At 47.3% G+C, this 72,089-nt stretch overlaps 1 protein-coding gene across 1 annotated transcript; it reads left to right on the top strand.

The window, feature by feature from the left end:
• Positions 1-56,766: 56,766 nt before the first annotated feature.
• On the top strand, positions 56,767-57,669 carry LOC144264428 (olfactory receptor class A-like protein 4). The gene has a single exon (XM_077816187.1). It carries the CDS (start codon positions 56,767-56,769, stop codon positions 57,667-57,669), a length of 903 nt encoding a protein of 300 aa, XP_077672313.1.
• The last annotated feature ends 14,420 nt before the right edge of the window (positions 57,670-72,089 follow it).

The raw sequence follows: 72,089 nt of genomic DNA, 5'->3' as shown, positions 1-72,089 counted from the left end.
GAATAGAGACTGGGAGTGGTTGGGTCATTACACGTATTGAATCTATTTCCCCATGTTCAGTATCCTCACACCTTCTTGTCAACTGTCTAAATGGGCCATCTTGATGATCACTACAAAAGTTTTTTTTTCTCCTGCTGATAATAGCTCATCTTAATTAATCAGCCTCTTACAGTTTGTATGGTAACTTCCACTTTCTCTGTGTGTGTGTGTGTGTGTGTGTGTATATATATATATATATACAATCTCCAAGCAATTGTTCCAGGCTCTCTGCAAACTCAGGTCAACCTTCTGCTATTGGGTACACTCTATTCCCATTGTCAGGGTTCTCCTTGGCACCATAACAGCTACGACTTTTTTTTGCTTTATATGAAAGCTGATATTCTGAAGAACCAGTCTGCAACTTGAGAGAAGTGCCGATGCGCCATCCCACTGTGTACCAGTACAATCCGAACCCTGCTCAGCTGCCTACCTCCCTGTCATGGGGGTGTGTGACTTGATTAATTCATATTTGTCAGGCATTACTATACATTATTAATAACTGCAGCCAGCTCCCTCAGCATGTAGTCTCATCAGCACTGACGAGCTAAACAGGGCCAGGACTGGTTACTATTTGGATGATGAGTCTTCACAAAAGCCAGGCTCTGCAGGAAGCGATGCTGGTGATTTAGGAGCTCATGACCTTTCATCCAAGTCAGAATGGAGCCAACCTCCCACCCTGCTGTCAAGGGATACCAGGCTACTGGTGATGCTATCTTTTGAATGAACCATTCATCTGATTGCCAGACCACACCTGTGATCACTTCAGATGATGCGCTTTATGCATGTAACGCTGATGCCCCTGAGTGGGTCTATAGCCACTGGAATCGAACCTGGGACCTCTGGATCTTAGTGCATGAGCCCTGTGACATAGGTTGCCATTCTGAGGTACAATGTAACGCACGTATACATCCATATATGGTTGTGATGTGTCATTCAAAGCATACCATATAAGGTATCATATGAAAGGTCATTTATACCTATTTGGACAGAACAGGTTTCAGTGGATATCATTAATGTGTATAAAGTTATGAGATTTTTGCTGTATAGTTGTTACTGAAATATGTAAGTTTGCTAGTGACATACAAAGGACCCCTGCCCAGGAGGGTGCTCCACGACCATTAATCAGCAGCAGAGTTGTAATCAAGCCATTTACAATTCAGTGACAGTTGCCCAAGTCCACACAATGGGAGTTTACTCCATCACTGTGGCTCAGCAAAGTTCAGCGGGACACGTCTGGACAAGTGTCTCCCAGGCCCTTGGATAGAAAGTATAAAATAAGGGACAGTTGCAGCATGCCTTTGCCTTTCTCCTCCCCCACCTACACTGGAAGCAACTGGAATGCTGAGAAGACGAAGGGCACCTGAGGTGACTGGCCCAGGTTTAAGGGGAAGCCTGTGGGTTAAGAACTGTAACATCCACTGGGGTGAGGAAAGTGCTGCTCTAAATACTGCCCAATGTAATAAGGTTTGAGATTTAGATTGTGTGTTTGTTTGGTTTTTTTTCTTTGGTAACTTCCTCTAATCTTTTATGCCTGCCGCTTATTATCACTTAAAATCTAGCTTTCTGTAGTTAATAAATCTAGTTTTATACTTTACCTAAAACAGTGTGGTGTGATTGGGGAAACCTCTCCTCAGGTACAAAAGCTGCTGCCTGCCCTCTCCACGTTGGTTAACTAGTCAAGTCATGCACCCCCATGGCAGGGAAGCAGGCAGCTGAGCAGGGTTCGGATTGTACGGGTGCACAGTGGGATGGTGCATCGGCACTTCTCTCAAGTTGCAGACTGGTTCTTCAGAATATCAGCTTTCATATAAAGCAAAATAAAAAGGCCGTAGCTGTTATGGTGCCAAGAAGAACCCTGAAAATGGGAACAGCGTGTACCCAATAGCAGAAGGTTGACCTGAGTTTGCAGAGAACCTGGAACAATTGCTTGGAGAGGTGTGAGCTGCCCCTTTCATCTCAGTGAGGGACGGGGCGGATTGGGTCATAAACTTAAGCTGGTCGGGCATTTGACCAGGGCAGGAAGGTACAGTTCAGGAGTGCAAGTCTGGGGAGCTGGGGGAAATTGGCTGAAGCCTCTCTGTTGATAGTTCCTGAGTGGCTGGGAGAAGCATTCGCGTAACTCAGCTGAGTGTGTCCCTGATTGTGGATGACTGTGTAAGTGCAGGACCTACCATAGGTTTGCAGCTTGTTAGTGTGAGAGAGAGCCCAGGCTGGTGGGACAGAGGGCTCAGGGGTGCCCCAGTTCTAGATTGCACCCCAAGGACCCTGTCACAAGCCCTACTAGCTGAGCTGAAAGACCCAGTCTCTCAGCCAAGGCTGTAGTAGGCTTATCAGTCTCTAGGTGGCAGGGACAGAGCATCACACAAGTAGGCATGGCTTATGTCCACAAGCAGGTGCGTTTTTCCAGGTGTCCTGAGCAAATTTCAGTTTAGGTAATTTTGCAATCTGTCCACCTAATCTTCCCTTGCATGTTTAACCACCTCCTGTATGCTCCACTGCCTGTCCTTAGCTGTTACTGTGTGTTGCTGTTCCACACCAGAGATGGCTGCACTGCAGGGCTGGGAGAGAAGTGTTGTCTGTATAGCTTGGCAGATCGCTTTGGGGAGCAAGGTGCGTGATATTTACATGAGATCATTGCTCCTCTCTGCTGGTGAACATCACATTTCTCACAGCCCTGGCTTGGGGCAGGCCTGACAGCTCGCCTGGCTGAAATGCTGGCGAAATGTGAAGTGAGGGTTTAAGCACCGCATTGAAACATGCTGCAAAAAATCCTTCACAGGGAGAGAGTTTTTAAAAACTGCTTTAAAAATTAATCTAAATGCGTCTCCCATCCAAGTGAGCCAGAGTCGTGGTGGCAGGTCTGGAGGCCTCCGTCGCCAGCTGTCCAGCTATCCTGGCTGTCGCAGCAGTGTGCTGTGATATAAAGGGATATTACTGAGCACAGAACGATGAACAAAGCCGGCCCCATGTTCTTCTTTGGTAGAAGGGCCAGGCGCTGGGGTGCCTGTGAGCGACTGGTCATGTGCTACTATCCCAGGAGCTTTGGGGGCAGTGGTGGCTGGCCCAGGTCATAGCTCTCAAGCTCAAGGAATGAAAAGGCTTGAAAGGTCTGAGCACAAAATGCCTGGGGACACTGAGAAGTTCCCGTTTGTGGGGAAGGTTTGACTTCTACCCTGGGGGTGTGGAAAGAAGAGACCTGGTCTGGGGTTGAGAATCTTGGGGTCGAAGGCTGAGCAGCACACTAGGTCGTATTAGAAGTTTTGTTGATTTCTTATCTCCTTTTGGGCAATAGGGCAAATCCTCCCCCGTCCCTCAGGGCAGCTGTTCCATACAGCAACAGACCCTGAGTGCATTTCACTGGGGCGAGGCAGCGGGAGAGTGCAGAACTGGATCGGGGTGACCCAAGTACTGGATCCCAGGGCAGAAGGTCCACAGCCACTGAGCTGTGCTGTGTTGCATCCCTGTCTTGAGGGTGGGACTTGGGGAATAGGTCAGGGGAGAAGCTGGGACATCATCCCTCACTGAGCACTCCCCTCCCTGCACTCTCGAACAGGCACTAGAGTCGGAGAGGCTACGGCAGCCTGGAGGGCACCTCAGCTACCTTGCGGTGTGGGGATGAGGAGCCCTGACCCACGTGAGCATCCTCAGCATGATTCCTGCTGGCTCAGCGTGGGCACCAGACCAGGATCTTACCCAATAAAAGCTTTAGTTGTCTCAGTATTTTGCTGCCGGTTCTGCCCCTGGGGTTGAGCCCCTCCTGGACTACATGGGACATAATGGAGAGGAAGGATAGGCCTATGCTGAGGGTGTCAGCTGAAGAACATAAGAACGGCCATACTGGATCAGACCAATGGTCCATCTAGCCCAGTTTTCTGACTTCCCACAGCAGCCAGTGCCAGGTGCTTCAGGGGGAACGACCAGAAAGCAGCAATTTCAAATGATCCATCCCCTGTCATCCAGTCCCAGCTTCTGGCAGTCAGAGGTTCAGGGACACCCAGACCAAGGGGTTGCATCCCTGACCATCTTGCCTAGTAGCCATTGGCAGACATATTCTCCATGAACTTAGGATTTGGGAGTCCCTGCTCTGCCACAGACTGCCTGTGTGACTTTGGCTTAGTCTCTCCGTGCCGCTGTAAACCAGGGACTATAGCACTACCATGAGTAGGCCTTCGTATGTCTTCACTTAGCTCCACCCGGGTGGGAGCAGCCATGTTGGTAAGAACAACACAGGCTACTGGGTCTTCACTGGTCCTGCGCTCCCCCGTCTCTGTTACTAGGGCTTCTGGGGCACATCTCATGGGTCTTTGTGGGACAGTAAGCTGAGCTGCTCTGTGATTCTTTCCCACTGAATTGTGGGAGAAGGTGTCCGTTCTCCAGGGCGCCAAGAAGGACAATCGGCACTTGAGTAGTTTAACCTGGGTCCCCACTGCAAAGTGTCTAGATTACCAGCCTATAGGTTACCAGTACCACCTGGGCTTCAGCCTATACCCTACCTAGCCTGGGTTGAAAACACCTCCATACACAGGTGAGAGGATACTGTGTGTGGATGGGAAGGGGGTTTGGGGTAAAACCCATGTTAACTCAAGACACACACACAGATACTACAATAATGATGGCCATCTAAAGACCTGACTCATTCTATTCTAGTTATGGGACACTGAATTGGGTCCTCACGCCAAGCTCTGGTCAAACTTGGTGCAAAATTTCACATTCAAGCTGGCCCCGCAATAAAGTCGAACTTCCAAGTTTGACGCTGGGTATCTCCTATTCAGAGACTGTAGGTGTTTCACCGGCAGGCTTGCTAGATGCTGCTTTGCGAATTTACTCTGAATCTCTACTCCAAGGAAAACATATTGTGGTAGATAATGTACTCGGTGACATGCCAGGTGTCAAAACAACCCAGGATAGTGTTGCTGAAAGCCTCCACTGCTACGAAAGGCAAGTACAGGGATCAATGTTCACTCATTCGCAATCAAAGTTTGGTGGCACACCATTGTAATTGAAAGGCTTGTGAGCATTCAAAATACAGGGGGGGTGAAAGATCTCCCCTGACATTTTGGGGTACTGTTTAAAGGGAGAGGACTCCCCATTCCTGTCTGCTTTCTCCTTGAAGGTTCTGTTTTAAACAAGGTGATGTGCAGCGTTGTCATGAGCCCTGCCTACCTTCGTGAGAGCCTGGAATGGTAGCTTGGGAAGTCACTCCTTTCACCAATGCTGTGTGATGTAAAAGCTGCCAGGTGGACAGTTGTGGTAGCAGAAGATGATCTGTATCAGACCATTGTATCTGATCACCTCACAATCTTTAATGTATTTCTCCTTGCAGCACCTCTGGGAGGGAGGGAAATGCTATTATCCCCATTTCACAGGTGGGGAAACTGAGGCACAGATCAACTGAAGTTTTGTCTTCACTAAACAGAAAAAAGGGTGTTCTTCATTTGCGTTAGCTAACTGTGGTTTTACCTTGGTGTGCTAACTGGTGCAAAACCAACAAAGTGCCTTGTCATCACTAAAGTTTAACCTCAAGGGGTTTTTTTTTGGTTTTAAAAAAAAAATCCAAAAAATAAAGTGAAGACAAGGGCTTATCTACACCTCGAAATTTACCAAATTAGCTATGCTGGAATAATTTCCCATGTAAATTCTTAGTGGAATGGCGGGGGTGTTATACTGAAATAACTTTTGTGGAATTTTGTTTGCAGGGTCACTGTAGCCGTGTTGGTCCCAGGACATGAGAGATAAGGTGGGTGAGGGATATCTTTTATTGGACCAACTTCTGATTGGACGGGACAAGCTTTCAAGCTCCACAGAGCTCTTCTTGAGGTCTGGGAAATGGAACCAGAGGGTCACAATACAAGGAGGGACTGGTGGTTATGCATAAGGGGTTAACACATGTTGCAAGAAACCACTTAAAATGAAATGGGCAATTAACACCTCTTCAGTCATAAGTAGGGTTGCCAGGCACTGCTGACTGGGCCACTAAAAGTCCAGTTGGCAGCGCAGCCGGGTAAGGCAGCCTCCCTGCCTGCCCTGGCTTCGCACGGCTCCCGGAAGCAGCTGGCATGTCCAGCCCCTTGGCATAGGGGCAGCCTCGGAGGCTCAAAGCGCTGACCCCACCCCAAGCGCCGGCTCCGCAGTTCCCATTTGCCGGGAACCACGGACATTGGGAGATGCAGGGGTGGTGCCTGCGAGTGCAAGCAGCACAAAGAGCGCCCCCGGTCCCTCCACCTAGGAGCTGGACAGGCCGTCTGCTTCCGGGAGCCGCACAGAGCAAGGGCAGGCAGGGAGCCTGCCTTAGCCTGGCTGTGCTGCCAACCGGGAGCTGCCTGAGGTAATCGCTGCCCAGCTGGAGCCCAAACCCCAGCCCTGAGCCCCCTCCCACACCCCAAACCTCTCATCCCTGGCCCCACTCCAGAGCCTGCATCCCCAGCCGCAGCCTGCACCCCTATTGTAATTCAAGCTAGATAATCAAAGCTACATGTCTACACTGCTGCAGTTGCACCTCTGACTGCAGTGTAGACGTGATTCACGATGGGGGCGGGGAATGAAATTCTAAACCAGTATCCCATTCAGGAGCTTTAGGAGCTCTAGGCATCGTTGTTCAGCACAACATCACTTAGCACAAAAGGACACTAATGTTCTTGCCACCCGAGTAGGGTAGGCTACTATCATTCTCCCCATTTTGTGGATGGGAAAATTAGCACTGAGAGATTAGGTGACTTGCCCAACAGACCGTCTGTGTCAGCCAGGATTAACTCTGGCATTACTGGCTTCCCATCCTGAGCTCAGACCTCACCTCTCTAGCATGGAGCTTGCTCTCTGCCGCAAGATTTTTAGATGTTAAGGCCAAAAGGGATCATTAGGATCATTGAGTCTGACCTAACATAGGCTAGAGAACTCCACCCAGACTGACTTGTATAAAATCCCACCAGGGCTATCCAAGAGCATTCCAAGCAGCATTAGCAATGCAGTCCCAGGTGCTTGAGAACTGCCAAACAGAGGGCACCAAGGGGAAGTAATCATCCCTGTACTATTGGCTCGGCTCTAGCTCTCTTTTGGTGGCTGAAAGGGAATTGTATTCCATGTAATATATGCTCAAATCCAACATGAATGTTGCCCACCTATATTATTAACCAACCTTGAATTTATATAGCATAATGTACAGAAAACCATGTTAAAATTGTAAGCTACACTTTAAATTCTCTGGGATTTTTCCTGGTCCTGTTTACAGGCTAAGGGTCTTTGTAGGGAAGTGTGCAATCTGGGTCTAGCAGCAGTCAGACTGTGAAGAGCCAGTCTCGAGTAAGGTGAGGTGAGCTGTGCCCCTTTGCCTTAGGGAGCAGCCTGCTTTGTCTCACTCTGGTTTTGGTAACTGTGTGGATTTTAAGAAATAAAGAAGTGTTCCACTGCAACCTTCCAGAAACGTAAAACCAGGAGACTGGACTAGATCTACTGAGATCCCTTCCAGTCCTACAACTCTCTGAAATTTGGTTCCTTTAACAAGCCTGGATATTAACAAATCAAATCAAACAGCAGCACAAATGCACATCTTCTGCGGGGCTTTGGTCTCGTACTTCCTGAGTCCCTTTGTACCAAGTGGTGCTACCTTCTTTCTGAGGAAAAGGAAATAAAACACACATGTGATTTAAAAAATACAAACAACCTTAGCAGTCTGTTCAGCCTTTCTAAACTGAAATGCTTTGTTGGTACAGCTATACCAGCTTATTCCAGTTCCCCAAGCGAAATAAGCTATCCCAGCAAAAGGACTTGCTCATCATTTGACATTATAATATTACTATTTGTATGTCTGTAGCACCTATGGGCCTGGTGCAAGAGCAGGGCCCCTGTATAGACACAGAACAAAAACACAGTCCATGCCTCAGAGTTTACAATCTAATACAGTAGCACTTTGGATCTCCAGTTTGGCTGAGGCCTCTTGGTGCTGTACAAAGAGGGTGAAATCCTGTTGCCAATGAAATCAGTAGTTCCCTCTAATTTCATTATGGTCAGGATTTCACCCCTGTATCTGGCAAGAGGGTGGTTGATTCTTCCTCACGGTTCTTCAGATTTGGCTTGTTCCCTTGGGTGTGGGTACAGTGATTCCCCACGTGATGCCTCCTCTGGATCATTGGAGGGAGTGGACAGACGACTCATCCCATGGGTCCAGGACTCCTGTGTGACCAGCAAGTGTCTCCGGCGGCACCTCGGTACATGTTGTTTCCCGAAAAGCACCTCAGGAGATCTCGGCGTGTCAGTTTCACTTTTGACGCTCGCTGGGACCCGTATCCGTTGCAAGAGCCTTGAATTCTCCACCACACACTGAGGCCCTTGGCAGGGTGGTCATGGTGAGACATCCTGCCTTGCCTTGGCTTCCATGAGCCTCATTGACATCCTGCCTTGCCTTGGCTTCCATGGTTCTCCTCTTACCTCTCTGGCTGTTCTTTCAGCATCTCTTCTTCTTCCCCACTTTGGAGCCTCTTGGGGTTTTGCCCCTGTATTTGTGTGGGCCAGCAGTCAGACAGCATCCGTTGGTGGGGTTAATTCAGAGGGAAGCACACCACCTCCTAAGTCATCAGCATTGCCTGCCCGCAGCAGCTGACTTCCCTTGGGAGTCTCCTACTCCAGTGTTGACGAGGACTGCTCCTGTTTAGCTGTGTAAGATCACAGGCAGGGTAGCGCAGCTAGGGACTGTGAGTGTGGGGGTGGGGGAATTGGTGCAGCAGGGCAGGGAGTTGAGGGGGCCTGACTTGGAAATAAACAGCTCTCTTCCCCTCTGCTGCTCTGACTTTTAAAACCTCTTCTGTGCGTAGCCTTCAGCACGTGTCACTCTTCGCCCACACAGCCCCAAAGATAAAAGCAAATCGTCCAGATCATATTGAAAAGCCATTTCTCTGCTTTCAGAGACTGATAAATTAAAAGCTCCTTGGCCTCGGAGTGCAAGGAAGTTTCCCCCCACAATAGCTCAGATCACATTAAAGCATTGACAAGCAACCACTTTGTGCTTCACTTAAAAATTAGCCAGGAGCAAAAATGTTACTTAGGGTGGAGGAGGAAACTGCCTTTAATTGGAACTTGCTCCATGCTGAATTGCTGTTGACAATTAGTTTTCAATTAGCAGTTCTCTAGGTTTGGGTTCAGCTCTAAAAGACAGTCTGTGAAGCGAAAATCAAAACTTTTGGCCTATCTCGGAGACATTCAACTGGATTCAATTTTCCCATTATTGAATTTAAAAATAACAGTGCTTTTGTTTTTCACTAGCGTTCTTCCCACTAGGACTGTGAAGCTTTTTACAACCCTCAGCCAATTTAAGCCTCACAAATACCTCTTTGAGATAGGTAAAGAATATAGATAAACATTCGGATTACTTAACCTGCACCGATAGTGAATCCACTTCTGAGGTAGAAAGTGCAGCTTTTCAACCACTCTCAGCAACACTGCACAACTGTTTAGGATAGGAAGTGAAGGAATGACTGAAACTGCAGGAGGAACGTAATGAGGCCCAATCTGTGTGGACTCAGGCCATGTCTACACTACAGCGGCTACAGCGTCACCATTATGGCATTGCTGCTGTAGTGCTATAATATAAGTTTCCGCCCAGCCCCACCCCCCCCCCCTTGACAGAAGGGTTTTTTCTCTCGATGTAGGTAACCCACCTCTCGAAGAGGCAGTAGCTAGGTCGGTGAAAGAGTTTTTCCATCAACCTTGCTGACTCCACAGTGCAGGTTAGGATAGAGTTTCCACTGGTCCTTCAATCTCCATCCAGGCAGATTTTTGAAATACGAACAAACGTCCCTGATTTTTCCTTGCTCGTCCTTTTTCCAGTGTTGATTTTTGTAGAACGGCAATTCCCGACGTGCCCTAATAGCGACGTGCATGTTTACTGGTTTGCCACCCCTACGTCTGTGTCGCCTTCAGAGCTGGGCGGCTGGAGAGTGGCGGCTGCTGGTTGGCCACCCAGCTCTGAAGGCAGCGCCGCTGCCAGCAGCAGTGCAGAAGTATGGGTGGCCTGGTGTTGACTACTGAGTTGCAGAAAGGGATCCTGCTGGTACAATGCAAAATATGTGCCTGAAGTTGTAATCAACCACTGCTGAGAAAGATACGTTCTACAGAGAAATATGCATGAGCACAACAGGAAGAAGCGCAGTAGGAAAGGACTGACTGCAAGTTAAAAGGTCCGTTTAAATTTGATATACATTTATTTTTGAGGCCATTACACTTGTTGTTCATAAATATTAGATATTCAAAGTTGAAAGAATCTGTCCCCTCTCCAACTCTCCCTCCCGCCGGCAGTGTCCTCCACTTGGCAATGTGATATATGGTAACCCTAGGTTAGGTCAACCTGTGTCACATGGGGATGAAATTTTTTAGAGCCCTGAGTGACATAACTAGGTTGACATAAGTTTTAGGTGGAGACAAGACCTCAGTTATACATTAATCGTAATATTATAAGATTGGAAGGGACCTTGAGAGGTCTTCTAGTCTAGTCCCCTGCACTCATGGCAGGACTAAATATTATCAAGACCATCCCTGACAGGTATTTGTCTAACCTGCTCTTAAAAAAATCTCCAATGATGGAGATTCCACAACCTCCCTAGGTAATTTATTTCAGTTCTTAACTACCATGACAGTTAGGAAGTTTTTTCCTAATGTCCAACCTAAGCCACCCTTGTTCTTGTCCTATCCTCAGAGGTTAAAAAGAACAATTTTTTCCCCTCTTCCTTGTAGCAACCTTTTATGTACTTGAAAACTTATGTTCCCTCTGTCTTCTCTTCTTCAGACTAAACAAACCCAATTTTTTCAAACTTCCCCTATAGGTCATGTTTTCTAGACCTTTAATCATTTTTGTTGCTCTTCTCTGGACTCTCCAGTTCATCCACATCTTTCCTGAAATGTGATGCCCAGAACTGGACACAATACTCCAGTTAAGGCCTAATCAGTGGGGAGTAGAGAGGAAGAATTACTTCTCATGTCTTGCTTACAACACTGCTGCTAATACATCCCAGAATGATGTTCATTTTTTTTTTTTTTTTTTTTGCAACAGTGTTACACTGTTGGGTCATATTTAGCTTGTGATCCACTATGACCCCCAGATCCCTTTCCGCAGTACTCCTTCCTAGGCAGTCATTTCCCATTGTGTATGTGTGCAACTGATTGTTGCTTCCTAAATGAAGTACTGTGCATTTATTCTTCTTGAATTTCATTCTGTTTACTTCAGACCATTTCTCCAATTTGTCCAAAACATTTTGAATTATAACCCTATCCTCCAGAGCACTTGCAACCCCTCATAGCTTGATATCCTCCACAAACTTTATAAGTGTACTCTCTGTGCCATTATCTAAATCATTGATGAAGATATTGAATGGAACTGGATCCAGACCTGATCCCCGCAGGACCCCACTTGATATGTTCTTCAGCTTGACTGAACCACTGATAACTACTCTCTGGGAATGGTTTTCAAACCAATTATGCACCACCTTATAGTAGCTCCATCTAGGTTGTATTTCCCTAGTTTGTTTATGAGACGGTCATGTGAGACAGTATCAAAAGCCTTACTAAAGTCAAGATATACCACATCTACCTCTTCCTCCCCTCATCCACAAGGCTTGTTAGCCTGTCAAAGAAAGCTATTAGGTTGGTTTGACACAATTTGTTCTTGACAAATCCATGCTGACTGTTACTTATCACCATATTATCTTCTAGGTTTTTGAAAATTGATTGCTTAATTATTTGCTCCATTATCTTTCTGGGTACTGAAATTAAGATCACTGGTCTGTAATTTCCTGGGATGTCCTTATTCCCCTTTTTATAGATGGGCACTGTATTTGCCCTTTTCCAGTGCTCTGGGATCTCTCCCATCTTCCATGACTTTTCAAAGATAATCAATCATGGCTCAGATATTTCCTTAGTCAGCTCCTTGAGTATTCTAGGATGTATTGTGAATGTAGTTGTCTAATCTAAATATTAGAGTGGGGATTTGGCCAGGACTCTGTGATTAGCACCTTCATCTCTTGTAGAAAGGAGCACGCAATTTTTTTAAAGAGTCTTTAATCTCTCTGTGCCTCAATTTCCCCATCTCTATGTAACCCATGCCTGCTGGATGTGGTGCTCTGTCCCCCTCTAGTGGCACCTAGACCAGCTAGAGATTAATGAGTCTGCTACATCCTTAACTAAGAGCCACCTGGCTTTTAGCTCATGCAGTAGAGACTCATACATTAAGCTTCAGAAGTCCCAGGTTCGAGGCCGCCCACCGATGACTGGGGTCTGTCGATGTTGCATATACATTTTGGAAACTGATAATTACCTATTTCGCATAGTTTTGTGAGGCTTAAATAACGTATGGAAATCTCTTTGGCAGGCAGATAGGCAGAAGATGATATAGAAGAGCACAAAATTGTTGTCCTTCGCTACAATGTTAATGCTGCAGGAGCACAGTTTGAGGGGTTACCACTAGCCAGGCAGTGGCTGATAGGGCTTTTCACATAAGGTAAGTCGCTGTAGCACCACTAACTTCAAAGGAGTGATGCCGATGGAGCTGGGCCTGTAACCTTCCTGTTGAAGGAGATCCGAGCAGCCACTGGCTTCCTTTTGAAATCTCGCTCACATTTATTATCAAAGAGAAATGGAAGCAAAGCCCAACTTCTTGGCTGAATCCCCCGTTCAGAGACGCTGATTGGTGAGATGTAGCTGAGCCTTTCTTAATCTCATCTGCAGCTCCGAGAGGGAACAGACCAGTTCTTTCGCAGCCGGCAGAGGCCTTTCATAAAACAAGCGGGAGCTTCTCTTTCATCAGGCTAGATCTGACTGCTGAAAGCGAAAGCCGTTTAAGAAGACAGTTTGCCTCCAATCTTGCCTCCTTTCCTGTCCCCCAGCAACTCACCCACACAATACAAGCAGGTGCCTATTTTTAGTTTATAACTGTGTGAGCCAACGGCACCCCTCTTGCAACGCAATGGACGTCAGCGGAGATGAATTTGGCCCCGGCGCGACAAGGCATGTCCCGTGCCGAGACCAAAGCTGTGCGGCTGAGTGGTGTCGGTGTAGCACGGGGCTCGAGCGATAACCGGATTATTGCAGATGAAGTTATCAGGCAAGGACAGTCAGACCCACTGGCTTTTTGCTTAAAGTGTTTTTTCTTCTCTCCACCATCCCAGCCTGCTGCCAGCCCTCACCCGCATCACTGCTGCTAATCCTGATGGAAGTGACTGGACTTGGCCCAGTGGCAGGCTTTCCTCTGTCCAGCCTGTCAGCTCTGGTTCCTGCAGCGTCAAGGACTGTCAGACTCGGGCTCAATTTACTGCAGGGCTCAAAGGTCAGAAACTCTTGCCGTAGGGGCCACCTGAGATGATGCTTCCTCCCAAGGAAGGCTTGTGGAGGAGGGGGCAGGATTCCTGCAGATCCCTCCCTCTACTGCCAGAGGGACCCCTATAGCCACAGAGCTGGGGGCCAGATTTGCTCCTCTGTGGACAGGACACTTGGACTGGGACTCAGGAGACTTGCGTTCCTTTCCCAGTGCTGCCAATAACCTTCTGTGTGCTCAGGACCCAAGCCCTGATCCAAACTTCTGCACTTTAGACTCCTCTCTATATTGGCAATGGCCCAAACCAGCAGCCCTCACTCGCAACATTCCCACACTTTGATAGGCGTTCAACCCCAAATCCGTACTCTTCTGCCTATGTTATCTCGAGTTTTCAAGGAAAAACAATGTGGTGCATGAAACGACCCCCAAACAGGGGGTAATACTTTGGCAGTAATAGAATCATGTATTTATATGCCGCAACTTTTATCCAGAATACTGTGAGGATGGGAATGCTTTATGTAACCCACACACCTTCTGGGTGTGGTGTTCAGGCCCATCTAGTGGCAGCAAGACCACTGAGGGAGAGGGAGGTAAAATCCCTCTTAGTCTTAGCTAAGAGCCAGTTGGCTTTTAACTCACGTGGTAGAGGCTTCTGCACTAAGCTCCACAGATCCCAGATTCGATCCCGCCCACCGACAACCAGGGTCTGTTGGCGTTCCACTTGCACTTATAAAATACCTTTCATTCAAGCTCCCCTGAGCACCTTGCATGTATTAGTAAAGCTGGCTTCCAAAAACCCATTACCAGATCGGAAATATCACCACCGCCTTCTTTAGAGATGGGGGGGGGGAACGGAAGCAGAAAGCTTAAGGTCGCATGGCTGAGTGTTGGAGGTAGAAAGAGAATGAGGGAGTGGTCGGGGGGGGCGGGCATAGTCTGTGATCATGTAACTAAAGACACATCATAATGCATATGCGCCAGGGGGGCAAAGGCAGGTTGCAAGGGCAATCTTAATTCTGGCATTTTGAATGCTTGACTCTGTAACCTTAAAGGGTTTGGCAGGTTTTGAATGTAATTTTCTAATTAAAAAAACAGAAAACTGAAATTCCAATAAGTAGAACCATATTGGCCCCCCCTCCCCTCCCATGGATCATTACCAGGATTCAGACCTATAGCTCCACAGCACAGACCTCTGCCACTTAAGCTAACAGGATAACTGCTAGCAACAGCAGGCTGTTAACATCTGCGTGGAGCAGGGAAACAGATACGCACTTTACCAGTGGGTCTCTCAGATATTTGCTGGCAGCAGGGGAATGCTGAGACTCGGGCGTTCTCCTGGGTCCCTTCCAGATTCTGGAGGGACTGTGCTGTCGTGGGTGGTAGGCCCTTTCCCCCCAGCTTGTGACAATCCCATTCTCCTCCTTTCCAGTCGCTGCCCCCTGTGTTCTCTATTCCTGTCCAACCTCTGGAGCCTGCATCACTTCCCCTCTCCCCACCTTGCTCCTATTCTCTGGCTGTCCTCATCTCCCCACTTCCTCCCACCTCTCTCCTCCATGCTGCCTGGGCACCAGCAGCTGGAGCACTTAGTGTACAGGAGAGACATGGAACTGCTCTAAGTTGTGATGCCCAGTTCCACACCAGCCCCCCAGCAACCAGGAGAAGCAATTGCATGAAAAGTCCTCGTCCACTCCTTGCAGCCTTGAGATGGAGCATGCTCAGTGCAGATAGAATCTTCAGCGACTTAAGCTTCTAAACTCTGACAAGTCTCTCCTGAGCATGTGTGAACTGTGATTTTTTTTTTTCCTCCCCAGAGGCTCACACCTTGGCAAACCTGGGGAGAATTTTCACAGAAAAACCAAAAGGTACCTCCCTGACACTGGGGGCATAAGCTTCTCAATGAAATCATGGAGATGTAAGAGCTTCTCCGTGAAATATTGTTGGAAATGTTTCTCCTTGGGCAAAACAGTATATTTTCCCCTAATCTTGATCTCAGAAAAAGCTGAATCATTTTAGCTAAAACTTAAAAAAAAGAAAAAAAAATCACTGGGGCAGATTGCATGGAAAATTTTAGACCAAACAGGTAAAATCTGGCAAAGTTGATAAGCAACTAAAACCAGGGTCTTCTAAGGGAAAGCATTGGGCACCCTTAACTATGGGGATTGATACCAGCTCTGCCTATCGGTATGGTAGAACGTAGGAACCCTCATCAAGGATAAGACGAGAAACACAAAAGCCTCCGAATGCTCACAGTCTAGCGTCAGGCAGGAAGCCAGCGTGGGATGAACCAGATAAATGGGACGGGGGGCGGGGCGGGTGTTGTGAGGTGGTGTCAGATTGCTACATGCCACCTTGTCACTGTGCCTTCAGCTTAGCAGCGATGCCTCTCAAGTAGTCCCATCCACTTGGCCTCTTTGCTGATGCTGCCATCAAAGATACAAATCAGGGTGGTGGTTTTTGCAACATGGACACTAGTCTGATGTAAAATGGGCCAAGACCCATTTCATATAAGCAGAGGCAATGCATCAGGGGGGTATACGGGGTCACATGTCCCTCCCCCCCACCCCAGATTTGGTGCTTAGTTTGTGCTGAGCACGCTCTGCCCTCACTCAGTCCCTCCTCCCCCCACTGTCGGCCGGCACGGGTCATCTCTGCACATCAGCCACAGAATAGGCTTCTGATGCGGAGAGCTGCTGATCCTTGATCGCTCTGGGCTTAATTCAAGACTGAGACCTAGAGGCCAAAGGCCCCGAATGCCATTAGCTTGAGCCAACCAGCTTCCCAGTGCTGCAGAGTTGTTCCCACTTTGTCAATGATTCAAGGATGGGAAGGAACCTATCATTTTGGCAACTTTCACTTGTGTCTGTGAGATCATAGGGGGGAAAGGGATTTTTTTTTTTTTTTTTTGGTCTTGATTCTGGCTCCCTCCAACCATTGTGGGAGCCCAAGGGGAAACATGTCGTTAGCTTTCCTCCACCTGAACCTTTTGAAGTTTGTCTAAAAGGTAGCTGCAGTTGGACTAGAGCCTATTGGATTTGGAGCAGGATACATGGAAAACCTACGGCCTGGGTTATACTGGAAGTCAAACTAGAAGATCAAAGGGGCTTTCCGGCCTATGAATTTAGTCCAGAGCCTCTGCTACTCATGGCTAATGAGTCAGAGCATGTGACTTGGAATCAGGTCTCCTGGGGCCTGATTCCAGACCTTCCCACTGTCCCAGGACTGTCTGGCTTTGGACTGTCCCCCAGAACCCTCTGTACCAGCTGAAGTGACCATCTCCCTCCTTCGGGGCTACCCAGCTGGAAGCAGTTTGTCCAGGGTCCCCTGTTTGATGGAGACCCCAAACTGAGTGGTGGTGTGATCTGGCGCATAGGGTCTCAGTGCCACTTGGATTTGTCCGGCCCTGCTCCCCCGTCTCCAAACCTGCGTGGCGCTGCATCCCGCATCAGCCAAGCGAAATGTTGGGAGGTACGTGACTCTTCTTTGTCCCACGCCTCACACTGACTTGCGTGCGACATTGAGACAATTGCTCAGCCTCTCTGTGCCTCAGTTTCCTCAAAAGGGCTAAGGCTTAACTAGCTCGCAGGTGTTGCATGGCTTAATTAATACCTGGAAAGCCCTGGCATGAAACGTGCTTTAAGATCAAAGACGAATGATCTGGTTGGCTTTGATCTACTTCCTGCTTTGACCACAGATGTGAAACGTGGCTGGGTGCTTCTGAAACTGAAATTCCTGCCCGTGACCTTGAGAGCCTCGCTGAGTGCTCCACCTTTTAGGCGCTAACCCGCTTTCCCCGCCCCCAGTAAGCAGGCTTGATTGGATGCAGCTGTCACGGACCCTCTCGCTTTCCCGAGAGTTTTCAGTGCAGGTTATGGTTTTCTCCAACCGGAAAAAAATCAATCTGATTTGGATTTAGTTTCAATCTCCTGACACAATGGAAGGTGGGAATGAGACGACTGCTTGTTTAAGGGCCTTTGAGAGAGGTATTTATAGCCAAAGAGCACAGTGTAGGTGAGAGACACACATTTGGGAAACTAGGGTCCTGATCCTGCAAAAACCTAGACAGACGCTAGTGTAACCATTGTGCCTACTAGGGAGATCTCTCTTTAAGAGACCCAGTGGAGAGAGGTAGGAGTGAGTTGTGTCTGGGTCACTGTTGCTAGGCAGATTTAGCACTCCACATCCCGAAGCTTCTGCAATTGGGTGTGGTAGTTTTGGGTCTGCTCCACTAGGTTCCCTGTGGCTGGGGTCAGACCCCATGAGGGTCAGCAGTCAGGGCAGCTGCTTTGCAGAAGGCCATGTGCCCTGTGTGGGCTGGGAGACGCTGAGCCCAGGAGCGGGAAGCAGGCTGGTGTCCCTAACGCTGAAGCATTTTGCAGTGATACTGTTAACCCTGTAGCCAAGAAGCCTGGGCGATGCTAATTATAGCCAGGGGAAATCGGGAGGGGAAAATAACTTCTTCTGATTTAATTGTATGCTTTGAATGAGGTTTTGATTTTACCCAAACTGTTCTAGTTACATTGTCTCAGCTAGTCTGAGTCACCGACTCTTCTTTAACTGCAGTAATGGGGAACGAGTCATTTCTAGTTTGCTAGTCTCGGTTTTGTATTTTCTTGTAACAGGGTTTTCTTTAAATCGGTACACGGAACGGAGTGGTGGGTTAATCAGTTCGCTGACTGGCTGGCAGTGATTTCGGCACAGGAAGAGTCTGCCTGGATTCCAGCTGAAGAGCCCTACGAGCAAGGGGAGGTTGGGGGTTTTTAGGCACCGGAGGAGGGCAGTGAAGTGAACTCTAGCCCACCCAAAGGTTACACTAAGTTTCACTTATGTGACTAGTTCTCTTGAAGTCAATGGCTCTCTCGTGTGTGTAAAGTGAAGCATGTGCCTAAGTGTTTGCACAATCATAGCTTCAAAGACAACTATATTTCACTGTACCTAAAACTCACACCTACACACAAATCTCGTACCTATGTATCGTAGACAGAGCCCTGCGTGTCTCACACATGTGAAGTAACTAGAAATAAAACCCAAAAGAAGATAAAAAACAACATACAATGAAAAACTCACCTCACAGCAGCAGCTCCTGTCCCACGGAGGTGGGCCTGGCTCCCTACTCCAGGTGTTGTGGTCACAGCACCACTCACTCAAATTTGCCCCAGCCACACCTCTCTGTCATCAAGATGGCAGGGCAGCTGGGTCAGACCCAAGAGGCACTGTGACCCTGTGTGCTAGGTCGCAACGCCCGGAGCAGGGAGCCAGGCCCAGTCCTGTGGGACAGGAGCTCTGCAACATCTCTCCCCGGGCCTCCACCAGGGGCAGGACCCAATCCTCCCCTCTCAGAGCCTCCCCTCTCCTCTGGGAGCAGGACCTGATTTCCACATGTCCATAGGGCCTCCCACCCCTGGGGTCAGGACCTGATCCTCCTACGCAGGGCCCCCCACCCCCCAGGGGAGGGGGGGTTAGTGGAAGGAGTTGGGGATCAGCAGTATTGCCAAGCGCAAATGTTCAAAACTCATGAGTCAGGCTCATCAAAAATCATGAGATTATGTAAAAATGATAGTTTTGGGTTCTTTTTATTGGCTTCTGCTTTTTGAGCCTTCAGGGTGCACTGGGATCACATTTTTGAAGATTTCTGCACAGCCACAAGGGCTAGAAACTTTTTTTTTTCTCTTCAAGAATGAAGGGTGAAAGCATCCCATCTCCACTTGTCTCCAGGAGCCGGGGCTTTAAGGAAAACAAGAATTATCATGAGACTCATGACAAAGTCATGAAAGTTGTCAACACTGGGAGGGGGGGTATGTAAGAATGGATAAAGGGGGGGATTCCTGGCACTAAACTGGGGATCTGGGATGCTGGGGCTCAATGGGAGAGGGGAAATACTTAACAAGTGTTTCAATACCATGGAATAATGCCTAATAAAATGATGCAGTATGGATAAACTGGGAGTTCGACACTGGTTTTTATTGATATTTGAGGTATTGAATGAACGCAAATGTACTAAAAAGATATAAAACAAACTTTTAATGGATAATAACAAGAAATCCCTGAAAAACAAAACAAAAAATGATTTAAAAAAATTAAATAATTTCACGGGTGCAATCCTCATAGCCGAGCCTGCAGCCGCTTCCATCAATGGTCTTACTGGCATTATTTAACTTACTGGAGCTGCCCGAGTGCTAGGCACTTTCCAAACACAAAGGAAAGCACAGTGCCCACCTGGCCCAGGGTTAAGGGCTTGTCTGCCCTGTGTGTTTGTACCTCGGGCTAACAAATGCCTGTGAGCTCTCCTGCTGCAAAAAACAGTGATGACAAGGTACTTTACTGCAAGCAGGCTAGGCAAGGTTAACCACATGAGGAGAGAGATACCATGGACCTTGCCTAGCTACTTTGTGGTAAAAACTACCGGGGCCGTAGTATAAAATCTCCAGCAGGATTTTATAGTGAGATAACTACCCTGCGTTTGTTATCTTGCTGTATAAAATCACCTTTATAAGCAGTGAAGAGAGAACCTAAAAAAGATAAAGCCAGACACAAAGCGCGTACGAAAGGGATCTGTCATGCAAGCGAATGGATCCGTGTGCTTGCTGTAAGTGTGGCTGTTTCTAATTTGGCTTGGTTAGAAGTTTTTCAGAAACTCAGAAGCATAAGCAGGGCATAGCTTGGTCCAGTGCTTGAATGAGGGACCTTCCAGGACAACCTAGACGGTGCAGGGTAGCTCAATTTATATGTAACTAGAGAGCACATCTCTGTGATGGTGGGGGGAAGGGCTTTGCAGGTGAATCTGGACCGGCATCATGTCCACCAGTTAAACACCCCACGGCAGCTTCCCAAGTAGAGATGCTGGGTGAGATGTGAAAGGAAAGAGAGGTAGCTGGGGTTTGATTTGGACTTCAGCTCAGTGTCTGAAGTTGAGCTGGACAGAAGCTTTACACTGAAAACACACTTTGGTTGAAAACAGCATATTTTCTAACCTAATCCTTTGGTGCAAAGTCATTCCTTTGGGGCTTAAAGATTTTGTTTGTTTTTTCAATCAGAATGTGATGTTTTTAACCCAAAACATTTTGCTTCTTGATTTTCAAAAACCAACAGTTTTGTATCAGTTTGTCCTAGGGAGAAAAAAAAAAAGTGGGAATTTAAATAAAATCACTCAAAATTTTCCAAGAAAAACAATTAATATTTTTTGACCAGCTCTAGTCTGAAGTAGCCCTGTACATGCTATTCATCCCAACTGTCTTGGTGACAGGACAAGGAATCCATGCAATGGTAGATCCTCTGGTACCACTTCTACCCTCCCCATGGGCTTCCCCGTCCATGCCCGTCTGTTCATTGCATGCTTCCTGCGCATGGAGCTGGGTTCTGTGCCATGCAGGGATGCAGGACTCTTGCATACCACTCCCGTTATAAAAAGGTCTGCAGCCACAGAACTGGGTGTTGGATTTGCCTCTTTAGAAGCCAGCAGACCTGGGTTTTAACCCCAGCTCTCCCACTGACCTTGATTTCCCCATCTGTAGAATGGAGATAATGACACTCGCCCTCTTTTGTGAAGCATTTTGAGCTCTGTGGATGAAAAGCTTCATCTCAAGGGCTCAATACGGTTATTACTTCAAAAACCCTGCCATGTTTAAATAGCAGAGCCCACGTGCATAGTAATGAGAGGAGACTGCCCTCGCAAATAGTCCCAGCTCTTAGTTGATAAGAGTAAGATGCTGTTCTTTGCTAGCCACCATGTGAAACCCAGACAAAGGGGAACCGTACAGATATAAGTGCTCATGAAAACTGCTCCTTAAATGAGTTCTGGTAGCAAAGGGCATAGTAGCCTGCAGCCCACAATGTCTCCCAAGGATGTTAATCTTCTCATTACAGTCTGAGTCAAACTCTCTGACTTTTTTATTGTTTTATTATTTTGGTCCCTAAAGGTCAATCAAAATTGCTGCCAGTTTGGTGGGCAATTTATTTTATGGGCTACAATAACATTTAAATGGACCATAAAGACAAAACAAGAGGCTCAGTGTCTGAACATGTCTGGAGGCCATTTGTGTCTTTGGTAAGAAAGGCTTTGCTGTTCCAGCCCCCTCCAGTCTCCTCACTTTAATATGTTATCAGCCAGCCTAGCAGGAGATAAAGTGAAGCTTTGTCTTTGAAGTGTGTGAGGGGGCTGGGTGTGGGGGGGGAGATGATGGTTGGTTGGTTTGCTGCCCTCTGGAAAGGAATTACTTTGTTCAGTCAGCCTTCGAGAATGTGCCATTAAGGTTACATACGGTTAGAAATGTTAATACTTAATATTGACCTTGCTATTCGTTGTACTTTTCGTTTCTCACTGTATTGTATGTGCGGGGAGTTCTGGGGGTCGGAGCGGGGGTCTGGGCATGAGCACTGCCCGGGCTATTCCCAGTGCTGCCAGGTTTGGAGACTCGCCATTGAGTAGTACCTTGCTTTGTGAATAAAGCCATCCGACGCGGGGGAGCTATTTGTGGACTAAAGTGTTACTCTCCAGGAGTAAGGGCGACAGAATCTGGCCTCGAACCTTAATTTACCCGTCGTAAAATTTGCGTTGTATTTATCCACCCCACAGTGGTGGTGCAAGGCGGAGGTAGCACGAGTAACGAGCTTTATTATTGCGTCGGATTGATAATGAGTGCACTGAAGGCGCCATTCAAGGAGAGCTCTAGTGATTAGCGCAGGGGTTCTCAAACTCTTTTTTGCTGGCCTCCCCTTTGAAAATATTTCAGGCTGTGTTGACCCCCCCCCCAAAAAAGTGATGCCCCCCCTCCCCCGCCCCTTCTATGGCACCCTTATTTCTCCGCTGCTGCTGTTGGTGATGCTGTCTTCAGCGCTGGGCACCCAGCCAGCAGCCACCACTCTCCAGCCAGCCCGCTGAGAAGGCAGCACAGAAGTGAGGGTGGCAATACCACACCCCCCCCCTTGCAATCCCCTTTTGGGGACCCCCAGTTTGCAAAACACTGGATTAGCGTGGTATCCTGGGACTTCGGCTATGTGGGTTCATTTCTCTGCCCCTGGGTGACCTGGGGTAAGTCACTTAAGCCCAGATCCTCAAAGGTATCTAGGTGCCCAACTCCCAGGGGTTTCAGGATCTGGGACTTAGCTTCTCTGTGCTTCGCTGGGGGCTGCCGGCACGCCCCAGGCTCACAGGGTATTGTGCAGTCAAGAGGGGCACTGCGGGCCATGTTAGTTCCCGACACAGACAGGAGCCTGTGTGCTGCTTTTTGCACTTTGGGCATCATTTTAAAACGGCCACACAGCAAAACCAATCCCCAGCAGAACTCGCTCAGGGGGACTTCCACCACCCATCCCCCATCAATAACTGCCCTGTCGAGCCCCACCCTCTTCAGTCACCTGGGCAGAAAATGGCCCTGCAGCAGGCGGGGAAAGTCAGCAGTCCTGGACCATTCTGAGCCAAGCGCAGAAGCTTGTTCTACAGCTGAGGGCACCTCACACAGAAGGCTCCGCAGCCCAGGTGCCGACTTTCAGCTTTCCCCGGGGGTGCTTCACCCCCACCTCTTCCCCCCCCCACTTCACCCTCTCCCCCAAAGCTCCGCCCCACCTCTTCCTGCCCCCACTCTGCCCTTGCCCCCGAGCACGCCTTGCCCTCGCTCCGCCTTCCTGCTCCCCACTCCTCCCTGTCCCCCCAGTGCCTCCTGCCCACCGCCAAACAGCTCATCAGTAGCTGGTGGGAAGAGCGGGAGGAGCTGATTGGAGGGGTCCACCAATCAGCTGATTGGCAGGTGCCTGCTGATGGGTGCTGAGCACCCACTATTTATTTCTGTGGGTGCTTCAGCCCCGGAGCACCCACAGAGTCGGCGCCTAGGCTTGCAGCACACCCCTCTCTGTTAACTCCAGCACCTCTGCTGAGCGCTGACTGCAGCTGCAGGGTAACCCAGGCTAACCATTTGTTTCCCTCTAGTGACTAGACCACACAGAGAGATTTCCAGACTCCTGAGCCTGGTCCTTTAGCTCAAGCAAAATTCATGCTCGTAGGTCCCACATTCAGTCCCAGCAGCTGATCCATCCAGGCGTGTAATTATGTAACCCACTGCTTAGTGTGTGCCATGCACCCTCTATGACCTACAAATGGTCTGTAGAGAGCTAGCCTTTCAGCTCGGGAGGCCACTGGATTAATATCCCTTGGATTGCCCAAGATGGCGGCTGCTATAATTACATATGTGAAGTGCTCTGAGATTGTTGCTATTTACACAGTGTGGTAAGTGTGTGTGGTGTCTATAGGCTAAAAAAATATGTCTGCTCTATGCTAAATCAGACAAGTGAGGGCAAATAAGGAAAGGGGGCTGTGGGAGGAGAAGCGGCCAGTGGAGGGCAACACAAACGATGGGGGGCTGGAGCACGTGACTTATGAGGAGAGGCTGAGGGAACTGGGATTGTTTAGTCTGTGGAAGAGAAGAATGAGGGGGGATTTGATAGCTGCTTTCAACTACCTGAAAGGGGGTTCCAAAGAGGATGGATCTAGACTGTTCTCAGTGGTAGCAGATGGCAGAACGAGGAGTAATGGTCTCAAGTTGCAGTGGGGGAGGTTTAGGTTGGATATTAGGAAAAACTTTTTCATTTGGAGGGTGGTGAAGCACTGGAATGCGTTACCTAGGGAGCTGGTGGAATCTCCTTCCTTTGAGGTTTTTAAGGTCAGGCTTGACAAAGCCCTGGCTGGGATAATTTAGTTGGGGATTGGTCCTGCTTTGAGCAGGGGGTTAGACTAGATGACCTCCTGAGGTCCCTTCCAACCCTGATATTCCATGATTACAAGGGTGTAAGATCATGAGATGTGTTTAATGTACAAATGCATCCAGTTATCTCCTATCAGGAGATTTTCATTATGATCAATATAATATTGGTTACCTTTGTTTAACATTCTAGGGTTGGTATCCAGAATGAGTGGGTGAAGGTGACAGGGATAAGAAGCTTGCAAAGCCAAATGTAAGTATTAGAACTGGTCCACAGTTACAATTAAATATTGTTCTCTTTGGAGCCAGGACAGCCCCATGGTTAAAGGAGCTGTGAGGTGTGGGGTCTGTTCCCGGCCTGGCCATTAACTCACTGTGTGGTTTGCACGTTGATTGACTCAATTTGTGCATCTGCAAGAATATTGCAGTTCCTCTGTACAAAGTCAGGCCAGGGCTGCTCCTGTATCTCTGAGATTTCTGCTGCCCTGACTTTGCTGCCAGTAAAAGTTTGTTTTTAATGTGCCTTAAGCTAGAGATAATGGCAAACAACTGAGCAAAAGTTCTAGCACCAGTCAATGAGCTCTAATCTGTCAACCTGTGGGCGGACTAGACAATTTAATGATGGCTGCTAATGCATCACTACACAACAGCGAAGGTTGTTTCATCAGATCCGTGTTAGGCTCCCTGATTTTAAGGAACTGAGACCCAGAACTTTGCTCTGAGCTGAAACTAACGCTGCTCACGTCATGGTTTCCTTTACAGGACACGTTTGTGTGTGTGGGTACTCGGCCATTGACTGACATTGACAGTGTTTATTCAAGCATCCTTCACCCAGGAGCACAGGGCACTAGGCAAACTCTCCTTTTGTTCAAACAGTAGCAGCGAGTGTTGTTTTTACAGCACCCAAAAGTGAACAACGTATAGCCCACGCCGGGGTCTGCCTCCCACTTTAGTGGCTAGCCTGCATAAGAGGGCTGAGTCTGTTAACTGCTTCCCCTCAACAAGCTTAGTCCTTTAGCTCAAAGGATAAAGGCTGGTGCTCAGGTTCCAGCCCTGTTGTTGGCCCAAAAGCATAAGTTACGTAGGCGTTTTACTGAAACAAATAGAAATACCTGGCCCCTGCTTCCCAGAGCTGCCAATCTCCCCTGAGATGTGATGAGTGAGGGTAATAAACGGGAGGGGAGGTTTTGATGGTGAGGCAGGTTTTCCACCTCTTTTGGACACTTCCCAGGAACAGTGGCCAAGCTTTGGGCATGGCAGGAGGACTGGGAGATACACTATGGTCACCCCCAGCCTCGTGCCAGGGCTTTACCCCCACACTGTTGGGCCACCTTTTCCCTCATTCTGAAAGATGTTCTGACTTAGATCAGATATGGAGAGAGCCAGTCCAAATTGCCACCTGTCTCTCCCCTCTGGGGTAACCCCTGAAACCCAAACCTGTGGTACCTGCTATTGCCTTCCTCCAGTCTCAATGGCCTCCTCCCCCTTTCCTCTAAGGCCAGGTCTACAGACCTATATCAGTATAACTACTTTGGCTCAGGGGTGCGAAAAATCCATACCGCTGGGAGACGACGTTACCTTCGCTGTAAGCATTACAGCGGGACAGCGCTGTAGCCGAAGACAACAAGCCTTAAAAGTCCAGCTTAGCCAGCCAGGACAGATCTAACCTTGGAGCACTTTGCTCGGTCCAGCCTGGCAAATTAAAAACAAGTTCCAACAAGCTAGCTCTCAGTTGCAAAACAAGAACTTATCCCTCCCAGACGGGCCCGAGAGAAGTCAGAATATTTAAGCCTGGTGTTTCCCAGAGAGTGGGTGAGTTAAATCCAGGATGGCTAACAGACAGAAGCTGCATTTTCTCTTCTCTCTGGGTGGCGTGACAGCCACCCTCTCGGCTGACATACTGGGGACTGAACCAGGGACCTTGAAGCAGGAACTGCTATAGATTGAGCTGAAGAGCCAACTCTCTTTAGCCTGGGATTGTAAAAACCTCATACTGTCGTGGAGCAGCACAGAGGGTCCCTGTAGCACACACTCACCAGTGAGTTACATGTGCATTTGTCTTGAGAAAAAACAGGATCGAACGTTGGCAGCAAAATCTATGACCTACCACCTGAAATTGACTTTTCCCCCCACACAGGGACCTTTAACCCCATTTCAGAGACTGTCAGACTAATCTATGTAGGTTGCAGAGCTTCTAGACAAGGGATTGTCTCTTACTACGGATACCTACAATGCCTGGCACAGGCCCCTGATCTCAGTTGGGGCCTATAGGTGCTACTGGGGTACAAATAATAATTACGACACCCGCTCCCCCAACAAGCTTCAGTCTCAGAAATCAAAGGACGCTACAACTGTATCCACCTCTCCAGGGGAGCCAGACCTCTGCCAAGCTTCTGACTTAGAATTTGCATTTTACAAGGGCAAATCTCCCTGCTCTGTGCAAGTAACAGACCTATATAGGTCACCCTGTTCTCCACTTGCTTTTAGAGCCGTGGCTGTTCAAGTCACTTCACTTCAGCAGCAGCTTCTCATCAGGATGCCATCGCGACTGGCCTTCCGTGAAGCATTCCCTGATCTTCCTTCTTCCATGGGCGATCTTCTAATCAGAAAAGCTCTTGGGAGAGAAATCAAAGAAGGCAGATGAATTCTGTCTTATTGAAGTGTGGAATGATTTGGATTCAGGTCAGACCGCGTTCTCTATCACACACCCGGCCCCAGAGTGTGAGCTGGGTTGGCTTGTGTTCTGAATAGGGGCCAGAGACAGGTTGGAAAATGACAACTTGTTTTATTCAGAGGGAGAGATTAGTTTGACTGAGAGCAAACTGGAGACGCTCTAATCAAGATGAGGGCACCACTCAGATATACTGTTATAAAATAATGCTCAGCTTCTCCTTGACTGGGCTGTTAAAGTGACCTCATGGAATGGGAAACTGAGGCAGGCCACAGCAGAGCCACACTCAGCTGCAAGGAGGGTGCTCAGGAGGTGAGAAGGCCTTTTAAAAGCTCGTGTAATTTAGGTTTGGGCCAGGCAGCTCCAATTAGGTTGAAAGTTCGGAGCCTCATTAATCTGGCAGGCTGAGTTTCATGCAATGATTTTGCAGAGACAAAGGATTGTTAAATTGTATCCCAGGTTGAAACGAGCAATGAGCAAATCAGCGATTTGGTCCGGGCTAACACCCAAAAGTTTGCATGCTGACTCGACCCATCTGAGCCTCTGGTGTCTGCAGATCTCTCTTAAATAACATTTCGTGCAGCATTTCTGCTTGCAATCCCAGCCAGAAACAAGCAGCACAGAAAAGCATACGGTCGCATTCAATCCCTGCAGAAGGCCCATCCAGAGATGTGCTTGCTTTTGTCATGGGCAAATTCCAGACTTCTTTGCACCTCTCAGGTAAGGCTCTAACATACTGGCTTTTTGTAAGTGATGTTGCCATCTAGTGGCCAGCCTACAGAGAGGCTGGGGCATTTATAGTTTTCCTTTTGTGCAATAGCAATCAGCCATTGGCCTCAATGGAGCTGTATCTACGCACGCAGATTGAGGAGCTGACCCTTAGAGCTGAAGGATTTAGGTTCCAAGCCTTGCTCTGTGTGTGAAAAGAACAGGAGTACTTGTGGCATCTTAGAGACTAACAAATTTATTAGAGCATAAGCTTTCCTGGGCTACAGCCCACTTCATCGGATGCATAGAATGGAACATATAGTAAGAAGATATATATATATCAGAGAACATGAAAAGGTGGAGTAAGAGGCTAATTAATTAAAATGAGCAATAATCAGCAGGAGAAAAAAAACCTTTGTAGTGATAACCAAGATGACCCATTTAGACAGTTGACCAAGAAGGTGTGAGGATACTTTAACACGGGGAAATAGATTCAATACGTGTAATGACCCAGCCACTCCCAGTCTCTATTCACACCCAAGTTAATGGTATCTAGTTTGCATATTAATTCAAGCTCAGCAGTTTCTCGTTGGTGTCTGTTTTTGAAGCTTTTCCGTTGCAAAATTGCCACCTTTAAATCTGTTACTGGGTGGCCAGGGAGGTTGAAGTGTTCTCCTACCGGTTTTTGTGTGTTATGATTCCTGAGGTCAGATTTGTGTCCATTTATTCTTTTGCGTAGAGACTGATCAAACCGGAGAATGTACATGGCAGAGGGGCATTGCTGGCATTGTGTGTGAGACTCTTTTTTTTCTGTTGGTTGCAGCGCAAATGCTTGATGATCAGTTTGACCCTAAACATGTGCGCTAGACTCATGAGCCTGGTAGGTAAGGCAAAGCATTCTCTGACCCACTTCAGAGCACTGATCCATATGTAAGTACGGTGTTACCAGCGGGGAACCAGTATGTAGAATTGATTAAGAGACCTGGAAGGTTTTGACAAAAGGGAAGGAGCTGGGATTTCCATTGGTGGACACCTCTTACCTGACCTCAGATACGCTGATGACAATGATGCTCCTTTGCTACAACCGCCAATGAAATGCAATGCAAATGAAATGCAACGAATGCAATGCAAATGAAATGCAACTAAAAAATAGTGACTGAGGAAATGGACTATCTGTGACCGTGGCAAAAATGAACCACATGCATGTTGACACAGAAAACAAAAAAAGGATGCAAGCAGACTCCATGATTAATAGGCAAGTTGTAGATGAATTCAATTATCTGAGATCATACATATCCACCCAAGGAGGCTCTTCCACAGAAATTGGAAGAAGACTAGGGATGGCTCGATCAGCCATAGACTCCCTTAGGAAAGTCTCGGAAAACTGTGGCATCTCAAATGTACAAACGTTCAACTGTACAAGGCTCATTATTTTTCCACAGTGACGTATGGATGCGACCTGTGGGAAATCCATGCTGCTGATAAGAAAATGGAAGCTTTTGAGATGTGGTGCTGGTGAGGACTCTTGCATATCTCCTGACGGAAAATAAGATGAATACCTACGTGTGATGGGGTGAGCTCCCCACGCTAGCCCTGCAAGAGCTGAGTTGGGCCAGGTGGGCCCAATCAGCTAATTAGGCTGCAAACTGAGGAGCTTTAGGCTGGAGGCAACTGGTTGGAGAGAGACTTACCTCTGCAGGAACAGACAGGGCCTATAAAGCCAGGTAGTGGGCTACAGACTGGAGTGTTGCTGAGAAAGGGCAGTCATTCCCTGGGAGGAGTGTTTTGGGGCTGCTTGGAAAGGCTGCAGGAAGGCAGGCAGCAGTTACTCCTTGGGAAGAGGGTTCTTGGAGCTGGTACGAACCAGAGAGTACAAAGCAGTCCAGGAAAGGAGCAGTGAGGGCAGAGAGAGGAAGCCCAGAATTGCTGAGCTGAGGGTCCATGGACTAGAATCCAGAGTAGAGCGCAGGCCCGGGTTCCCCTACCAGACACTGAGGGAGTAGCACCAGGGCAGCAAATGGGCAGACTGCCTAGGACAGTTGATGGACTGAACCCTGGAAGGGGGAACACTGAGTGACCTAGCCAGAGGTCTAAGTCACAAAGAGGATGCTGTGGGTCCTGGAGAAAGAGGAGCTGCAGACCAGAGTCAGAGCGATGGCATGCAAACAGTGGACAGGGGCATTAGTCTTGAAAACTTTTATCCCAAAGTGACCAGGAGGAGGCCCCAGCACAGTGGTGAGTGGAGCACCCCACGACATTATGTTAGAAATATTTTTGGAGAAGCAGACCCTGCTGTTGGAAATCAACAGGCATAAACTTATGTACTTTGGTCACATCAGGCGTGGAGATGGAAATAACCTTGAGAAAGTGAACATGGCAGAAATGGTGGTGGGTCATTGTAGCAGGAGACAAGCAGCAAGGAGACGGATAGATGGTGTGCAGCAGATCACTGGGAGGTCAGCTGAGGAATGCTTGAAGCTAGCAATGGATGGAGAAGGGTTCTGAAAACTATGCTATGATGTCACCAAAATTCAGACATGAATAAATGGACTTTACTTACTTACTTGGCTCAATGGCCAAGGATGGAGATGTTGCAGTGAAATGATCTGCCCTTAATCTTTTCTGTGCTCTACTGTGTGACCCTGTTTTGTGTTGGCCATTTGACATTATGAAACATTTTGATTACTTTCTAAAATTCTGAGATTTTGGCTTCTCGTCCTGATTTGGGACAAAAACCAAATTTCAGAAATCTCAGGATCATAGAATATCAGGGTTGGAAGGGACCTCAGGAGGACATCTCATTCAACCCCCTGCTCAAAGCAGGACCAATCCCCAATTTTTGCCCCAGATCCCTAAATGGCCCCCTCAAGGATTGAGCTCACAACCCTGGGTTTAGCAGGCTAATGCTCAAACCACTGAGCTATTCCTCCCCACAGGATGGAAATTCTGTTTTTTGGTGAGCCGAAATTGAAACCTTCAAGTCAATATATCGCTGGTGTAAGGTGCCAGACAGGACAAGTGCATCTCAGGCAACAACGGGGCAAACTCTGGCCACATCCCAGCCTGCCTTATCCTGACCTGGATGGATAAGCCACTGAGGGAAGTTCAGTCCCCCGGGCTCCCTCAGTCCTTGGACTCTCTACTGAGATTACCAGCAAGCAAAGGGGACTAATGAGTATCGGCTCTGTTGAACCTCTCTCTTCTTCCTAACTGAAGGCACCTCTGCTGTAAGGTGCTCTGTCTTCTTGTGATTAAACAATTCCGAAAGTGCACAGCACCACCTGACTGTATCTACCTCATTTGTAGTGGGCTGGGTGTGGGAGGATCCATTTTAAAAGCCCATTTTCAGAGCGGCTGGCATGGTCACTGTTCCCTGAAATTGACATCTGAGGTATGTCTACATTGCAATTTAAGCCCAGGGTTAATCGTACACAAGTAAGCAGATCCTGCGCTTGTTAACCTAGGCTTGAGTGTCTACACTTATTTGTAACCCCAGGTTAAGAATTGTTGAACTTTAGATCCCAACTTGGGGCTTCAGTGTCTACACTGTGTTAATGCAGGCCTGAGTCCAACCACCGATATCCCAGTCTTCCCAATGCCCTTCCAAAATGAGGCTGCTCTAGCTCTTTATTTGTGGTGCCATGTGGGAAAACTTGGCTGTCCACGAACCTGACTGTCCAGAGGACAAAGAAAGCCAGCCTGTGGGATTGTGGAATACTTTTGGCAGACTCCTAGAGCACGAATCTAGTGGTGCTGGGTCTACACTGCAAAGCGACAGGGTTCACTCTCAGACCCTCCCCTCCCATGGGGTCCTGGGACCCAGCCCTGGGTTAATGCAATTTGTGTGTAGCTGAAAGGAGGATTAGGCTTGAGAAGCCACAAACTAATTCCCACAGCATCCTAATTAGGCAGGTGTTGTTATCTCTTCTGTAAAATGGAGAAACTGAAGCACACAGTCCACTAGATTCAATTTGCAGGGCACTTTTTAAGACATTCACGGGAGATGAATGTTTACAGATGCTGGAAGGGAAAACTGGCAGGCAGAAGAACAAGAGGCAGAAAAAGATCTTGGATGTGGTATCCTGGGTGGATCAAAAACTGTTTATCCCCAGCGAGATTAACAGACAGCTGTAGAATGAGCTACCATGGTTGCAAATCTCCAGGAATGGAGATGCCACATAAGAAGAAATCTCCCAGTCCTACAATCAGTCCACTAGATGTTGCTGCCCCTGGACCCCTCAGGCTGGACTTTTAAAGGTATGTAGGTGCCTAAAGATGCAGACAGGCACCTAGTGGGATTTTGCAAAGCATCTCTGTTTCCCATCTGTAAAATGGGGTAATAACCCTTTCTTTCCTTCACTCTGTCTTGTCTATTACAACCATAAGCTCCGTGTTTGTATGTGTGATGTTTGTACAGCATCTAGCACATTTGCGGGCCCCTGATCGTAATTGGAGTTTATAGGTACTACTGCAAAAAATATAATAATAGTTAATCCTAAGTATATTGCAACTTTAATACTGGAAATGGCCATAAGATGGCAGCAGATTCAAAGCTTGGGAATTCATAGACTATCAGGGTTGGAAGGGACCTCAGGAGATCATCTAGTCCAACCCCCTGCTCAAAGCAGGACCAATCCCCAATTTTTGCCCCAGATCCCTAAACGGCCCCCTCAAAGATTGAACTCACAAGCCTGGGTTTAGCAGGCCAATGCTCAAACCACTGAGCTACTCCTCTCCCCCCCCCCCAGCCCCACAATTGGGGGCCTCCATACTGTGCACAGATGGAGGAAGAGCGTGTCGCCATGTCTCTGGGGTGAGTTGCAGCACACACTCCAGTGTGGCACTGTAACTGCCCCATGCAGGCCCTGCTAGCTCAAACGAACACGTACCGGGTTTAAGTTCATGCAAGCCAAGTACTTTTTCGTGTGGGCTAGCAGGGTCTGCAGAGGGCAGTTACAACCCAACACTTTGGAGCATGCTGCAATTCACACCCCTATCGTCCATGTTGACAAGCCCTAAGCTGCATGTGGCTGCTGAGATTCATTCAGGACAGAGGTCCTCACTGACATCAGCTGGGGTTGTAGGTGCTCCGCATTTCTGAATATCAGGCCCCAAGACCACCTCCCCCACCCCCCCCAACCACCACCACCCATCTTTCTACTGCCCCAACCTGTAAAGCTACTTTTCTGCTATCGGAATCACAGCAGTAAAAATCAAGTGTGACTCTGTAAAGCGATGGCATAGAAGTGGGGCCTTCGTAGCTCTAGTGATCCGCTCTGGTTGTGCAGTGATAGTCCGAGTTGCTGTCGTTGATACAGGCGGCAGCTATGGGAAGATCACAGAATATCCACACCCAGGAAGGCAGAGAATAGCGTTGCAATTGTGGTTTCGCTTTAGGGCCCAATCCTGGAAAGTGCTGAGCACTTCGGAGAGGTGCTGAGCTCCCCCCACTTGGGAGTTGAGATTGCTCAGCCTTTTGCAAGAGTGAGTGGTAGAGAGGTGGTGTGGCCTAGTGAATAGCACTCTGGATTGGGACTCAGGCTATATGGGGTTCTGGTTCCAGCTCTGCCACTAGCCTTCTGGGTGACCCTGAGTAAGTGGTGATGCTGCTCTGTGCCTCGGTTTCCCCCTCTGTAAAATGGGGATAATGATACTAATTTCCTTTGTAAAGTGCTTTGACATCTGCTGAGGAAAAGCACTGTGTAAGAGCTAGGTATTATCAATCCTTTTTATTAGCATGGCTCCAATGACCTGCCCTCCACTATACCATGTCATGCCTGAGTCTAACCTCCAGTAGGACTGGGGATAACTGGTCGGGGAAAATAAATTCCATGGCATATTTCAGAGGCTACACAAATACATAGTAATAGACCATCTCTTCCCCCCCCCCCCCAAAAAAAAAAAGTTTTAGTCTAAATAGTCAAGACAGACAAAGGCTAGGAGGGGAAACAGAGAGGGATAGAGAGATGGAGCGTCTTGCCCAGGTTCATATTGCAGGGGCAGAGGAAGAGAATCCAGGTGTCCTGCGTTCCAGTTCAATGGCCTGTCCACTGGACCAGACTTCTTCCTGTGTCTTCATCGTGCTGTCTGATTAGCCCTATCTCCCTTTATTAAAATAGATTTTGGCTGCAACTACAATCCACCTTTTCAAAGTAATTCTCCCACCATTGGTCTTGCACTGGGGGATGGGGTGTGTGAACCCACACAGGGTAGCAGGGGGTTAAGGAGCAGCTGTGGTCACAGGGGGCCACCCAGAGGTAGAGATTCAAAAGGCATGGCACCATAGGCGTTGACTTCCCTGCTTTCCCCTAGGTGCTCGACCCCCAACCCCGGTCAGCCTCCGGCCCCACCCCGACTCCACCCCTGCCCTGCCTCTTCCTGCCCATGCCCCGCCCCCATTCCAACCCCTTCCCCAAAGTCCCTGCCCCAACTCCGCCCCCTCCCTGCCCCTATTCCAACTCCTTCCACAAATCCCCACCCTGGCCCCACCTCTTCCCCTGATCGTGCCGCGTTCCTGCTCCTCCCTCTCCCTCCCAGCGCGCCACCAAACAGATGTTTGGCAGTGGCCGGGGAGGAGTGCTGGGAGATAGGCGAAGGAGTGGGGATGCGGCGTGCTCGGGGTGGGAGGAGGAGGAGGAAGAAGTGGGGTGGGGGGTGAGGGGAGCTTGACTGCCATTGGGTGCAGAGCACCCACTAATTTTTCCCCACAGGTGCTCCAGCCCCGGAGCACCCACGGAGTCGGCGCCTATGCATGGCACAGATCAGTCAGTGCAAGAGAGTAGACTAGCACTGGTAGCTCCTGCAAGAATCCAGTGGGAGTCCCACTCCGCCTTGAAGCAGGCCCCAACTCGGAGCCGCACGCCACTGCAGATGACTCATGAGCAGGGAAGGGAATCTCCTGACCCCTTCCAGGGGGAGTCATTGCAGCGTATCACACAGTCACTCAGTGCCCGCTTGTCTGCTGGCTGGGAGCATCCAGGTAGGGAGCTACAGCAGCAGAGCATTTTAAGTGCGTCACCCTTCCCCAGAAGAGAGCAGCGAGATGTCCTCTGGGCAGGCTAGAGTGGCTGCAGAGGAGCGGCCGATCAAAAGGGGCTGCTGGAGCAACCAATAAGGGGCCAGACGGGCCAGATAAAAAGCAAGCAGCAGAGCAGAGTCTTCAGTTGCTGTAAAAAGAACAGGAGGACTTGTGGCACCTTAGAGACTAACCAATTTATTTGAGCACAAGCTTTCGTGAGCTACAGCTCACTTCATCAGACTCATCCGATGAAGTGAGCTGTAGCTCACGAAAGCTTGTGCTCAAATAAATTGGTTAGTCTCTAAGGTGCCACAAGTCCTCCTTTTCTTTTTGCGGATACAGACTAAAAGGGCTGCTACTCTGAAACCGTTCAGCTGCTGTGTGGAGCTCGACCAGAGAGGATCAGGTGCCTGGGTGGCTGATAAGCAGCAGGACCCCGGACAGCTCACTGTAGAGAGCTCATCAGACAGAACTGAACCCAGAGAAGGCTACCAAAGATCAGGTGCCTGGCTGGCTGGGTAGAATAGCAGCAGGACCATGAAAAGGTCAGGGCATGTAGGCTGAGCCCAGGGGACTGAGCACAGAATCTGGCCAGACCAGATGAGGGTACCAAGATGGGCCCTGCTGGTCTGGTTGCAGACTGAGCCCAGGGAGGGCTGTTGAAAAGGATATCACCTGTGGGTATCGAGATGGGCCCTGGCTGCGTGGTTGAAGAAGACAGTGCCTCTGGGAAGAAGCCTAAGAGCGACGGCCCCATACCAGAACCGTGATATGAACTCAAGACTGTATACCCCAGATGCAGGGACAGGGTATGCGGCTTGGCTGGATGGCTAAGTCACTGAAGACCTGCCGAGAGAACCATCGTCCGCGGGGCACTCACGAGAGGCAAGTGCCACCCCATTGAAAGAACTAAAACCAAAAGCAGGCTCACACCCAACCAACCAGGGGGGCTGCCTGCAAGAAGTGGGAGCCACCCCATGAAAAAGACTGTGATTGCAGGTATATTGGCCAAAGAAAGGGGGTGCTCATAAGAGACAAGTGCCGAACCCCTTACACAAGCAAATAAAAGGGAAAACACCCATCTAAAAGTCTAAAACTTAATCTATTAAGGCACCGTCTTTAAGATGTTTTTCCTCACCAATTACTCTTAGTCCAGCATGACTGACTGTCTGTCAATCAGAACCTCCCACAGAATTATCAGAGGCCTGTTTCCCTTGTCTTCTGAGGTGAAAGATAATTTAGGGGTTCATTGCCCCTCTCTGGATAGTCCAGTACACTTTTGAAAAGCATCTCTCAAAGTTTGACTCTGTTTCAAGAAGCAGGAAAGCTTCCTGGGAGCACAGCCTCCCTCTAACATTGATAGTTGAGTCATTACCTCCTCCCAGAGTTAGCTTAATGGCTTTGCTTCCCTTTTATGTAAACATACCTTCATTGGCTATGCCTGATGACGAGGTTGATTAGACAAGCAGTCTCCATGGGTCACAACTGAGAATACCAAATTCAGGACAAACTGCTGAGAAATAGGGCAGACACACCCCAAAACTGGTGGTTATTCTCCCATCAGATATACCAGACTAGCAACAAAAGTAAACTTCTGTTTCCCCACACTGGCTAACAAGAAGACAGAAAAGCAGTCTCCTTAGGGATTCCAGTCCTTGTATCACCACCAAAAGCAGTAGACTTAATGATAAGTGGTTATTTAAAACCAATTTCATCAAACAAAGGACTCTTCTGATCCCAAAGGAGCAGCCGCGTACCCAGGTCAATATATAACTTAGGTGACTTAGATCTTACCCAATAATTATGCTGTTGCCAATCCTTTAGTATCTCATATCTAAAGGTTTATTTATAAAAAGAAAGAAAGGTGAGATTTAAAATTGGTTAAAGGGATCAAATACAAACAATAAATGCCAGGTTCTTGGATCAGAGTTGTAGCAGTGATGGAATAAACTCTGGGCTTGTTAAGTCTCTGGTTGCTTCCAAATCATTGCAAGGTCTTCAGTCCCTTGGTTAGAATGCTCTCATTAGTACAAGTTCATAGTGCAGAGGTTTGAGCAGGAAAGAGGCCAAATGAAGATGTTTCCAGGGACTTTTATAGCTTCTGCCAAGTGAAGGGAAACCCATTGTTCTAGTTTGTGGAAAATTACAGGTAACAAGATGGTGTTTGGAATCACATGGGCAAGTCACATGTCCATGCCTGCTTTGCTTAGTCATAGTAGAGGCCATTACCCATACCCTAGTTAAAACATTCACATGAAAGTCCATCCAGTGTAGATGGGCATCTTCCATTGTGAGTTAAGTGTACCCTGATGGGCCATTCAGCTGGAATAGTCCTTTATGATGCGCTGGCTAACTACCTTGTGGGTGTTACCACATGAGCAAACACATTTGAAAGACAGGTACATAGATAACATTCATAATTTCAGATACCAAAATGATGCATGCATACAAATAGGATAATCATATTAAGTATATCGTAACTTTTCCATTTATACCTTACTTGACACACTTTGTACAAGATTTGTTGTGATTATATAACAGTGGTAGCAACAATGATCTACATGGTCATATTTTAATCCGATACTGTCACACAAGCAAATACACAATCCTTTATGATCCACACATGCTGACTCTCCAACCACCTTGTGAGCTTTGAAATATAGTGAGGCTAATGATAAAGTTGTATGAGAATTGGCAACAATGGGATTGGGCCCTTTGGACTTTCCCAGTCCATGTACTGACCATGTGTATGCAGAGCATGGATGCACTGTTGACACTAAAGCCAGGCAGACTGGCCTAAAGCACTGAGAACCACGGTGGTCTCTTTTTAAAAAAAAAAGTCTGCCTTTATTCTTAGAAGTTTATTTTTATCGACATCATCCACAGGATTCCCACCTGAACTTACTAGATATTTTTAATAGGCCAGTAGAAACTTTCTCCCTTTAAACAATTTTTCTATTAAAAAATAACTTTTCAAACAAAACAAAACATTGCACTGCAAATTTTCAGTTTGGTTGAAATTTTGGATGAAAAACAACCCACATTGGGAACTTTCTGTCCTTTCCCTCCCCTGCATTATATTTCCCCACCACCTCCACCCCTTTTTCAGAGGAAAGAAAAGTTTGTGGGAAAGGGAGGGAAAAAACAAAAAAAAGTTGTTTTCATTTGAATGGAAAGCCAAAAAAATCACCAAAAAACCTTGAACGAAATGAAAATGTTCAGATTTTATTTTTGGCAGCTGTGGCAGTTGGACCAAGCAATCCACCGTCTCTTCAGTCTGTCTCCTACAACCAATGAATTGTTGCTTCCAAAGTAGTTGTCCTGTAAAGATGGTAATTAGTTGAAGTACCTTTGATATCCCAATGGTCTAGGACTCTTGATACAGCATAGATACGTGCCTTACTGCAGCTGTACACCAAACAGGTGTAATTCATAAAGTCAAAAAAGCTGAGAACTTAAAAATTGGATGGCAGCAGACCATAAATCCCAGCGATAAGAACATAAGGCCATACTGGGTCAGACCAAGATCCATCTAACCCAGTATCCTGTCTTCTGATAGTGGCCAATGCCAGGTGCCCCAGAGGGAATGAAGAGAACAGGTCATCATCAAGTGATCCATCCCCTGTCGCCCATTCCCAGCTTCTGGCAAACAGAGGCCAGGGACACCATCCCTGCCCATCCTGACTAATAGCCATTGATGGACCAATTCTCCATGAACTTATCTAGTTCTTTTTTTAACCTTGTTATAGTCTTGGTCTTCACAACATCGTCTGGCAAGGAGTTCCACAGGTTGACTGTGCGTTGTGTGAAAAATACCTCCTTTTGTTTGTTTTAAACCTGCTGCCTATTAATTTCATCTGGTGACCCCTACTTTTGCTGTTATGAGAAGGAGTAAATAACACGTCCTTATTTACGTTCTCTACATCAGTCATGATTTTATAGATCTCTGTCATATCCCCCCTTTAGTTGTCTCTTTTCCAAGATGAAGAGTCCCAGTCTTATTAATCTCTCCTTATATGGAAGCTGTTCCATACCCCAATCATTTTTGTTGCCCTTTTCTGAACTTTTTCCAATTCTAATGTATCTTTTTTTGAGATGGGGGACCACATCTTCACACAGTATTCAAGATGTGGGCATACCATGGATTTATATAGAGGCAATATGATATTTTGTGTCTTATTATCTATCCCTTTCTTAATGATTCCCAATATTTTGTTTGGTTTCAGAGTAACAGCCGTGTTAGTCTGTATTTGCAAAAAGAAAAGGAGTACTTGTGGCACCTTAGAGACTAACCAATTTATTTGAGCATAAGCTTTCGTGAGCTACAGCTCACTTCATCGGATGCATACTATGGAAAGTTTAGAAGATCTTATTATATACACACAAAGCATGAAAAAATACCTCCTCCCACCCCACTCTCCTGCTGGTAATAGCTTATCTAAAGTGATCACTCTCCTTACAATGTGTATGATAATCAAGTTGGGCCATTTCCAACACAAATCCAGGTTTTCTCACCCACCTCCCCCCCCACACACACACACAAACTCACTCTCCTGCTGGTAATAGCTTATCCAAAGTGACCACTCTCCTTACATTGTGTATGATAATCAAGGTGGGCCATTTCCAGCACAAATCCAGGGTTTAACAAGAACGTTTGGGGGGGGGAGGGCGGGATAGGAAAAAACAAGGGGAAATAGGCTACCTTGCATAATGACTAAGCCACTCCCAGTCCCAAGCCTAAGTTAATTGTATCCAATTTGCAAATGAATTCCAATTCAGCAGTTTCTCGCTGGAGTCTGGATTTGAAGTTTTTTTGTTGTAAAATAGCAACTTTCATGTCTGTAATCGCGTGACCAGAGAGATTGAAGTGTTTTCCGACTGGTTTATGAATGTTATAATTCTTGACATCTGATTTGTGTCCATTTACTCTTTTACGTAGAGACTGTCCAGTTTGACCAATGTACATGGCAGAGGGGCATTGCTGGCATATATCACATTGGTGGATGTGCAGGTGAACCAGCCTCTGATAGTGTGGCTGATGTTATTAGGCCCTGTGATGGTGTCCCCTGAATAGATATGTGGGCACAGTTGGCAACGGGCTTTGTTGCAAGGATAGGTTCCTGGGTTAGTGGTTCTGTTGTGTGGTATGTGTTTGCTGGTGAGTATTTGCTTCAGGTTGGGGGGCTGTCTGTAGGCAAGGACTGGCCTGTCTCCCAAGATTTGTGAGAGTGTTGGGTCATCCTTCAGGATAGGTTGTAGATTCTTAATAATGCGTTGGAGGGGTTTTAGTTGGGGGCTGAAGGTGACGGCTAGTGGCGTTCTGTTATTTTCTTTGTTAGGCCTGTCCTGTAGTAGGTGACTTCTGGGAACTCTTCTGGTTCTATCAATCTCTTTCTTCACTTCAGCAGGTGGGTATTGTAGTTGTAAGAATGCTTGATAGAGATCTTGTAGGTGTCTGTCTCTGTCTGAGGGGTTGGAGCAAATGCGGTTGTATCGCAGAGCTTAGCTGTAGACGATGGATCATGTGGTGTGGTCAGGGTGAAAGCTGGAGGCATGTAGGTAGGAATAGCGGTCAGTAGGTTTCCGGTATAGGGTGGTGTTTATGTGACCATCGTTTATCTTGGGAGACAGGCCAGTCCTTGCCTACAGACAGCCCCCCAACCTGAAGCAAATACTCACCAACAACCACATACCACACAACAGAACCACTAACCCAGGAACCTATCCTTGCAACAAAGCCCGTTGCCAACTGTGCCCACATATCTATTCAGGGGACACCATCACAGGGCCTAATAACATCAGCCACACTATCAGAGGCTCGTTCACCTGCACATCCACCAATGTGATATATGCCATCATGTGCCAGCAATGCCCCTCTGCCATGTACATTGGTTAAACTGGACAGTCTCTACGTAAAAGAGTAAATGGACACAAATCAGATGTCAAGAATTATAACATTCATAAACCAGTCGGAGAACACTTCAATCTCTCTGGTCACGTGATTACAGACATGAAAGTCGCTATTTTACAACAAAAAAATTTCAAATCCAGACTCCAGCGAGAAACTGCTGAATTGGAATTCATTTGCAAATTGGATACAATTAACTTAGGCTTGGGACTGGGAGTGGCTTAGTCATTATGCAAGGTAGCCTATTTCCCCTTGTTTTTTCCTCCCCCCCCTCCCCCCCCCCCCCCCCCCAGACATTCTTGTTAAACCCTGGATTTGTGCTGGAAATGGCCCACCTTGATTATCATACACAATGTAAGGAGAGTGGTCACTTTGGATAAGCTATTACCAGCAGGAGAGTGAGTTTGTGTGTGGGGGGGGGGGGGAGGGGTAAGAAAACCTGGATTTGTGTTGGAAATGGCCCAACTTGATTATCATACACATTGTAAGGAGAGTGATCACTTTAGATAAGCTATTACCTGCAGGAGAGTGGGGTGGGAGGAGGTATTTTTTCATGCTTTGTGTGTATATAATAAGATCTTCTAAACTTTCCACAGTATGCATCTGATGAAGTGAGCTGCAGCTCACAAAAGCTTATGCTCAAATAAATTTGTTAGTCTCTAAGGTGCCACAAGTACTCCTTTTCTTTTTGCCAATATTTTGTTTGTTTTTTTGACTGCCGCTCCACATTGAGTGGATATTTTCAGAGAACTCTCCACAATGACTCCAAGATCTCTTTCTTGAGTGGTAACAGCTAATTTAGACCCCATCATTTTCAATGTATAGTTGGGATTAAAATGTTTTCCAATGTGCACTGCTCTCCATTTATCAACATTGAATTTCATCTGCCATTTTGTTGCCCAGTCACCCAGTTTTGTAAGGTCCTTTTGTAGCTCATCGCAGTCTGCCTGGGACTTAACTATCTTGAGTAGTTTTGTCTCATCTGCAAATTTTGCCACCTCACTGTTTACCCCTTTTTCCAGATCATTTATGAATGTGATGAATACCCTTTGTTTCCTAGTTTTTAACCAGTTACCAGTCCATGAGAGGACCTTCCCTCTTATCCCATGACAGCTTACTTTGCTTAAGAGCCTTTGGTGAGGGACCTTTTCAAAGGCTTTCTGAAAATCTAAATACACTATATCCACTGGATCCCCCCGTCCACATGCGTGTTGACCCCTTCAAAGAATTGTAGTAGATTGGTGAGGCATGATTTCCCTTTACTAAAACCATGTTGACTCTTCCCCAACAAATCATGTTAATTTGTGTGTTTGACAATACTGTTCTTTACTATAGTTTCAACCAGTTTGCCCACTTCTGAAGTCAGGCTTACCAGCCTGTAGGTGTCAGGATCACCTTTGGAGCCCTTTTTAAAAATTGGCGTCAGATTAGCTATCCTCCACTAATTTGGTACAGAAGCTGATTTAAATGACAGGTTACAAACTACAGTTAGTAGTTCTGCAATTTCACATTTCAGTTCCTTCAGAACTCTTGGGTGAATACCATCTGGTCCTGGTGACTTATTGCTGTTTAGTTTATCAGTTTATTCCAAAACCTCCTCTAATGACACCTCAATCTGGGACAGTTCCTCAGATTTGTCACATGAAAAGAATGGCTCAGGTTTGGGAATCTCTCCCTCACATCCTCAGTCATGAAGACCGACACAAAGAATTCATTTATTTCTCTGCAATGGCCTTATCGTCCTTGAGTGTTCCTTTAGCATCTCGATTGTCCAGTGGTCCCACTGATAGTTTTGCAGGCTTTCCTATTTGTGATGTATTTAAAAAAAATTTGCTATTACTTTTTGAGTCTTTGGCTAGCTGTTCTTCAAATTCTTGTTTGGCCTTCCTAATTATATTATTACTCTTCATTTGCCAGAGTTTATGCTCCTTTCTATTTTCCTCACTAGGATTTAACTTCCACTTTTTAAAGGATGCCTTTTTGTCTCACTGATTCTTTTACTTAGTTGTTTAGCCACGGTGGCACTTTTTTGGTTCTCTTTGGGGTATACATTTAAGTTGAGCCTCTGTTATGGTGTCTTTAAAAAGTTTCCATGCAGCTTGCAGGGATTTCACTTTTGGCCCTGTACCTTTTAATTTCTGTTTAACTACCAACTCATTTTTGTATAAAGAAAAGGAGTACTTGTGGCACCGTAGAGACTAACCAATTTATTTGAGCATAAGCTTTCGTGAGCTACAGCTCACTTCACCCTTTCTGAAATTAATTGTTACAGTGCTGGGCTGCTGTGGTGTTTTCCCTGCCACGGGGACGTTAAATTTAATTATATTATGGTCTCTATTACCAAATGGTCCAGCTATATTCACCTCGTGGACCAGATCCTGTGCACCACTTAGGACTAAATCAAGAATTGTCTCTCCTCTTGTTGGTTCCAGGACTCGTTGCTCCAAGAAGCAGTCATTTAAGGTGTCAAGAAACTTTATCTCTGCATCTCGTCCTGCGGTGAAATGTATCCAGTCATAGAATCAGAGAATATCAGGGTTGGAAGGGACCTCAGGAGGTCATCTAGTCCAACCCCCTGCTCAAAGCAGGACCAATCCCCAACTAAATCATCCCAGCCAGAGCTTTGTCAAGCCTGACCTTAAAAACTTCTAAGGAAGGAGATTCTACCACCTCCCTAGGTAACGCATTCCAGTGTTTCACCACCCTCCTAGTGAAAAAGTTTTTCCTAATATCCAACCTAAACCTCCCCCACTGCAACTTGAGACCATTACTCCTTGTCCTGTCCTCTTCTACCACTGAGAATAGTCTAGAACCATCCTCTCTGGAACCACCTCTCAGGTAGTTGAAAACAGCTATCAAATCCCCCCTCATTCTTCTCTTCTGCAGACTAAACAATCCCAGTTCCCTCAGCCTCTCCTCATAAGTCATGTGTTCCAGACCCCTAATCATTTTTGTTGCCCTTCGCTGGACTCTCTCCAATTTATCCACATCCTTCTTGTAGTGTGGGGCCCAAAACTGGACATAGTACTCCAGATGAGGCCTCACCAATGTTGAATAGAGGGGAACGATCACGTCCCTCGATTTGCTCGCTATGCCCCTACTTATACATCCCAAAATGCCATTGGCCTTCTTGGCAACAAGGGCACACTGCTGACTCATATCCAGCTTCTCGTCCACTGTCACCCCTAGGTCCTTTTCCGCAGAACTGCTGCCTAGCCATTCGGTCCCTAGTCTGTAGCTGTGCATTGGGTTCTTCCATCCTAAGTGCAGGACCCTGCACTTATCCTTATTGAACCTCATCAGATTTCTTTTGGCCCAATCCTCCAATTTGTCTAGGTCCCTCTGTATCCTATCCCTGCCCTCCAGCGTATCTACCACTCCTCCCAGTTTAGTATCATCTGCAAATTTGCTGAGAGTGCAATCCACACTATCCTCCAGATCATTTATGAAGATATTGAACAAAACCGGCCCCAGGACCGACCCCTGGGGCACTCCGTTTGACACCGGCTGCCAACTAGACATGGAGCCATTGATCACTACCCGTTGAGCCCGACAATCTAGCCAACTTTCTACCCATCTTATAGTGCATTCATCCAGCCCATACTTCTTTAACTTGCTGACAAGAATACTGTGGGAGACCGTGTCAAAAGCTTTGCTAAAGTCAAGAAACAATACATCCAATGCATCCACTGCTTTCCCTTCATCCACAGAACCAGTAATCTCATCACAGAAAGCGATTAGATTAGTCAGGCATGACCTTCCCTTGGTGAATCCATGCTGACTCTTCCTGATCACTTTCCTCTCATGTAAGTGCTTCAGGATTGATTCTTTGAGGACCTGCTCCATGATTTTTCCGGGGACTGAGGTGAGGCTGACTGGCCTGTAGTTCCCAGGATCCTCCTTCTTCCCTTTTTTAAAGATGGGCACTACATTAGCCTTTTTCCAGTCATCTGGGACTTCCCCCTTCGCCATGAGTTTTCAAAGATAATGGCCAATGGCTCTGCAATCACAGCCGCCAATTCCTTTAGCACTCTCGGATGCAACTCGTCCGGCCCCATGGACTTGTGCACATCCAGCTTTTTTAAATAGTCCCTAACCACCTCTTTCTCCACAGAGGGCTGGCCATCTACTCCCCATGTTGTGATGCCCAGTGCAGCAGTCTGGGAGCTCTCCTTGTTAGTGAAGACAGAGGCAAAAAAAGCATTGAGCACATTAGCTTTTTCCACATCCTCTGTCACTAGGTTGCCTCCCTCATTCAGTAAGGGGCCCACACTTTCCTTGGCTTTCTTCTTGTTGCCAACATACCTGAAGAAACCCTTCTTGTTACTCTTGACATCTCTTGCTAGCTGCAGCTCCAGGTGCGATTTGGCCCTCCTGATTTCATTCCTACGTGCCCGAGCAATATTTTTATACTCTTCCCTGGTCATATGTCCAACCTTCCACTTCTTGTGAGCTTCTTTTTTATGTTTAAGATCCGCTAGGTCTTTACCGTTAAGCCAGGCTGGTCGCCTGCCATATTTACTATTCTTTCGACTCATCGGGATGGTTTGTCCCTGTAACCTCAACAGGGATTCCTTGAAATACAGCCAGCTCTCCTGGACTCCTTTCCCCTTCATGTTAGTCCCCCAGGGGATCCTACCCATCCGTTCCCTGAGGGAGTCAAAGTCTGCTTTCCTGAAGTCCAGGATCCATATCCTGCTGCTTACCTTTCTTCCCTGTGTCAGGCTCCAGAACTCAACCAACTCATGCTCACTGCCTCCCAGATTCCCGTCCACTTTTGCTTCCCCCACTAATTCTTCCCTGTTTGTGAGCAGCAGGTCAAGAAAAGCTCCCCCCCAGTTGGCTCGTCTAGCACTTGCACCAGGAAATTGTCCCCTACACAGTCAATATGGGGATAGTTGAAATCCCCCTTTATTATTGATTTTTTTTATTTTTATAGCCTCTCTAATCTCCCTGAGGATTTCACAGGCCATAAGACTTTATTGAATGAACTGGTGTTTGAACTTGAGCAGATCTTTTAGAAAATCATCCACTCTTGATTCAAAGATTTCTAGTAATGGAGAATCCACCACCATCCTTGGTCAATATTCCCCTGGTTAATTACCTTGTCTATTAAAAACGTGCACTTTATTGCTAGTCTGAATTTATCTAGCTTCAGCTTCTGGCCATTTCTCTTCCCCATGTAGGTACCTAGACTGTGGTCAAGTCACCTCTTCAACCTTCTCTTTGTTAAACTAAACACCTTGAACTCTTTGAGCATTTCACTATAATGCATGGTTCCCAATCCTTTAATCATTCCTGTGGCTCTTCTCTGAACCCTCTCCAATTTATCAACATGCTTCTTGAATTGGGGACACCAGAACTGGGCACAATATTGCAGCAGCGGTTGCAGTCAGTGCCAAATCCAGAGGTAAAATAACTTCCCTATTCCTACTCAAGATTCCCCTTTTTATGCACCACAGGATCGCATCAGCCATTTTGGGCACCACAGATGATTATCCACCATAACAGTTGATTACAGTTGATTATCCACCATAACTCCCAAGTCTTTTTCAGAGTTGCTACTTCACAGGATAGAGTCCCCCATCCTATAAATACGTCCTACATTCTTTGTTTCTAGATACATCACTTTACATTTGGCCGTATGAAAATGCATATTGTTTACTTGTGCCCAGTTTATCAAGCGATCCAAATTGCTCTGTATCAGTGATCAGTATCTGTCCCCTTCATTATTTACCTCTCCTCCAATCTCTGTGTCCTCTCCTAACTTTATCAGTGACAATTTTATGTTTTCTTCTAGACATTGGTAAAGCCGTGAAATAGCATAGGGCCAGGATCCTGCTACAAACACCTGCTCAGAGATGATTCCCCATTTACAGTTACATTTTGAAATCTGTCAGTTGGCCAGTTTTTAGTCCATTAAATATGTGCCATGTTAATTTTATGTCATTCTAGTTTTTTAATCAAAATGTCCAGAGTTACTACTCAGATGAGACACAACAAGAGTCATAAGCAGACAAGGGCATGGAATGAAAACAGATATTTCTGAACATTCCTGGGAAAAAAAAGTGCCATGAACTTCTTGTTGTTTGTTCTGTTGTTTCAGAGCTTGTTTGTATTAGCTGTTATATTACCTCTGCAGGATGTGGCCCTCCAGCTATCCTGCCCCCTCCCACCTCACATACACATACCTCACCCAGTATTTGTCCCTATATAAGCAGAAGGACAGACACATGTTGAACTGCTTTGCTGAACTGGGACCGAAATGAAGTGTAATCTGAGACTCCAAGGGCAAGTTACAACTATCAACACCACAGGGATGTTATGATGTAAACAAGCTGGGCCAATCGCCTCAACTGGCTGTGGGATTTATATTGGCCCAGATGTCTGGAAGTGAAGTTCGCGTGCAGTGGTATGATGCCTAGATGGGTACCTGCTTGGTGTATTACTCTGACGCTTAGTGACACAGGCATGGGAATAATCAGGGGACATGATGCAGCTGACTAAATAAATTTGAATGACAAGAATGAAAATTGTTTTCTAAATGAACCTTTAGACAGTCCTAACGTATTAATGGAGTTTGGTTTGAGCTCCCTTCAGGGCAAAGAACACACACTGAGGCATGTTCCCTGTAGTAGGCCAGTCTGTCCCCTTTCAGGGAGTAGTAGAGTTTAGGGCCAGCTGCCCCTGTTCCATGTCTTGGCCCCTTTAAGGAAACAGGTGTGTATGAGAGCAGCAAACAAGCTGGGAACGGGGCGGGGGGGGGGAAGGGGAGCAGGTGCTAATCAGGGAGCTCTCTCCTGAACAGGATGAAACCCAGCTTTTTGCTGACTTCTGGGGAGAGGAGAGAAGTTCCATGCAGTGGGCCTGCAACCTGCATACTGGTAGGTCAGGAAGCCTGCTTGAGTCAGTGCATGGCCCCATGAAGGAGGGTGTGGAATCCCTGCATCAGGGGGAAGGAGTTGTGGGACCAGGGCAGGAGAAGACCTATGAAAAAGATTCTCCCGAGAGGCCTGGGGCTGTAATGGGACTGGCAGAGCTTCCTCGCTCAGTGAAGGGAAAACCAGGAACCCAAAGCCCCGTATGGAGGATAAAATTGGAAACCCCGAGCGGGAAGGGTTTGGGCCTGAAAGGCCAGCAGAGACTGTATTTTACAGAGACTCAATACACTGAACCCCAGGAAGGGCACATTACTTAAAGTACTCTAGGTTGCCAACAAACTATTGGGGAAATTAGGAGGGCACTGTGGGCGAGGAGCCATGAGGGGGGTATGCCATGGGATGAGACGCTTCCACTCTCCCTTCCCATCAGCGTCTCCCTCAGGAATTGTTTGTACCCAGATGTCTTATGGAAGATGTCATGGTTCAAAACAATCCTAAATCAATACCACTGAAAAGAGCTGTTCCGCAGTGCCATGTTGGTTGAACAAGGACTGTGTGGACTGGATTCCTGGTTTTCCAATTATTAAAAGGGATATTTAGGGCTGACATCAAACATGGTAAAATTTAGAAGAATGAAATAAAAGATTCAGCTGTTTGGATCTGAATTCAGTTTTTCCTCTCACTTTGGTTAAAATAGCTGATTTTCTTATCCATAGGCCCAAATTCTGTATTGTTTATGCAGGTAGAATTCCCATTAACTTCATCTGACTTCTTTTGTCTGTAAGCAGGGTCTGAATGAACTCTCTCCTGACAGCTAGTTGGGGAGGGGGAGAGACTTCAGGAGCAAACTGTATTTACATGAACACACCTACTCTGCCTAGATGTCTAGCAGACAGGAGCTGTGTTGCTCAAAGTGGTCAACTTTGGCTGGTGTTGGTTACAGATCACGTTAGTACTGAATGCAGGGATAGTGAAATGTTATCAGTTCTTGTGTCTTTATTCTCTGAGTAAGGGGGAGCAGAACTGTGCTTAATTAACCTGTCCCAAATGGGGGGTCACCCTCAGCTGAAAGGACCTCGTTAAACCAGGGGCTCAAATGCCAGACCCCTGTGAAAGTAGAGAGATGTGGGGACAGGTATCCCAGGTAAGAGGTGTGGACTCTCTTTAAGGATCCCCAGTCTGGTTTAACCTATTTCTCCCCACTGTTCAAAGATAGAGCTAAATAGGCTGCATTACGTGCATTCTATTATTATTAAGTATTCAATGAGAGCTGAAATCACTTGTGGTGGGGCAGTGTTTCTGCCCAGCCTACTAAAAGCTAAAAATCACTAAGAGACTGACCTGCAGAGGTCACGGCAGAAAGGCAGGTGGCAGCATAAGATGACTTGATGGGTGGCTGGTAAGAGAAAGTGGCAAGCAGTTGCCAGCAGGAGCAGCTGGTGAAAGTGGTGAGCAGTGGCTGATGGGGCAGGCCAGGTGACGAGGAACTGCGGCTGGCGGGGCACGCAAGGTGCCTTCTTCCCCAGGTGAGAGGTGAACTCACAAAGATACACCTCTGAACCCTGGGTCCTCACTGACCAAGGACAACCACTGTGAGTGGGGTATGGTGAGGGAGCAGAGGGGGCACAGAAAAGGAACTTTTGGTTGTAGAACTCAAGAACATAAGGCAGAAGACTCTGCCCCTCACACTCTGGGGTGGGTGTCCTGCTCACAGTTTTATGTTTATGAATCCTGCTTGTAGCATTTCCCCTAATTAATGTTGGATGACTTCTCTCCTTTCATTTAAAAGTTTATTTTCTACACTCAGACTCCGAGCTTGCAAATGGAGAAGTATTGCCTCTCAGAGGTGCCCAGGGGTGGTGTGTAATTCTCCCAGGTTACTGGGTGGGGGCTTGAGCCGGTTCTGTGTTATATTGTTGAAAAAGAACCCCTAGATATTGAATCCAGCTCTGGTTGCTGCTGGCTTCACCTGGCAGAAGAGGTACATTTCTTATTAAGTGAGGATCATCAGGGTGCATAATATAGCTTACCTAGCACATGGTAGCTCTTATAATGTCGATTACATTATTTCAAAAATATATCATTAAGTTGTAGTCATCTTTACTATCATATGCGTGTTCCTGGGGATATTCTTCTGGCTCACAGAAGAATTTTGACCTTCATTTGTTAAATAGTAATTTGCAATAACTGGTGATCAGCTTATCCAATAACTTCTGCCAAAACCCATCAAATGTTGATAAATTAGGCAGATCTTTGTTAAACAGTGTTTTAATAAAGTGGAAGTCACTGGAATTAGTACATCCACTGCTTTGCATTTGGTATGCAGCAAGGGTGAAATCCTGGCCCAATGGAAGTCAATGACAAAACTCCCACTGATGTCCCTGGAGCCAGGATTTCACTCCAAATGTTTTTTTGAGCATCTGTGATTCTAGAATCAATCTTTTCTAGAGGAACAAGTTGCTCTTTCAGGTGCTGCTTTGCTCTTGGTCCAGTGACGCATGATACACTTTCTGGCTACCTACAAGATGATGACAGCCTTTTTCTTTCAATCTGTCCGCTCTTGCATTATTGCCTTGCTACACTCATGGCAGTTGCAAACCTCCAGCACTGACTCTTGCTGTCCTGCCATCTGACCACAGAAGTTCTAGGTCAATCTCTATGCCTACAGTTCACGACAGAAGGTTTCTATTTCAGGTACTCTTAGTAGTTGTTTCTATTGATTATATCATCTGTTGCTAATCTAGAATACCGAAGTTTTAAAAATATATGGTACTTTTGATATGGCTTAACTCCCATTAAGTCTGAGATGCTATTACACATATGCTGAGAAAAGATTATCCCCGCTCATGTTAGTCTATGTGAAATATTCTTGATAATTTTTAGTATCAGAGTTCTCCAAGGATTGACAGTCTCCGAGGATCCTCTCCTTTGAAATATTTAGTCTCTGCTATGGTGGTTCATGTTCTTCTGGCTGGCCCCATATGCTTTTATTAAGCACATTTTGTTAATTATAATCATTTTTAAAAATTCAGCACCACACGCTAATTAATGTCACATTTCCCAGCAGATCTTGACAAGATGGGAAGCACCTGCAGAGGTGGTGTGTGAATGTGTGTATTAAGTGGTGACTGGAGAGCCAGGGAATTGGGGCTCTTCTGGCTGTCTCAGGAATCTAATTAAAACAAATCCCAAAGCACTGAATTTTGAGCAGATACAAAAACTCTACATCTAGAAACAGGAGTAGGAAAAAGCCACCATCCATAACTTATTCAAACTCTTTCTAAAACATCCTTGGCCACAATTATGTATTAATTCTATGTTAGTGGCATATAGACACCGCAATCAAAAATCAGGCCCCCATTGTACTAGGTGCTGTTCAAGCATGTAACAAAGGCGACAGCTCCTGCCCCAGAAAGCTCATAATCTAAGTGACAGACAAGATGCATCAGGAAGCTAAAACAGTCAAAGAGAAGAATGAGGGGGGATTTGATAGCTGCTTTCAACTACCTGAAAGGGGGTTCCAAAGAGGATGGCTCTAGACTGTTCTCAATGGTAGCAGATGACAGAACGAGGAGTAATGGTCTCAAGTTGCAGTGGGAGAGGTTTAGATTGGATATTAGGAAAAACTTTTTCACTAAGAGGGTGGTGAAACACTGGAATGCGTTACCTAGGGAGGTGGTAGAATCTCCTTCCTTAGAGGTTTTTAAGGTCAGGCTTGACAAAGCCCTGGCTGGGATGATTTAACTGGGAATTGGTCCTGCTTCGAGCAGGGGGTTGGACTAGATGACCTTCAGGGGTCCCTTCCAACCCTGATATTCTATGATTCTATGAAATACGGAGGGAAAGAGTGGGAGGATAAAGCAAATGAACAGAGCTAAGCAGAAAGTTGCGTTCATAATAATTCTTTATAAAAAAACTTTATGAAAAGAGAGTTACTGGATTCCCCAATGCACGCTGGATTCTGTGTCTCCTTTATTCCACAGCTTCTCAAGCCAGGCAAAATGAATAGGTATCAGGAGTTATAATTCCCCTCTCTTTCTTTATGGGCTATAGGGAAAGGGATCTCCTGTGGGAGGGAGTTCTTGAACCTTTTCTCGGTTGTAATATGGGGTCATGGAGTGGGGAACATTGAAACTCACAGCTCGAGATAAGCTCTTGAGATCAGGGATTGTCTTTACCTTTATGTCTTGAACAAGAGCAAAGCACAGTGTCAGCACTAAAGAAATAATAAGTGTCTGGCGTTTTAGTCACACAACTGCTGTTAAAGTGAGGGAGAAATGCAGAATTGAAGCTGGGCATTGCTCAGGAAATGGATGGAAAGCAGTCAGAGCCCTGGGGCTGATTGTCTACTGTAGCAATAGCTCTAAAATGGTGCAGATTCTGAGCTGTTAACTTCCTCAGCACAGAAAGTGCAGCCCCGGGGCATTAAGGGCGAAGATGGCTTAGCCTCTGGGGCCTTAATTTATGGAAGCCTCCTTGAATCCCCATAGTGTGTTCGGCACCATGGACATGGCCACTGCTGCCCTGATCCACCCAACCTCAACACTAGGCTTGCCACAGGGCAATATTGGGCTGTTCACATCCGCCTTGTGTTGGGGGAATTCTCTCCCAGGCCATTGTGGCTCCTTTGCAGCGTGGCCTCATCAGCTGGGCCCTACTAGGGCCGGGAGAAGTTGGTGGAAAATTGTTCACAGCATTTTGTTTTTAGAGGTTTGCCACATTGTTTCAGGCACCCATGGGGGGAAAAATTCACATAAAAATTCATACTTTTCTGCAGCTTAGCTGGCAAAATCCACTTTCAGTTGGAAATATCGGGTGTGGTTTACTTCCTACCTTGGCTTATACCGAGAAGTCATGGAAGGATAAATCAACACACACATCTGTCGTGTAGTATCTAGCCAGAAGCACACAGCAAATGGAGACAGCAATGGAAACAGCCAGGGAGTCACGTCTCACTTCCAGAGCTGGCACAGGGCTCTGTAATGGGTCTCACACCCTCAAAGCCCACCCCACGCTGTGGTCCAGCCAGGCCAGAGGGTAAGTCATGTTCAATAACATGTCAGCTAACAAGAATTAAACCTTATTGGGAGCAGGATGGATTTATTCTTGATGCCTGACATGCGGCCAAACTCCTTCCATGAGTAAGGCTGGCTTGTGTGAGTCAGGACAGGTAGAGTGGGTCCTCAGTCCTTCCCTATCTCATGTGGGTCACTGCAGTAAGTGACATCATGGGGAACAAAGCCGAGAGGAACAAAGCTATTGTGCTTTTTTGTATAATTTTATTTTCCTACAACTACCAGCGCACACGTGATTCCAGTCCTGCTGGAAGGGGTACTCTGGGCACTCTGCAATGACTAACACAGTGGCCACATAGATGCCAGTGTTGGCAAACCGTACTATACGCTTCCTATCCAAATGCAATGGCCGCCTGACTGCAGAAGACGGGCCGGTAACCGACAAACAAAACCCTCTCTGCCAGGGAAATCCTTTCCCCTTCACTTAGAACAGAGGAAGACTGAGTGCAGTGAGGGAGGGAAACAATGTGAGAAGAAGAGATGGTTGAAATGTTTCCCCCAAAATATTTGTTTGATGGGGGAAAAAGAAGATATTTTTGACAAATGACTTTTTGATAAAATGGAAAATTTCACATACAAAAATTTGCTGTAAGCTAACCCTGAAAGCGTTTTGGTTTTTGACAACTGAAAATGTTGGGGGTTCAGCTTTTTCCAACAAAAACCTGAAACCTTTGGGAGAAGCTTCTCACTTAAAATGGGAAGGGGGTGGATGGCCTCGTTGAAATATTTCATGGGGAAAAAAATATTCTCCTGGCCAGCTGAACTTGAGGTTCTGTCTTGCAAATGGAATGTACCACACTGGCCTTGTAGCGGGGCAGTGGCCCTGCTCCTGAAAAAGGTAGGCTGATTGGGTGTGCTCCTGATAAAAGGGCTGAGGGTGGAGCGGGGTCAGATCTCCCTCTCTCTCTCTGGAGAGAGAAGGACCTAGCTGTCTGAAGGAGCCAGGGTATCAGAGGCTGAGCAGGGCTGGGGAAGGGCAAAGGAGCTGGAGAGCTCCAGCCTGGCAACTCCCCAGACTGAGGCCTTGGTTAAGGGCTAAGAAGGTACTGGGGCTGCAGAGGGGCAGCCCGGGGATAGGCAGAGGCAGCTGGTCCGACCCCCTTGTGGATGACGAGTGGCCATTACGGACTGCAGTTTGCCCCAGTGAGCAGGGGCTAGATGATGACTGGCAGTAGCCACTGAGGCAAGGTGGGGCTAGAGGGTTGGGGGTTCCCCAGGGAGGGGAGACTGCTGGGGCAGAACCCCAAGGAAAGGGGCACCAGGTTCTGGGAGGGACACGGGGCCTGAGGCAGGTGAGACACCAGCCAGCAGAGGGCACTCCATACGCTGGAGAGCTAATCTCCAAGATGACCAGCAGGAGGCATCATGTCAGTGAGTCCATCATGTCGCTACAGACCTGAAACCAGCTTACGTTTAGCCCTGACTCAGGCAAAGCTTCCACTAAGTACAGTAGGAGTTTGCTTTAGTAAGGTCTACAGCTGTGTGAAAAAACAATTTTCTGGGTCAGTGGCTGAATCGAAGGAGTCCAAAAAATTTCATTTCAGGTCAAACTCAATGTTTCATTTGACCCAAAATCTTGTTTCATTTTTGAAGGTTTTTAAATCTTTTTTAAAAATGAATAAATTTAAGTAGCATTCAAAATGAAAAGCCAAATGTTTTGTTTCAAAAATGTCAATAAAAAAGACCATTTTTTCCCAATTGAAACAATCTGGCAAATTCATCACAAATTATTGAAGTGTCTCGGTCAACCCACATCTGTATCGTTTGTCCAAAAAAAAAAAAAAAAAAAAACTTTGGCAGCAAAATGTTGCCTGGTTGTACAATGTCTAGTAGCTCTTTACAAAAAGGATTTAGGAGCAATCTAAATACTCCCACTATTGTTTTCTGAATGCCAGATACAAAAGTGAGACTCACCTCTTTCCGATGGAGTGTGGAGCAGGGAGAAGTCAGAACATTGTGGGGTATTTACTCCTTTCTCTTCTTCACTGCCACGGCAGCTGGTTAGTGTGGGAAGGCTTGCGTCTTGCACTAGGTCGAGGTTCCTCAAATGGATGGTGGTTCCTCTTCGGTGCTAGATGGGGTTCTGCCTCTCTCTCCATATTTACCCATCTACTTACCTATGGTATCCATCACTGTATTATCTTGGTGCTTGTAGCTAAGAGATGTGGCCACCCTTGGAGATTGACGGTGAGGGACGGCCAGACACCGCCGGGTGGGTGGAAACAGTACGGCCACGCTCACCACGCCGGAAGGTGAGTGGCGGGACAGGAACAGGAGGTATAAAAGGCGGGCCCTGTAGCTCAGTTGAGCACCAGCTGCCAAAGGAGAGGGATGCAGTCTCCCCACTGCTGATGTAGGAGCCCACAGGAGGCTTCAGTTACCCAGAGGACTCACCCGAGCTATCAGAGCAGCCAGACCCGACCAATGGTGAGGAGTTGCTGGGGTTGCCACTGGCGGTGTACCCTGAGGAGACACCAGACACTCACCGCACCGAGGTACCAAACCTGGGGAGAGTAGGAAGTAGCCCAGGGAAACTAGACAGCAGTCTGATACAAGGTCAGCGTGTTGCGGGCAGATCCCCACTGTTAGGGCCCTGGGCTGGGACGCAGTAGAGTCGGGTGGGCCTCCCTCCCCCAAACTCTGCCACCCCACCCCTGGGGAGGCGGCCTCCCCACTTCGGCCAGGAGGCCAGTGTGAGTCTACCGTCCACTGAGCTACGACGCTAGACTGTGTTGAGTCCCCACCCCTTGCCCGAGCCCCTAGACTGTGTTGGACGTCCACCCCTGCCTGAAGGCCAGGCTCCTAGACTCTTACTTGCTCTACACTGCTTGAGGGCTGGAGATCTAGACTGCTGGGTACCCTGCCTTGCCTAAGGGCCTGGGCCCCTGAACTGTTCACTGTTCTACCCGCCTGTGGGTTTGAGCCCTAGAAACAGCTACTATCCCCCTTGCACAGACTGCTGTTCCAGGTGCATGACAGCAAAGAAGCATGGCCACCCTCAGAGACTGACAGTGAGGGACAGCCACACACACCTACCCGCCTACAGTACTAATCGGGCAAATTCCTCAGGCATCAAAGTTCATGCTACTTTGATGCTTGAGCCAACTGTAATGAGGGTGGAGCTGGCTACTAAGATCCACCCCAAAAGGGACTGGCAGGAGGTGGGACAGAGGCCTATGTCACCTCCAGGCACTTCCCCAGCAGGTCACCTCGCAGCATAATTCCACATTGTATCTGGAAGCTCTGGGGCCCCTTGTGCTCTCTCACCCCACCCCCCCACCAGCCAGTGCAGCTGTTGTTATTATTTATTGTATTACAGGAGCACCTAGAGGCTCCAACCAAGATTGGGGCCCCATTGTGCTAGGTGCTGTACACAGTGAGAGAGTCCCTTCCCCAAGGAACTCACAATCTACATAGAGAAGGGAAGCCAAGGGGATAACTGTGCCACAGAGAGAGGGGAAGTGACTTGTGAAAGATCACACAGTAGGCCAGTGGCCAAGCAGGGAGTAGAACCCCAGTCTCCTGGCTTCTAGTCCTGTGCCCAAACCACTGGACCATACCACCTCTGTTCCACTGGAGCCACGTGGTCAGGACTTCCCAGGAGAGGGGTGGCCCCTGGAGTCCCTCTATAAGTGGAGTTTGCAAGTGCAGAGGGGGCTCATGCTGGCTCCTGAGTGCCCGTTCTGCAGGGCTGGGAATGGGCATGAAAGCATTTTTCGCCCATCTGCTCTGACACCTCTGGATCTCCGGGGAGTATCCCTTTTGCCCTCTATAGCCTTCATAAAGGCCAGGCAAGCATAATATAACCCTTAATTAACATTGGACCACATCTTAAAGTCAAGCCCGCCTCCTCTCTCACACACAAACACCCATCCCTATGCAGCTTCCTGTATAATTCTGCTTAACCTTTCGTCCATGATCGCCTCCCCTAGGTAACCAGTCACAGCCGGTCTGTTAGCTGGGCAGGTTTCGTTCAGGCACAGTGTGAGCAATTTGGCTGTTCATATCCCATCACTCCTTGAAGTAGCCTTTTCATCCGAAAGCCTCTCTCATTACACAGGCAGGACTTTTTATCATGGCACATTTTCTATTAGTCATTGCTTAATCTATATTGCACCTGCCCTTTCTTAGCAGAATAAGATAACGGCTGGTAACACAAACAACAGAGTAATCACGCCCCTGAGCCTTTCATGAGAGGGACTATAAAACCACTCGTCCATCACCTGGGATTGCAGGGGGGAGGGGAAACAGGCCTGCTGAAAAAATAGAGGCTTGGTAGGATTGCTGTATTGTGAACACACTGCAGAGGGCAAGAGGCAGAGGTAATATGTTAAAGCAGCATAGACAAGAAGGGGGAAGGAAACAGGAGGAAGTTAAGAAACAAGCTGGGAAACTCAAAGCAAACTCTTCTCTCCATTGGTATCATTAGGATGTGTAACCCTACATATGTTGCGTCCATCCTCATTTATCTAGCGGCATTTATCGGCATGATCGGCAACCTCATCGTTGTCTTTGCCTTCGTCAGTAATGCTGTCCGGCACAGAGCCCTTCTACCCTTGGACAGAATCATTGTCAACATGGCCCTGGTGAACCTCTTACTCTGCTGCTATCAGGTAATCCCTGGGCTCATCTTCTTTGTCAGCGCCAAAGCTTTTGGAAAGCTGAGCTGCAGGATACTCCTCTACACTTACCACACGCTGAGACTGATTAGCATCTGGTCAGTGGAGAATTTAAGCATCCTTCACCTGATCAAGATCCGAAGACCTAACCACTGCTGGTCAAAATTCATCTACAGGCACCAGGGGCAGTATGTAAATAGCGTCCTTGTGGGATGTTGGATCTTTACCATCGTTTTCCATATCCCTTACCTTCAACATGACGGAACGGCGGAGAAGATTAACAAGACCATAGAGTATCTGGCAATTACAACCTGCTTAAGCTACACAGGGACTTTCATCATGAAGTTCACCACCTACGCGTCGGTCAGTTTGGACCTCATCTTCATCGTCCTTGTGATTGTCTTAAATGGCTTCACCATCGACCTGCTCTGCAAGCACCGGAGAAAAGTCAGGGCCACTTGGACCACCGACAGCAGCTGGAACAAGCACACGGCCCAAGCCACAAAAATCTTGCTCTCATTGCTGTCCATCTATGTGGTTTGCTGGATCTCTAATGACATGGTCTGGATTGCCATCATTTCTGGGTTGTTCGAAAGCGATTTTGAAAACAGTGTCCTCAGCGGTGTCTATGGAATTCTGTCCTCCATTTATTACTCTGCCAGCTCCTACGTTGTGGTGTTTGGCTACAGAAAGGTCAGAGAATACCTGGCTGAAGCTTGCTGGTGCCTGAAATGTGAAAGGCCCACAGTCATTCAGAGCATGGAGCTGTAGCCTGGATGTGGTATGAACCAGCTGCTGGCTCCTTCATCCTCCAGAACATAAACACAGTTCTGCAACCATGGCTTTCTTTGGACCTTTACAATAGCCCTCAGATCAGCCTTTTGAAAACCTGCCTTGGATATTGCTTGAAATTCAGAAGGTTCCCATTTGCTTTCCCCGCCCCCGACCTTTATAACAATATTCATACTGAAGCAGTGTCAAGCAGGGTGGGGAACTATTCAGATAGCAGGCCTATTAGGCACTACACAATGGATACAGCAAGGAGATCTGCCGCAGAAAACACCCAGCAGAAAGCGTATTTCAAAAGGCAAGCAGCAGGTAAACATTTGCCTTCAGTCAGCTGAAAGCAAATGGAAATACTCCAATCTTTACCAACCCACGGTGGCACCGATTTTAAACAAAAGACTGAGCGCACACATGACCCTGAGCGTTCAGGTGTTTGATGTTCATTATCTTTTACAGCTGCAAAGGTGGCAGGGGAAGAAAGTCCTGTTTTTTTTAAACATTGTCACGGTCACCGAAGCAGTCTCTTTTCTGCAATAGATCATTGAAACAACAAATGCTCGCTGATGTTCCAAGCAGTCTCCATGTACATGTTCAGCAAATGAAATAATTAAGGAAACTGGGAAAATTAACTGAAGAATTCTCTTCTAAACAGGTTCTTATACTGTGCTCATCAATGTAGTATCTTGAGCACCTTCTAGTGCGGTATTAAGCAACATGGCTAACATCTGTTATGTGTTCGTTCTTTCATCCTCTCCCCACGTGGAGAAGCGTGTGCCGTGGAGTTTCTTGTTTTGGTAGGGGTTTCTTTTTGGATGGGTGGAGAGTTTTGGGGGGTAGATTTGAAGTGGGAGTTGTTTTTATAAATATACCTGTTGCTCTGTATTTATGTTAGAGAAGGCAGATGAAAGCAATACACCTTGCACTTGCTGGTGAAGTCTACGATGGCCCTTAGTTTCTGGGGCAGTTTGTTCCATGGTCTCAGATTGGCCCCCAGGAAAGCTGCGTCTCCTGCACAGACAAGCTTTACTTTTATTGTACAGGGCTTCATTGTGTCAGACTAGTGGAGCGGTCAAACACAGTCTTCATCCTGGAGCTTTAGGATGCGTCTACACTACAATTACACACCCATGGCTGGCCCGTGTCAGCTGACTCGGGCTTGTGCGGTCTAGATGTTCAGGCTGAGGCTGGAGCCCAAGCTCTGGGAACCTCCACCATCATGGGATCCCAGAGCCCTGGCTCCACTCCGAGCCCAAACATCTACACCATAGTTTTACGGTGCCGCAGCACGAGTCCCACTAGCCCAAGTCAGTGACATGGGCCAGTGTGGATGTTTAATTGTAGTGTAGACATACCCAGGGTGCAGGCCATGGAGCACTTTGAAGATAAGCGAACCTGGTATCAGATGATGCTTTACACCTGAGAAAGCTAATGTGCAAACAAGTACCATTTTTTTTATTTCCCGAAAGAGTATAAAATGTGAAATGGCATCAAGTGTATTTTGTGCTTTTTTTCATTCCATGCTCACTACATATGGACCAGAACCTGAAATCCAAACCCTCACTCCCCTTCGTGCTCCAGCTCTAATCCTGGCCCTGACGTTTTATATCTGAGATGGATCCCAAATTGGACGGGGCCTGTTTTCTTTATGCATTTAGTCATGGTCCAAAATGGCTATAATCTCGTGAGAAGAGGGGAATGTGTGGGGTTTTCTTCATTCAAATCCTTTCTAAAAACACCCTTCTCCCATGGTGTACCCAAGAAGAGAGTCAATATACAATCACAAAATAAAAATCCACAGCTGAGTGATATTCTCACCTCTGAGATTTGTGGTGCATCCTGTCTGCTCAGTGTCTGTCTAGATTATGTGAGACTGCCCAAGTATTTTTGTCTGAACAATAGTTGTCTCTTCATAAATAATCAAATCATAATGATAATCAACTGATCACTCAAGATTTCTGCCCATTTGAGGCCAGACTCAAGAACAGCTCACAAGAGCTCAGCACCATCAAATCCAAACCTGACTTGTAACCCCACTTGGTTCTCAAACCCCAAACTTGCCCTACACCTCAATCTGGATAAAGTTCTGGATTCAAATTCTGCTGCCCCAAGACCTCTCTCCCATTCTAACCCAGTGGAGCAAAGTGCCCAAAATTAAGCTAGTTGGTGGTTAACAATCTGTTGGTACCCATGTAAATATATGCTCACAGTCGTCATTAGTTGCATACAGTCACAGTCTAGCCTGTCCACATGGTTCTGTCCACATGCCAATGTGCTTATTTCTATGGATGACAGTGGCTTGTCCTGGGTGAACTACATGCATAATCTAAATTCACCCCCGTGCAGAAGGCTAATATGAGCCCACTTAAGTCCTCATGCCACTCAAGGAATCTTTTACAAAAGGTCAGGGGGGAGGATCCTCTTTTGGAGAGTTAAACCATCTTTAGGACATCTTTCTGCAGTGGGAGCTTGCCCTAACCCAGTCCAGGGTCCAGCCCCATATGTTGCTTCCTTTCAATGGCTTGATTCTGGCCTGCAGATTCAAGACAGCATCAGCATTCTCTCCTCCTGCTATACAATTTCATCTCCACCAATCTTCTCATCTAGGTCAGCCACTCCTCTCTTTAAGGGCCAGCATCTTAGAGTGAATAGAAGTTCTGAGTGCCCTGATCGCTGCTAGAAGCTCTTTTAGGTCAGCGTTTGTAGACGGAAGGATTTTTTCCCTTGTTTTGGAGACCTGGGCTCCATGTTTTCTCCAGTAGGAAGTGGAGACAGAACTTCCAGAACTGTCAGACGGACGGAATAGCTCTTGACTTGGATTGTTTGGTCACTGGATTCTTGTGGGATGATTTTTGAGGATCACATGCTGACACTGGCAGCCCAAGTAGAGGCGAATTCGGCAGCTGCCCACTCAATGATGGAGGCTCAAACTGCCACCCCCAGCAGTGCCCCCTAGTGGCCTTGTTCTTATGTTTTAAGGACTTGATCCACCACTGAAAATGTACAGTAAATGTCACAGTCACCTGGTTTAAATATTCCACATGCTGTAGGAATCTCTCCTAGAAGATGGCTTGAGAAGATTGCTGGTGAAAGATACCAGATTGACAGCATTGGAAATGGAAGGAGGGCAGTTATGCTCGGGGACAGAATATCCCACATCTCCCTACTACAGGGTGCTAACGCTGTCCTTAGAAGCATCAAGTGCTGGCCTCTGCTAGATAGGATATTGGGCTAGATCAGGGGTTGTCAAACTTCATTGTTCCACAACCCCCTTCTGACGACAAAAATTACTACACGACTCTAGGAGTGGGGACTGAAGCCTGAGTCCTTCCCCAAGCCCTGCTGCCCCAGGTTGGGGGGCCAAAGCCGAATCCCCAGGGCTTCAGTCCCAGGCAGGAGGCCTATAACCTGAAGCCCTCGGACTTCGGCCCTGAGCAGTGGGGCTTGGCCCTCAGCCCCAGATCCCAGGAAGGCTAACGCCAGCCCTAGCAACTCCATTAAAACAGGGTCCCAACCCACTTTGGGGTCCCAACCCACAGTTTGAGAACTGCTGGGCTAGGTGGATCTTGGGTCTGAGCTAGTCTGGCAACTCCTATGTTCCTCTCGTTTTCCACAGATCAAGTAACACACAGACAGCTGCTGTGTAAACTTCCGCACAGCGCCGGGTTCCTGTGCCTCACTTTTAGGAGCGAGGAGGCGATTCCAACTCACTGGCCAATTCAGTCCTGGCCTTCTCTGCTGAGACACAGAATCATAGAATATCAGGGTTGGAAGGGACCTCAGGAGGTCATCTAGTCCAACCCCCTGCTCGAAGCAGGACCAATCCCCAATTAAATCCTCCCAGCCAGGGCTTTGTCAAGCCTGACCTTAAAAACTTCTAAGGAAGGAGATTCCACCACCTCCCTAGGTAACGCATTCCAGTGTTTCACCACCCTTCAAGTGAAAAAGTTTTTCCTAATATCCAACCTAGACCTCCCCCACTGCAACTTGAGACCATTACTCCTTGTCCTGTCATCTGCTACCACTGAGAACAGTCTAGATCCATCCTCTTTGGAACCCCCTTTCAGGTAGTTGAAAGCAGCTATCAAATCCCCCCCTCATTCTTCTCTTCCGCAGACTAAACAATCCCAGTTCCTTCAGCCTCTCCTCATAAGTCATGTGTTCCAGTCCACTAATCATTTTTGTTGCCCTCTGCTGGACGTTTTCCAATTTTTCCACATCCTTCTTGTAGTGTGGGGCCCAAAACTGGACACAGTACTCCAGATGAGGCCTCACCAATGTCGAATAGAGGGGAACGATCACGTCCCTCGATCTGCTGGTAATGCCCCTACTTATACATCCCAAAATGCCATTGACCTTCTTGGCAACAAGGGCACACTGTTGACTCATATACACTGTTGACATCTAACAAAGGTGCTGGGTAAAGCATTGGCAACACCGTGTTCTAATTCCAGGTCCTGCTAGAGGTCAACCCCCTCCAGCTTTTCATTATTTTTACCATCTTTTAACCAAAAAACCACAAGAGCAAAACTTCCCCCCACTCCCCTCTTAAAACCAAAATAATGGGTTTGGCTCACATCCAGCCCAATGAAACCTGCCTTCCTGCTCTCAGATCTATCTGCAAGCCCTGGGCCATGCAAGTTGAAATGCAAACACAGCTCGTGGGTAATGCAGTTTGCTTAGCTGTTGGTAAGTTTAGCCTTCTCAGTGGCAACTATGCACGCAGCAGGCAATGAGGCATTCTCTAGAAACTGACTGTTCGTTTTCTAAAGCCAGGCTTATCTGTGGATGCAGCTCAGAGTCCAGCTTGATCTGTCCATACCATTTTTCATGCTCTTTGCTGACAGTCATGTAGAACCCATCTTGTTAACAGGAAAATACCTGGAAGTTGTCCCTACGTTCAGATCAGAAGCTAGATAAGCATACACAAACCTGGGTGGCTTTTCCATTCATGATGAGGAACACACTCTTTCTTTCTCCCATACTCTGATGTCTGAGCTGAAGCCTGTGCCACAATCCAAATCTCTGCCTCATCCCTAACTTCTGGGGGTCAGAGAAAGTGGGGCCCAGATACAAAGCACACCTGGCTTTGATCCGACAAAGATCATACTTGTGTTTACCCCTTACACAGATTGCAGCTCAGGTTGGCATACCTGCTGTGATGGTTTTCTGGGTACCCATCCAGGATGGCATCACCTTGTTACTCCCTGCCTCCAGCGTGAAGGGAGTCCTTCTTGTGGTAGCTGGGTCTGCTCCCTGGTGCTGCCAGCCTTTCAGGCACTCAAGCACTCTCCTCAGGGCTATGCCAGCCCTAACTTTGCCTTGCAGGTTAGCAATAGATGCACCCCAGTCCCTGTGTCCCTTTGAATCGTTCCCCTTTGATATTGAATCCCTGACACTGGCTAATCACAGAAATTCCAGATCCTCTACCCCCAAAGGTGCAGTGTGCCCTAGTTTATGAGCTTCACGTTCAACCACCGCTCCTGTAACCCACACAGCACTTGTAATAAAACAAAAGAAGGTTTCTTTAAGCAAAAGGATTTAACTAGCAATTAGGGAGTGGTGGAAACAAATGGTTACAAGACCAAACAAAATCATAAAATGTGAACCTGTGTCTACACTCATTAACAGTTACCCCCTATCTAATAAAGTAGCTTCCCGCCCACAAAAATTCCGTCTATTGCAGAGCTTGCTGGTTTCCCAAGAATCAAGATCCAGAGGTTCATGGAAAGCTCCTTCCTCTGCCAGGGGTTTTCCCGAGGCCAGGTCTACACTGCAGACCTATATCGGTATAACCAGGTTATTCAGGGATGTGAAAAATCCACACCCCTGAGCAATGTAGTTATATCAGCCTAACCTCCCATGTAGACAGTGCTATGTCGACAGGAGAGCTTCTCCCACCAACATAGCTACTGCCTCTCAGGGAGGTGGATTGACAATGTCGATGGGAGAAGCTCTCCTGACGGTGTAGTTGTCTCTTCACTGAAGTATCATTGGTGCCACTGTAGCACTGTACGCGAAGACAAGCCCTCGGTGAATGGATCCAGAGCACTTCCCCATACACTCTGTTATACAAAAAAAGAGTCTTTTGTCTCTATTCAAAGCCAGGGCGATCTCCCACCTGCTATCATGTTCCTTATACCAAGTGGTTGTGATCAGTTGTCTTGGATGCATAGAAACTTGTCTTTGATGGTTTTCCATTGACTGTTCTGGGATCTGGCACAGGCAGACAATAGAACCTTGCGCTCCCTTGCCATTTGACTAGGGAGACGGCTCAAACAGGTCATCACCGAGATGCATTCTCACTGATGATGAATTTTTACTCCAAGTCCAAGCATACTTTCACTATCCACACGTTGTTCCTTAAATATTATCCATACCTATCTCTCTCAATAATTGAGTCTTCACAAGTTACAAGCTTTCCATAGATACCGTACATGTTACTGTTTATGGATCAATACCCTTCACGTCATGGGTATGGTGTTGTGAGTTTGTCAGGTCTGAGGTGAGATGTTTGCAAGGAATGGGGACCCTTTGCCAAGTGGACTCTGGCACACCCACCCTAGCTTTAATTGAACTAGTGCAGCTAAAAATAGCAGTAAAGATGGGCAATGCTCGTACGTACCCACAGCCCCAGGGGGCTTGTACAACCCGTGCCACTGCATCTTCACTGTTGTTTTTAGCTGTACTAACTAGATTAAAGCTAGTGTGAGTATGCCAGCCCAGGTGGTAATGATCTCTCTAGTTGCAGTGTAGACATGGCCTCTGAGAGACTATGCAGCAGCACATCCAAACCAACACATTCCTATGGATCTGATTCTCTGCGCACTTTCAGTAGGGGAACACAACCAGTTCCAAGGGAATTATTCCTGATTTCCATTGGTACAAGTGGAAAATCAGGCCCATCTGTGTCTTAGCTGCTTCTTGCATGTGTTGTCTGACTCAGACAGCACTGCCCTGGTTTATTTCAAATGTAGATGATTGTGCCAAGAACGAGATAACACCTTTAATTAAAAAGGTTTTAATGGAAGCGAGTGGGTGGGCAGGTGAAATTAAAAAGGGGTTGAAATTGACAAGGCTCTTGACTGATGCTTTCTAAAATGGGTACAACTCACAGTTTGAAAAGATAAAGGAAGCTCATTACCGTGTTGTATAAACAGCTCGGAAGGCCTTACTGCTATCAAAGCACTGCAGAGAAAACATATTAAAACAATAAAAGAACCTATAGCCTGCTAATAAGCTTAGCAGAGCTCACCCCCTGACTCCAGCAAGGTCTTTGGCCACTCTCCCAGAGGTTTTCCTATCATCACAAGTTCATCACAGCTTCAGCTCAGAACAAGTAGCCTCAGTCTTATGGGCCTCAGTAGACCTAAGGATCTGGGCCCCCTCAGTCCAGAGGTCCTTCCTTTGCTGGATCAGGAAGATGGCCCTGAGACGGTTTAAGTCCTTTCTTTGTTGGTCCCTGGAGGATCCAGTTTGAACCAGTACATGCAAATTTCTCTCCAGGAGGTGGTACCTCTGGGAGTGTTACAACCTTAGTGAATTTACCTAACATCCCCCTCTGTTCTTACATGCAATCCCTGGCCCACAATGATGCACAAACTCAATTCAGTGAGGTCTGTCCAGGATATTGCAGGAAATTGCCCTCTCTGTCACACTCTTCATTCCCCGATACTAGCTGTTCTGTTCCCCTCCTCTTGCAGGTACTTCCTTGGTGCTTGGTCTCTTTATCAATCCCTATTGCTTGGTTCCCTTCTCTTGTGCTTCCCTTGACATACTGCCCAGATATTTGATCCTCATCTCCCACTGTTCCCTTAGTCCCTTCTCCCAAGCATTCCTCTTGCTCTAGTTACTGGCAGCTCTTATTGCTATTCTTCCTCTTCTCACTTATAGATTAAAAGGGACCTTTATGATCATCAAGTCTGATGTGCTGCACATCAGGCCATAGAACCTCACCCAGGAATTCCTGCATCAAGACCATAACTTGTGGTTGAACTAGAACATATATTTTATCTGGTCATCATCAATAGTTGTCAAAGAACTTTACAAAGGAAGTCAGTATAATTTTACAGATGGGAAAACTGAGGCATGGTGCTGCAGTGACTTACACAAGGTTGTCAGCATGCACAGAGCCAGGAATAGAACCCAGGTCTCCACTCCAGTGCCATATCTCTAGACCATACTACCTCCTCTAGGTCACATTGTCTTTATTTAAAGACATAGAGTGATGGAGAACCTACCAAGTCCCTTGCTAATCTGTTCAAAGGATTAGTTATCCTCACCTTTTGCACCTTATTTCCAGTCTGAACTTGTCTAGCTTCAGCTTCCAGCAAGGGCAGCTTGTTCTGCCATTGGAAGACCTTCTTTCTCCCTGATGGCTGGGAGTAATGGAACTTCAAACAGTGGCATTTCAAAAGGTTTGTGGTTCATGCTTCTCTTTGGAATTTTCTTAGTGCGGTAAGAATTAATGCCTCTATTCAGAGACAAGTGGTGTGAGATGTGCAGTGACTAGAAGTCGCTAGTTAGAATCTCAGTTTTATGTCTCCAACAAAAAGTGGCACCTCCAGCTGACCTATGTGCCCTACCCCACTCGGGCACTGGCAAAAGGGCCACCTGTCAAATCACTAAAACCTCCTACTGCAGCCCCCTAGAATTTTTCTCAGACATATCTCATCCAAGTATTGACCCCTACTGATCTTGCTTAATGGGAAGTAGCATAGAATGGGGGAAAATCAGGATGATTAAGGGCTTCAGGGGTTATGAGCGAGCAGAGGCCAGGAAGGTTTGGCTTGCATTTGTTAGAAGGCAGTGGGGGCTAAGAAATGAGGCAATTGCAGTGAGGTGACCATTCAGTGGAGTTTACAGAAAGTGGATGCCAAAAACGTGCTCTGAAGGTACCAGATGCAAAACCTAGAGAGTATGCATGAAAACCAAGAAAACACAGGTTGGTGCAGGAGCTCAGGAGAACTTGCTCTACAAAGAGAGTAATTCATGTAGGGAGAATAAGAGCACTCTGGGCCAGATATTCAAAGGGATTTAGGCACCTAAAGATGCAGATAGGTGCCTCGCAGGATTTGCTAAAATGCCTGAGCAGATTAGACACCTAACTCCAATGGAATTTGAAAATCCCACAGGCATCTATCGGCTTCGTTAGGCACTTAAATAACTGTATGTAGATGTGGCCCTGTGCGCTTATACAGCAATTTCTGCCTGTGGATCTCCTCCTCAGAGGCCCAGTCCTGGGCATTTCCTGGAAGGTGCTGAAGGCCCTCAACGTCTATTGACTGTACAATTATGTAGAGGGTACTCTAGCTCTTCTAGGATAGTGCACCTCTGGAAGTCAACAGAGTTTTTTAGAAAGACAAACACTTGGAGGGAAGAAACATGACCAGGTACAAGTGCTAGGGAGGCAGGTGGACAGCACCGGAGAGGCTGCATGTCCTCCTTTCACCCTGAAATACCACTTGTTACATTCAGGGATACTGATTAGACTCTGATTGCTGTGTGATCAATAAGCTATGGTGTTTGTTTTGCAGTTACATGGAGATGCACTAGTTGCAAATTGTCAGAGATGGAGTATTGTATATTTACAACATTGATGGTGGGGGGAGTCATGCTCCAACAGAGCCACAAGGGGACTGAAGGTAACTATGGTATTAAAAGGATTATGAGAGTGAATCCTCCCCCACCACCCCAAAAATTCACCATCACGCTTCATCCCCCATTAAAATCCTCACAAAGCTCCACCAGCAACCACAAAACACACGTGGTTCCTTGCTGCGAGCTCAACCCCCACCTCCTTTGAAACCTAGTTGGTTAGAAACCACGGCTAGTTTGGGGGGTTCCAAAGTGGGAAGAGGTTGAGCACCACTGGAATACAGTCCAACAGATCTTCAAATATCAAGAGACTTGCATCGTGTTTATGTGCTAGCCAAACTGAACGGAGGCATCCAATGCACCTTTCTTTATCTTGTGTAAATCTTATCTCCTCTTTTCCAGTTGTGTTAATGTGGAAAAAGAGTGACACCTAGTGGTACGACTAGACGTTCATGAGTATATAACTTAGACAGGGTCTGATCCTGGGAATGAATACACACCTGTGTAGTCCCTCCCTGTGCACATGAGTAATCTTATTAATTTCACTGAAGGCTGCAGAGACTGTTCCGGTGGATGCAAATTGCTCATGTGGGTACAGCTTGCAGGGTCAGGCCCAGAATCTGGGCTATCCAAAGGTATTTGTTCTGTTTCCTAATGGTAAAAGCGAATTTGACAGTGGTGTGTGCTACCGTACTGTGCCTTCATTGCACAGTACAGTCTAAATGGCCAGAGGAAAGTTAAAATGATAAGTAATAGGTAACTACAGGATCATAAAAATAATACAAAGTTCCATAAATCTCCTGCCAAACTAAAATTTCTACTTCGATAAAATAATGAGGTAGGTACAAAAATATGTGGAGGCCCTAGTATATCTCTCCTATTTAATGTTTAGTATTTTATATCCGGAGCAAACCTAACTGACTGAAAATATTTGATTTATGTAGATACCAGGAAAGGAGGGCATTTGTGAGGGGGATTCGAGCGGTTACAGGATGACATTCAGGAAGGGAACGGCTTTCTTCCGGCAGCTCGCAGAAGCTACTAGATCGCATGCCCTGGTTCTCATGGGTGACTTTAATTTTCCTGATATCTGCTGGGAGAGCAATACAGTGGTGCATAGACAATCCAGGAAGTTTTTGGAAAGCGTAGGGGACAATTTCCTGGTGCAAGTGCTAGAGGAGCCAACTAGGGGGGGAGCTTTTCTTGACCTGCTACTCACAAACTGGGAAGAATTAGTAGGGGAAGCAAAAGTGGATGGGAATCTGGGAGGCAGTGACCATGAGTTGGTTGAGTTCAGGATCCTGACACAGAGAAGAAAGGTAAACAGCAGGATACGGACCCTGGACTTCAGGAAAGCAGACTTCGACTCCCTCAGGGAATGGATGGGTAGGATCCCCTGGGGGACTAACATGAAGGGGAAAGGAGTCCAGGAGAGCTGGCTGTATTTCAAGGAATCCCTGTTGAGGTTACAGGGACAAACCATCCCGATGTGTCGAAAGAATAGTAAATATGGCAGGCGACCAGCTTGGCTTAACAGTGAAATCCTAGCGGAACTTAAACATAAAAAAGAAGCTTACAAGAAGTGGAAGGTTGGACATATGACCAGGGAAGAGTTTAAAAATATTGCTCGGGCATGTAGGAATGAAATCAGGAGGGCCAAATCGCACCTGGAGCTGCAGCTGGCAAGAGATGTCAAGAGTAACAAGAAGGGTTTCTTCAGGTATGTTGGCAACAAGAAGAAAGCCAAGGAAAGTGTGGGCCCCTTAATGAATGAGGGAGGCAACCTAGTGACAGAGGATGTGGAAAAAGCTAATGTACTCAATGCTTTTTTTGCCTCTGTCTTCACTAACAAGGTCAGCTCCCAGACTGCTGCGCTGGGCATCACAGCATGGGGAGTAGGTGGCCAGCCCTCTGTGGAGAAAGAAGTGGTTCGGGACTATTTAGAAAAGCTGGACGTGCACAAGTCCATGGGGCCGGACGAGTTGCATCCGAGAGTGCTAAAGGAATTGGCGGCTGTGATTGCAGAGCCATTGGCCATTAACTTTGAAAACTCGTGGCGATCGGGGGAAGTCCCGGATGACTGGAAAAAGGCTAATGTAGTGCCAATCTTTAAAAAAGGGAAGAAGGAGGATCCTGGGAACTACAGGCCAGTCAGCCTCACCTCAGTCCCCGGAAAAATCATGGAGCAGGTCCTCAAAAAATCAATCCTGAAGCACTTACATGAGAGGAAAGTGATCAGGAAGAGTCAGCATGGATTCACCAAGGGAAGGTCATGCCTGACTAATCTAATCGCCTTCTATGATGAGATTACTGGTTCTGTGGATGAAGGGAAAGCAGTGGATGTATTGTTTCTTGACTTTAGCAAAGCTTTTGACACGGTCTCCCACAGTATTCTTGTCAGCAAGTTAAAGAAGTATGGGCTGGATGAATGCACTATAAGGTGGGTAGAAAGTTGGCTAGATTGTCGGGCTCAACGGGTAGTGATCAATGGCTCCATGTCTAGTTGGCAGCCGGTGTCAAGCGGAGTGCCCCAGGGGTCGGTCCTGGGGCCAGTTTTGTTCAATATCTTCATAAATGATCTGGAGGATGGTGTGGATTGCACTCTCAGCAAATATGCGGATGATACTAAACTGGGAGGAGTGGTTGATATGCTGGAGGGCAGGGATAGGATACAGAGGGACCTAGACAAATTGGAGGATTGGGCCAAAAGAAATCTGATGAGGTTCAATAAGGATAAGTGCAGGGTCCTGCACTTAGGACGGATGAACCCAATGCACAGCTACAGACTAGGGACCGAATGGCTAGGCAGCAGTTCTGCGGAAAAGGACCTAGGGGTGACAGTGGACGAGAAGCTGGATATGAGTCAGCAGTGTGCCCTTGTTGCCAAGAAGGCCAATGGCATTTTGGGATGTATAAGTAGGGGCATAGCGAGCAGATCGAGGGACGTGATCGTCCCCCTCTATTCGACATTGGTGAGGCCTCATCTGGAGTACTGTGTCCAGTTTTGGGCCCCACACTACAAGAAGGATGTGGATAAATTTGGAGAGAGTCCAGCGAAGGGCAACAAAAATGATTAGGGGTCTGGAACACATGACTTATGAGGAGAGGCTGAGGGAACTGGGATTGTTTAGTCTGCAGAAGAGAAGAATGAGGGGGGATTTGATAGCTGCTTTCAACTACCTGAGAGGTGGTTCCAGAGAGGATGGTTCTAGACTATTCTCAGTGGTAGAAGAGGACAGGACAAGGAGTAATGGTCTCAAGTTGCAGTGGGGGAGGTTTAGGTTGGATATTAGGAAAAACTTTTTCACTAGGAGGGTGGTGAAACACTGGAATGCATTACCTAGGGAGGTGGTAGAATCTCTTTCCTTAGAAGTTTTTAAGGTCAGGCTTGACAAAGCCCTGGCTGGGATGATTTAATTGGGGATTGGTCCTGCTTTGAGCAGGGGGTTGGACTAGATGACCTCCTGAGGTCCCTTCCAACCCTGATATTCTATGATTCTATGATTCTATGGTGAATAAAAAGGAAAACATTCTGACAGAGAAATCTTACTCGTGGAATATTCTCCTAAGGAACATGGCAGAAGCCGCATTGCATTTGACTCCTTCACAAACCGCACAGTCAGCCTGTGGAACTCATTGCCAGGGGATGTTGTGAAGGCCAAAAGTATAACTGGGTTCAAAAAAGAATTAGAGAAGTTCATGGAGGATTGGTCCATTAATGACTATTAGCCAAGATGGTCTGGGATCCAACCCCATGTTCTGAGTGTCCTTAGCCTCTGACTGCCAGAAGCTGGGAGTGGATCACTTGATAATTGCCCTGTTCTGTTCTGTTCCCTCCGAAGCATCTGGCACTGGCTACGGTCAGAAAACAAGATACTGAACTAGTCTGACCATTGGTCTGACCCAGTGTGGCCGTTCTAATTTAATTTAAACCTAATTTAAAATTAGGTTGGTTAAGCATTAGCAAATATACTGCAGGGAAGCATCCTACATGGGTAAGGCCTTCCAAGGACGCCCCTCACACGCTCTTCCATAAGGTGGGCATGTAGGAGCCGGACATGCCAGCCACTTCCAGGAACCGCCTGAGGTAAGCACCACCTGGCTGGAGACCACACCCCATACCTCCTCCCGCATCCCAATCCCCTACCCCAGCTGTGAGCCCTCTCCCCCAACCCAAACTCCCTCCCAGAGCCTGCACCCCAACCCTCAGCCCCGAGCCCCCTCCTGCACCCCAAACTCCTCATCCCCAGGCCAGCAGCATAGCCAGCGGGGCAGCGGGGCTGCGGCCGCTCCCCCACCAAGCAGAGGTGGCGCCTTTTTAACTCTTTGGTGCCTTTTAAATTGTTACTCACCTGGCGGCGCTCCGGGTCTTCAGCGGCACTTCGGCGGCGGGTCCTGCACGCGCTCCGGTCTTCGGCAGCATTGCGGTGGCGGCGGGGAGTGAAGGACCCGACACTGAAGTGCTGCTGAAGACAGTACTAGCGGGGGGCGCCTTTTTTTAATCTCCGCTCCCCGTTTTCTCCACCTGGCTGCGCCACTGCCCCAGGCCCAGCCCAGTGCCCACAAATGCAGCCGGAGCCCACACCCCCTCCCGCACCCCAACCCCCTGCCCAAGCCTTAAGCCCCCTCCTGCACCCCAAACTTCTCGTCCCTGGCCCCACACCGTGCCCCACACACCCAGCCAGAGCCCTCACCCCCTCCCGCACACCAATCCCATGCCCTAGCCCGGGGAAAGTGAGTGAGGGTGGGGGAGAGCGAGCAGTGGAAGGAGGGGGAATGGAGTGAGCTGGGGTGGGGCTTCGGAGAAGGGG

The sequence above is a fragment of the Eretmochelys imbricata genome, chromosome 4 (assembly GCF_965152235.1).
Source record: "Eretmochelys imbricata isolate rEreImb1 chromosome 4, rEreImb1.hap1, whole genome shotgun sequence".
In the NCBI taxonomy this organism is placed as follows: domain Eukaryota; kingdom Metazoa; phylum Chordata; order Testudines; family Cheloniidae; genus Eretmochelys; species Eretmochelys imbricata.
Note: the sequence above shows the minus strand (reverse complement) of the source record. Positions and strands in the feature narration are given on the sequence as shown.

Coding starts and splice junctions, on each gene's coding strand:
- LOC144264428 (XM_077816187.1), top strand. CDS start 56,767: ATGATCGGCAACCTCATCGTTGTCTTTGCCTTCGTCAGTAATGCTGTC.